Source organism: Nicotiana tomentosiformis, chromosome 10 (genome assembly GCF_000390325.3).
Source record: "Nicotiana tomentosiformis chromosome 10, ASM39032v3, whole genome shotgun sequence".
Classification (NCBI taxonomy): Eukaryota; Viridiplantae; Streptophyta; class Magnoliopsida; order Solanales; family Solanaceae; genus Nicotiana; species Nicotiana tomentosiformis.
The window spans coordinates 47181950-47254038 of NC_090821.1; the positions used below are offsets into that span (position 1 = coordinate 47181950).

The following is a 72089-nucleotide window of genomic DNA, read 5'->3' on the forward strand; positions in this document are numbered from 1 at the left end:
CTCAATCCCGTTCAGCCAGAAACCTTCTATTTGATCTCATCCTGGGGGAAATCCCAATACACAACATATTCCTCACACTAGTAGGAAATATTCACCTCGAACCGTGATAGAAATCATCGAGAACCCCTTGGAATCTGTTTGCACATACCCAAACTATGAGAATTGTATCCCTATAACTCAACCAAGCCACACAGTTGCCCAAAACCCACGAGCTTTGCCATGAAACACCTGTGGAGACCCACCACATCAGAAGTACTCAAAGAACCGATCATATCATTACCGTGTTGATCCAATTTACAATCAAACTACCATGTTTCCTCAGATTTCCTTCCATATTACCCTCAAGTTGATACCCCTCATTGCGAGAACACCATGATCTTTACCCCCAAAGCTCGCCATAACAGATCCTAGCATAAAAAACACACCGCCTCAAGGCCCATAAGCTGTTGCATTCTCTCTTCACACCCAAAGCACCACAACCGAGGCACCCGCTCTGAAGAGATCTTCTGTGAATCCAAAGTCGTTTCCTCCACCACTTAGTCTTCATGTTAATGAAACGCATAATCCACAATGATATAGAAATTCGAAGAGTTACATTTCAAGATGAATCAATGTCGCACGATAAGGAAAGAAAGATGGTATGGACAAATGTTCTGTAGCCTCTCGAAGATAGGTATGGACGTCATCATATCGATCCACAAGACTCTATAAGACACTTGCTCATGACTTGTAGAACCTATGAACCTAGAGCTCTGATACCACCTGTCACGACCCAAAAATCACTAGTCGTGATGGCACCTAACTCGACCCGCGAGGTAAGCCAACTATCATTCAATACAATCCAATTGAAATTTGTAGGAAAAATAAGAAGAATTATCAGAACTTTTACAAATTAACCCAAGAATTGGTAGTACAAATCATGAGCTTCTAGGACTTAGAATTTACAAAGCTGATACAAATAATTACATGATCTGTTTGAAAGCTACATAAACAGATTAACAAAATCTAAAGCCACCAAGAACAAGTGGCTGCTATATCCGAAATGCACGAACATCTTCAGGGTCAGCTCCCGACATCACCAGCAGCTCCGCTCCAAAAGTCTGCACGCAAGGTGCAAAAGTGTAGTATGAGTACAACCGACCCCATGTACCCAGTAAGTATTTTGTCTAACCTCATCGAAGTAATGACGAGGCTTTTTAGTAAAAAGATGCTCACTAATAAAAATCTATACCGAAATCTAGCAATAGAACTATACTATAGTATATCATGATAGAGTATACGAAACGAATGTACAAAACAATAACAGAGTACTAGAAGAGATCACAATTCAATAGTTTCCAATATCTCGACCAATCCTTTCCTTAGAGCGAAACCCAATGAACCACAGTAATCACCTCAAAACTTTCATAGTGTGAGAGAAACACTCAAGACATCAAATTCAATGCCACGGCAACACCCTTCGTGCAATTATCTCCTCCTCACCAAATATGCATAAAACAATACCAACTGAAGGGCAGAAATACCGATAACAAAAATGACAAAGTAGGAAATATGCAAGTAGTAATAATGAACGAGAATGTAGTTAAGGACATCAGTAACAGACTAGGCGGAAGACATAAAGGTTATGATAACAATTAGAAAAAGGAATATAACTTCAACTAACTAGCATAGTGGAGGCATGAAGATAGATATAACAAACAAGAAAGGGGACACATGATCTTTATAAGTTAACAAGTAGAGACATGAATGACTAACATGGAAGAAGACTTCTACCTAAGTGCAACAAAACAAATATGTCATGAATGCAACTATAATAGCAGGAAGTAGGCATGATATTTACAAGTTAAGCAAGTAGAAGGCATGGGCAACACAACAACAATTGAGATAGAGAATAAAGACAGAACAGTGACGACAAGTCGTATAAGAACCGTAAGTACGACAGTAATAATTCAAGGTAAGGACATGAAGATATCTGCAGGAAAAGGATATCACAACATAATGCATGTCCCTCGTCCTCACTTGCAAGAAAACGCCCTTCGTGCCATGAACTCCCAATAACACAAAAACATGATAATATAATACAACATCACCCTTCGTGCTTTTACTCACATAACATGGCATGGCATCACCCTTCATGCTTTTACTCATAAATGATATGGCACGGCATCACCCTTCGTGCTTTTGCTCTCAAATAATATGGCACGACATCACCCTTCATGCTTTTACTCTCAGATAATATGGCACAGTATCATCCTTCGTGCTTTACACTCTCCCTCACATAATAATGTATAAACAATGGCACAGCATCATCCTTCGTGCTTTATACTCTTCCTTACCAAGCATATGTATATCAATGACAAACAAGGCAGAAAGCATAAATAACTTCAAGGAGAGTATTTAAACGAATATTCCAAATGAATCCCAATCACAACTTTCCAAGCCAACAATAGTTCAATAAACCCGCAATAACCTTATTATTCAAGTTTTCCAACAAATCTCACAAATGATCTACAACACAAGTGTAAAATCTAGTATCTCAAGAATATCGGTTGTAGCAATGTATTACTGATTATGCATAGTGATAACCGAGTTAGACACATCAATGTAATCTTAGAATTCCATCAAATTTGATCAAGTCATAATGAACTAAGTCTTAGTTTACAACATTTAATACTATATTCTTAGTATCTAGGTATCAAGTAAAGCATGAAGCAAGAAGATCACGTAAATTTACAAGATACAATTCATAACATAATTTACCCCCGAGTATGGTTAACCCTGGCACATGTATATATGCTCGTCACCTCATATATGTATCAGCCCCGCATGTAGTAAACAATGCTAAATAGTAGGAAAAATTCCCTCAACAAAGTTAGGCAAGACACTTACCTCAATTCGGCTAATTCAATACTCAATTTAGCTTTTCTTTTACAAGATCCACCTCCGCTCGGGTCAATCTAGCCAAAGATGACTTAAATATACCACACAATGTAAGGGAAAACAATTTTAATTAATAAAGCTGTGATGTTTATTCAATTACTAAAACGTCAACAAAAGTCAACTTCCGGGCCCGTCCGGTCAAAACCCGAGTCCAAGGGTAGGTCTTGACTACCCATAGCCTCACGAGTCTAAATATGTATTTTGTTTCCAAATTCGAGTCATATTCGACTCTCAAATCCCAAATTTCCATTTTTCAAAGTTTTGACAAAATTCCCTAATTTTTCCCTAGATTTCTCATGAATTTGATGTTAAATCTTGTGTAAAATCATGAAATGTAGTTGAGAATTGATTAGAGTCACTTACCCAATGATTTGGTATGAAACTCCCTTCACAAAATTGCCTCCCATCGAAGCTAGAGTTCAAAATATATTAAAATGAAGCTAAGTCTCGGAATTCTCAGCATTTAGTAGGTTGTAGATGTCGCATTTGTGACAAGGGGTTCGCAAATGCAACCCCCGCAAATGCGAACAAAATATCACAATTGCGAACTGGAGATTTTCCTGCTAAGGTCGCATTTGTGACCAAAAGCTCCGCAAATGCGAAAAAGGGGGTCATCGCAAATGCGAGATATTATTCGCAAAAGCGAACTCTAGCCCCACAGTCTAGATTTGCAAATGCGAGGCTGCTTCGCAAATACGATAGCCGCATTTGCGACCAAAGCATCGAAAATGCGATTAAACCAAGAACCAGCATTCAAAACTTTAACAAAAATAATCTGAAACCAATCTGAAACTCACTCGAGCCCTTGAGTCCCCAAACCAAACACCCACACAAGTCTAAAAATATCACACGAACTCGCTCGAGCGATTAAAATATCAAAATAACCTCTAGAATCACGAATCGGATGCCAAAATGCATGAAGATCAAAGGAAACTTCAAGTTGCTATGCCACTGCTTAATCTTTCTGAGTTTGAACTCATCAATGAGGCATGAGAATCAAATTCGTTCCATAATTAAACAACATGAAAACATTTCAATACACTCATAACACGAGACTATACCTCACATCAAGACAGAAATCAAGCACCCATTAGCCCTTTTTACACCTCAACCAGACTCTTCTCGTCGCCTTCAAATCATCTGAGCATAGCCCACAATCACATCCTACTCGTCATTTAGTCATCTAACCACTCGCCTCCCATAAATTCTACTCATAGGGACACTACCAGACGTATAAGTCCAAAAGCACATGCTCACACAATCGAAATCCACGTGCTCAAGCTGCAGTCAAAACCCGGCCTCAAGTCCTCCACAAAGGAATCACATCTCGCATCTCATCCATGGACTCACAAGCCGTCGATGCACAGCCGACACCGAGCGCTCATGTGCACATACGAATGCGTGGAAGAAATTCAAAGAGTTACACTTCAAGCTGAATCAATGTTGCACGATAAGGAAAGAAAGATGGGAAGTATATCCTAAATGTCATGTAGCCTCTCGAAGATAGGTATGGACGTCATCATACCGATCCGCAAGACTCTGCAAGATACTTGTTCATGACTTGTAGAACCTATGAACCTAGAGCTCTGATATCACCTGTCACGACCCAAAAATCACTAGTCGTGGTAGCAGCTAACTCGACCCGCTAGGTAAGTCAACTAACAGTCAATACAATCCAATTGAAATTTGTAGGAAAAATAAGAAGAATTATCTGAACTTTTACAAATTAACCTAAGAACTGGTAGTACAAATCATGAGCTTCTAGGATTTAGAATTTACAAAGTTGATACAAATAATTACACGATCTGTTTGAAAGCTACATAAACAGATTAACAAAATCTAAAGCCACCAAGAACAAGTGGCAGCTATATCCGAAATGCACGAACATCTTCAGGGTCAGCTCCCGACATCACCAGCAGCTCCGCTCCAAAAGTCTGCACGCAAGGTGCAAAAGTGTAGTATGAGTACAACCGACCCCATGTACCCAGTAAGTATTTTGTCTAACCTCGTCGAAGTAATGACGAGGCTTTTTAGTAAAAAGATGCTCACTAATAAAATCTGTATCGAAATCTAGCAATAGAACTATACTCTGGTATTACATGATAGAATATACGAAACGAATGTACAAAACAATAACAGAGTACTAGTAGAGATCACAATTCAACAGTTTCCAATATCTCTACGAATCATTTCCTTAGAGAAAAACCCAATGAACCACAGTAATCACCTCAAAACTTTCATAGTGTGAGAGAAACACTCAAGACATCACATTCAACGGCAAGGCAACACACTTCATGTATTTATCTCCTCCTCACCAAATATGCATAAAACAATACCAACTGAAGGGCAGAATTACCAATAACAGAAATGACAGTAGGAAATACGCAAGTAGTAATAATGAACGAGAATGTAGTTAAGGACATCAGTAACAGACTAGGCGAAAGACATAAAGGTTATGATAACAATTAGAAAAAGGAATGTAACTTCAACTAACTAGCATGGTGGAGGCATGAAGATACATATAACAAACAATAAAGGGGACACATGATCTTTATAAGTTAACAAGTAGAGACATGAATGACTAACATGGAAGAAGACCTGCACCTAAGTGCAACAAAATAGATATGTCATGGATGCAACTATAATAGCAGGAAGTAGGCATGATATTTACAAGTTAAGCAAGTAGAAGGCATGGGCAACACAACAACAATTGAGATAGAGAATAAAGACAGAACAGTGACGACAAGTCGTATAAGAACCGTAAGTACGACAGTAACAATTCAAGGTAAGGACATGAAGATATCTGCAGGAAAAGGTTATCACAACATAATGCATGTCCCTCGTCCTCACTTGCACGGAAATGCCCTTCGTGCCATGAACTCGCAATAACACAAAAATATGATAATATAAATGCAATGGCACAGCATCACCCTTCGTGCTTTTACTCACATAACATGGCACGACATCACCCTTCATGCTTTTACTCACAAATGATATGGCACGACATCACCCTTCGTGCTTTTACTCTCAGATAATATGGCACGGCATCACCCTTCGTGCTTTAAACTCTCCCTCACATGATAATGTATAAACAATGGCACGGCATCACCCTTCGTGCTTTACACTCTTCCTTACCAAGCATATGTATATCAATGACAAACAAGGCATGAAACATAAATAACGTCAAGGGGAGTATTTAAAAGAATATTCCAAATGAATCCGAGTCATAACTTTCCAAGCCAACAATAGTTCAATAAACCCGCAAGAACCTTATTATTCAAATATTCCAACAAATCTCACAAATGATCTCCAACACAAGTGTAAAATCTAGTATCTCAAGAATATCGGCCGTAGAAATGTATTAATGATTATGCATAATGATAACCGAGTTAAAGACATCAATGTAATCTCAGAATTCCATCAAATTTGATCAAGTCATAATGAACTAAGTCTTAGTTTCCAACATTTAATACTATATTCTTAGTATCTAGGAATCAAGAAAGGCATGAAGCAAGAAGATCACGTAAATGTACAAGACACAATTCATAACATAATTTACCCCCGAGCATGGTTAACCCTGGCACATGCATATATGCTCGTCACCTCATATATGTATTACCCGGATGTAGTAAACAATGTCAAATAGTAGGGAAAATTCCCTCAACAAAGTTAGGCAAGAGACTTATCTTAATTCGGCTAATTCAATACTTAATTTAGCTTTTCCTTTACAAGATCCATCTCCGCTCGGCTCAATCTAGCCAAAGACGACTTAAATACACCACACAATGCAGGGAAAAATAATTTTAATTAATAAAGCCGTGATTATTATTCAATTTCTAAAAAGTCAACTCCCGGGCCCGCCCGGTCAAAACCCGAGTCCGCCTGGTCAAAACCCGAGTCCAAGGGTAGGTTTTGACTATCCAAAGTCTCACGAGTCCAAATATGTATTTTGTTTCTTAATCTGAGTCCTACTCGACTCTCAAATCCCAAATTTCCATTTTTCAAAGTTTTGACAAAATTACCAAATATCTCCCTAGATTTCTCATGAATTTGATGTTAAATTGTGATGACCCAAAAGGTCATCTTATGTTTTAGAACTCGAATCTGCACTCTTAAGCCTTAAAATCTCTTTTTTTACCCTCCTCGATTTGCGTGCGCAGTTCGAGCAAATTTCCGGAAAGCTTTTATGTTGAAAATTGATGAAAATAAGAATTTATGCCTTAAAAGCTGATTTTAGTTGACTTCGGTCAACATATTTGGTAAACAGGCTCGGATCCATGTTTTGACGGTCCTGGTGGGTCCGTATCGAATTATGGGACCTGGGCGTATGCCCGAAATCAATTTTGGAGGTCCTTAGCTCAAGTTATGAATTTTTGATGAAAATTAAAAGCTTGAAAATTAATTATTTTTAAGAATTGATTGATGTTTGGAATTATTAGTGTCGGGTCTGTATTCTGCTTCCAGAGCCCGGTACAGGTTCATTATGATATTTAAGACTTGTGTGTGAAATTTGGTGAAAAACGGAGTTGATTTGACGTGATTCGGACATCCAGTTGAGAATGTATGAATTTTAAAGTGTTCTTGAGAATTTCATTTGATTTGGTGCTAAATTCATAGTTCTAGGTGTTACTTTGGCGATTTGATCGCGCGAGCAAGTTCATATGATTTTTTAGACTAGTGTGCATGTTTGGTTTGAAGCCCCGAGGGCTCGGGTGAGTTTCGGGTAGGCCACGGGATGTTTTGGAATTTGAAAATCTAGTATTTTGCTGCAGCAGGTGTTCTGGCAGGTCCTTCTTCACGTTCGTGAAGGTACCCTCGCGAACGCGAATAGTAAACTCGGCAGCTAAAGTTTTCTTTTTCGCGAGAGGCTTAGTCGCGAACACGAAGCGATGGAGGCATTACCCTTTGCGAACGCGACCAGCTCCTCGCGAACGCGTAGTGTTAGGCACACCTGGGGGAGGGTTGGTCATTCCTTCATCGCGAACGCGAGCAATGTCTCGTGAACGCGAAGGCCAGGGGGGAGTAACCATCGCGAACGCGAGCGGGGTCTCACGAACGCGAAGGCTTGGCATCCAGTACCCTTCGCGAACGCGACAGTGACCTAGCGAACGCGATGCACACTGTCGCCCAGTGCATAAAACAGAATCAAACATGGGTTTAAGCCATTTCTTCAACATTTTTCAAGAACCAAACGGGTAGAGGCGATTTTCAAGAGTCATTTTCTTCCCCAAAGTGTTGGTAAGTGATTCTTAATCATTTTCTTTCAACTACCCATTATATTTCTTGAATTATCAACCTAAAATCTAGAGTTTTCATGGTAGAATTAGGGGTTAGGGTAAAAACTAGGAATTTCGAAAATTTGGGGATTTAGACCGCAATTTGAGGTCGGATTCCAAAATCAATTATATATTCGGGCTCGGGGGTGAATGGGTAAATGGATTTTGGTCCAAACCTCGGGTTTTGACCAAGCAGGTCCGGGGTTGATTTTTTGACTTTTTGGAGGAAATTTTGGGAAATTTAATTTATGCAAAATAATTGATTTCTTTAGCAATATTTGAAATTATTGAGTCATTTTTGAATAGATACGAGTGGTTTGGAGGTGAATTCAAAAGGAAAAGCTGTGATTGAGAATTAAGTGGCCTTCGGAGTGAGGTAAGTGTCGTGTCTAACTTTGGCTTGAGGGAATAGGTATTATGTGTTTAATTGCTACGTGTTGGGTTGTTAAATATGATGTATAGGTGAGGTGACGAGCATCTATGCGTTGTTGTCGAGTCATAGCATGCGAGTGAAATTCTATTCTTGTCTATTTTGTAGCCTTAAATTCTACTATCCATGCTTAGCGGGTTATTTGAAATGTTGGGTAACTTATATCTGGTTTCACTGAGATTTGGTAACTTTCGAATATTGATTCAAGGTTGAGGTTACATTGTGCTATTGATTATGGGTAAAATACTAGTTTATTTGTGATACTCCTATATATCCGTTGTTATTGATTCTGTGATTTGTGAGAAGGAGTGTAAAACACGAAGGGTAATACCGTGCATGCATTATTTATATTGTGAGGAAGAGTGTAAAGCACGAAGGGTGATGCCGTGCATGCATTATTTATATTGTGAGGAAGAGTATAAAGCACTAAGGGTGATGTCATGTATATTATGAGAGGTTTAATACACGAAGGGTGATGTCGTGTCGTTCTATTTATTTATTTGGTGAGGTTGAGAGTAAAAGCACGAAGGGTGATGCCGTGTCATTCTATTTATTTATTTGGTGAGGTTGAGAGTAAAAGCACGAAGGGTGATGCCGTGCAGTTTTCCTTTGCTGTTTTATTTGCTCAATTTGTTTAAGGATTTTCGGTTTAGTTCTGTCTTTTCATTATTCTCACTCTTTATATTGTATTCCCTCGTTGTATGTCCCCTTCCCATTATTTTTACGTTATTTCTTTATTTACTGTTGTTGCCACTAGCATGATTATACTGTTCATGTTATATATGGGTGTCTTGTCCTAGCCTCGTCACTACTTCACCGAGGTTAGGCTCGGCACTTACTAGTACATGGGGTTGGTTGTACTAGTGCTGCACTCTGCACTTTCTATGCAGATTTTGGTACCCGCTCAGGTTGATCGAGATTTTACTATTGGTCCGTTGTCCGGAGACTCAAGATAGATATGTCGGCGTTCACAAACCTTGAAGTCCCCGTCTATCTTTTTTGTCCTACTATTTTCTTTCATTCAGACAGTTGTATTTCTTTCAGACTATTACTTGTAGTAAATTCTAGAATGCTCATAAATTGTGACTCCAGATCCGGGTGGTAGTAATTAATACAGTTTTATAATATTCCGCACTTATTATATTTTATCTCAGTTAATTATTGTTATTAACTGAATGGAAATAAGGAATTGGTTTAATGATTCTCTAACTTTGGCTTTCCTAGCAAGTTAAATGTTAGGCGCCATCACGGTCCCGTCGGTGGAAAATTTTGGGTCGTGATAATTGGTATCAGAGCACTAGATTACATAGGTTTCACGAGTCACGAGCAAGCTTTATAGAGTCTGAAGGATCGGTACAGAGACGTCTGTACTTATCTCTCAGAGGCTATGAAGTTTAGGAACAATATCTCTTCTTCCATTCCTTATCGTGCGGCATTGATTTAGCTTGAAACATATATCTCGTATTCCTTTGTATCCACTCGGTATCAGTTGTGCGATAACGGTTCGTGATGCCACACATGGACTACGAGAAAACCATAGATGCTCAAACATTGCCTCAGCATGCGGTTCCCACTGAAGATGCGGCCGCATTGAGAGACCACCCAGTGAATCATGTGGGGGGTGCAACAGACCTCGGCATCTAGTTGATTTATACGAGCTGTGAAGGTTAATATTATGGATCATCGGGCGTGGTGAACTATGACTTCGTGTCGAGTGTGGGAATCCACTATCAATGGATGGATTGCGGGGTCATGTGTTATATCAGTTTTGGCCTGAAATGTATATATGTGGTACTGAAAAGTTCCCCCATGTTTAAGGTTCCTCCTGAAAGGTTCCCCCCCAGAGATTTTGTAGAGGATAAGGTTGGGACTTGCGGTATGTCCGCCTACTTAATAATCCTATACTTCAGTACCCAAGGAGTTAGAGAAACAACTTTAAAATTTCAGAAGGTCTACTCAGCGTAGACGCCATGGTTGCGGATTTTGGAGTGCTTCGGAGGAAGTACAGTGGTTGACGAGATTCTGGACTATGTGGTTCGTGCCAAGATTTGTCTGTATGGAGCTCTACTTTTGTGATCGTTGTGTATAAATAGGGGTAAGGATTACCTCTGAGAAGAATCGAAGAGTATGTTAAGAAACGGGTCGGCTCAACAGTGTTAAGTCAGCATAACAAAATAAGAAATTGTCCTTGGAGAGATAATTCTGCACAGGTGTCCATGGCAAGCCTATGAAGAGGGCAGACCAACCAATGCAACACCGCCTACTTGGCTCAGATTGTTCCCGGACTCTCCGTAATGTGTGGAACATAGTATTTGAATGGTTGCGTCAGGTCACCATGACAGTGTCATAATATGCCATCAGGTTCAATAAGTTAGCCCGTCATATTCCTACTTTGCTTCCTACAGCTAGAGAGTAAGTCAACAGACTCATTGAAGGACCCAATTATAATCGTAAAATTTCGTACGACTCGGGAGCTACAGGCTAATACTTCATTTCCGCTAGTGGTAGGAATTGCCAAGATAAGGAGACCAAGATGTCTCGAAGTTCTGGGGGATTCAGTGAATTTTACTCTGCAGGTTAATCATTATAGCAGGGGCTCGGGCAGTCGGCCAGCCCAGTCCGCACATCGAATTACCCGGGGTGCTCTAGTAAGTTCTTTTAATGCACCACCTACATGAGTTCCTACAAATGGTTATTCCAGTTGTCTGGCACAGACTCAATATGAACAGCCAAACCCGCAAATGGGTTGTTATGAATACGGCGATACCAGGCACATCATGAGAAAATTGTTCCAAACTTGGGAGATATATATTTCATCAACGCACTTAGGCTACGTGCCCCATTGCAGTTACTACACCACCCATACGATCAGTTAAGGGTGGAGGACAGGCGGGTAGAAGGCGTCTTAGAGGTGGAGACCCAGCTGTTGCTATATTTATTTTATGGTATGGCGGAGGTCGCTACATCAGATGGTGTCGTTATAGGTACGACTTCGATTGAATATAAAGGAATAATTTCCTTAACTATGAGTATCGAAACGAGTCCTCCTATTGTGCTCCACTTATGAATGAGCTTCCTCATTCTATAATCTACTTATGTGTTTACTCATGTTGGAAGGTTCTATGGAGATAACTATGCCTATAATTCTATATTGGTCACTAATAAGAGCTGTGAGGCTAAAGGTGGCTTTCTATTACCCATTTCGGTAAGTTTTGATGTAATTTTCGGATAATTAATTACAAATTGTGAATTATATGCCCTACCGGTATGGGGTTCATTATGCGTTGTGATTTGGTGTAATTAAAATTTTTTATTTTTAAAAGAAGAAAACGAAAATTTTTGATTGGCACGATGTGCATATTACTTGTGATTCGGAACTGAGGACGAGATCCTCACACTTTAATATAAATTAATATGTTTAAACCGGGCTACGAGCTGCGGTGGAAGTTATATAAGGATGAGATCCTTGTGAGCAAAATTCTTGTGTTTAAGTTCTCCCTTGTGAAATTAAAGTTGTATTATAGCCATAATAGGGAGTCATGCCTGTTAGGACTAATTGAAAATTCTTGTATGAAATTCTATGTGCATACTTGCCAAATTCGTGTTGTAATTATTGAGTTTTAACCTACGAGATAGGTGCCCATCCAGGTGGTGTTAAATGTGACTCGTTAATTCAGGTAAATAATTATGAGGTCTAGTTACCATCAGTTGAAGATTAGGACATCTGATATCCCTAAGACAGCTTTTCGGACTCGGTATGGGCATTACGAATCCCTAGTAATATCATTTGGGCTTACCAACACCCCAACAACACTTATGGATTTGATGAATCGGGAGTTCAAACCCTATTTGGATTCTTTTGTGGTTATATTCATTGATGATATCTTGATTTACTCCAACAATCGAGAGGAGCATGAGCAGCATCTTCGGAGTATGTTTCAGACTTTGAAGAATAATCAGTTATATGCCAAATTTTCAAAATATGAGTTTTGGTTAGACTCGGTTGCCATTTTGGGGCAAGTTATATCGGCGGAAGGCATAAAGGTGGATCCTAAGAAGATTGAGGCTCTTCAGAATTGGCCTAGACCTACTTCAGTTACAGAGATCCGGAGTTTCCTGGGTTTAGCAGGTTATTATTGTCGGTTCGTGGAAGGGTTTTCATCTATAGCAAGCCCATTGACCAGACTGACCCAGAAAGGAGTCCCGTTCAAGTGGTCAGACGAGTGTGAGGCAAGCTTCCAGAGGCTCAAGACAGCCTTGACTACGACACCGGTATTGATGTTACCGACAGGTTCAGGATCTTATACAGTATATTATGACGCATCTCTTATTGGTTTGGGTGCGATATTGACGCAGGGTGTCGAGATTATTACATATGCTTTGCGGCAGCTGAAGGTTCATGAGAAGAATTACCATGCTCATGATCTAGAGCTGGCAGTCATTGTTCACGCGCTGAAGATTTGGAGGCACTATCTTTACGGCGTGCCATGTGAGGTATTCACTGATCATCGTAGCCTTCAGTATTTGTTCAAACAAAAGATCACAATTTGAGGCGGAGAAGATGATTGAAGTTGATGAAAGACTATGATATCACCATTTTTGTATCACCCCGGAAAGGCCAATGTGGTGGCCGATGCTTTGAGTAGAAAGGCTACGAGTATGAGCAGCCTTGCGTATAATCCGGTTGGTGAAAGGACGTTAGCTGCAGAGGTTCAGACTTTGGCTAATCAGTTTTTGAGGTTAGATGTTTCAGAACCCAGTCGGTTTCTAGCTTGCACAGTCGCTCGGTCTTCTTTATATGAGTGCATCAGAGAGCGAAAGTATGATGATCCTCATTTACTCGTCCTTAAGGACACGGTGCGTCACGGTGATGCCAAACAGGTTGTTATGGGGGAGGATGGAGTTTTGCGAATGTAGGGTCATATAAGTGTGCCAAATATGGATGAACTTCGTGAATTAATTCTGGAAGAGGCCCATAATTTCAGGTATTCTATTCATCCAGATGCCACCAAAATGTATCAAGATTCGCGACAACAATATTGGCCGAGGAGAATGAAGAAGGATATAGTTGCATATGTAGCTCGGTACCTGAATTGTCAGCAAGTTAAGTATGAGCATCAGAGACCTGGTGGTTTGCTTCAGAAAATAGAAATTCTTGAATGGAAGTGGGAGCGTATCACTATGGATTTTGTTTTTGGGCTCCCACGGACTCAGAGAATATATGATGCAGTTTGGGTCATTGTGGACAGGTTGACCAAGTGAGCGCATTTAATTCTAGTGGCAGTTACCTATTCTTCAGAGCGGTTAGCTGAAATTTACATTCGTGAGATTGTCCTCCTTCACGGTGTGCCCATGTCTATCATTTCTGATCGAGGTACGCAGTTCACTTCGCACTTCTGGAGGGCAGTACAATGCGAGTTGGGTATGCGGGTTGAGTTGAGCACAGCATTCCATCCTCAGACGGATGGGCAATCCGAGCGTACTATTCAGATCTTGGAGGATATACTTCGCGCCTGTGTCATAGACTTTGGAGGTTCTTGGGATCAGTTCTTGCACCTTGTAGAGTTCTCCTACAACAACAGTTACCAGTCGAGCATTTAGATGGCTCCTTACGAGGCATTATATGGTAGGCAGTATCGGTCGCCAGTTGGGTGGTTTGTGCTAGGAGAGGCTCGGTTGTTGGGCATAGCCTTAGTACAGGATGCCTTGGATAAGCTCAAGATTATTCAGGATCGACTTCGCATAGCTTAGTCCAGGCAGAAGAGTTATGCCGACCATAGAGTTCGTGATGTTGCATTCATGGTCGGAGAGAGAGTGTTAATTTGATTATCACCCATGAAGGGTGTAATGAGGTTCGAAAAGAAGGGCAAGTTGAGCCCTAGGTATATCGGACCTTTTGAGATTTTGGAAAGAGTGGGAGAGGTGGCTTACACGCTTGCGTTGCCAGCTAGTTTAGCAGTTGTTCATTCGGTATTCCATGTGTCCATGCTTCGAAAGTATCACGGCGATCCGTCCCATGTATTAGATTTCAACTCTATCCAGTTGGACAAGGATTTTACTTATGAGGAGGAGCCGGTGGCAATTCTAGCCCGGCAAGTTCGCCAGTTGAGATCAAAGAGTTACCCTTCAGTCTGAGTGCAGTGGAGAGGTCAGCCTATTGAGGCAGCTACTTAAGAGTCTGAGTCCGATATGCGGAGTAGATATCCCCACCTTTTCACCAGCCCAGGTACTTTTCTATGTCTGTTCGAGGACGAACGGTTGTTTTAGAGGTGGAGAATGTGATGACCCAAAAGGTCATCTTATGTTTTAAAACTTGAATATGCGCTCTTAAGCCTTAAAAATCTCATTTTTTTACCCTTCTCGATTTGCGTGCGCAGTCCGGGCATATTTTCGGAAAACTTTTATGTTGAAAATTAATGAAAATAAGAATTTATGCCTTAAAAGTGATTTTAGTTGACTTCGGTCAGTATTTTTGGTAAACAGGGCCGGATCCATGTTTTAACGGTCTCGGTGGGTCCGTATCGAATTAAGGGACTTGGGCGTATGCCCGAAATCGAATTCGGAGGTCCCTAGCTCAAGTTACAAATTTTTGATTAAATGTTTGAAAATTAATTATTTTTAAGAATTGATTAATGTTTGGCATTGTTAGTGAAGGGTCCGTATTTTAGTTTCGGAGTCCGGTACAGGTTCATTATGATATTTAAGACTTGTTTGTGAAATTTGGTGAAAAACGGAGTTGATTTGACGTGATTCGGACGTCTAGTGGAGAAGGTATGAATTTTAAAGTGTTCTTGAGAATTTCATTTGATTTGGTGCTAAATTCGTAGTTCTAGGTGTTACTTTGGCGATTTGATCGAGCGAACAAGTTCGTATGATATTTTTAGACTAGTATGCATGTTTGGTTTGGAGCCCCGAGGGCTCGGGTGAGTTTCGGGTAGGCCACGGGATGTTTTGGACTTTGAAAATCTGGTATTTTGCTGCAGCATGTGTTCTGGCAGGTCCTTCTTCGCCTTCGCGAAGGTACCCTCGCGAATGAGAAGAGTAAACTGGGCAGCTGAAGTTTTCTTCTTCGCGAACGCGAAGCGATGGGGGTGTTACCCTTCGCGAACGCGACCAGCTCCTCGCGAACGCGTAGTGTTAGGCACACCTCGGGGAGGGTTGGTTATTCCTTCATCGTGAACGCGAGCAATATCTCGCGAACGCAAAGGCCAGGGGGAGTAACCATCGCGAACGCGAGCAGGGTCTCACGAACGCGAAGGCTTGGTAGCCAGTACCCTTCGCGAACATGACAGTGGCCTCGCGAACGTGATGCACACTATCGTCAGTGCATAAAACAGAATCAAACACGAGTTTAAGCCATTTCTTCAACATTCTTCAAGAACCAAACGGGTAGAGGCGATTTTCAAGAGTTATTTTCTTCCCCAGAGTGTTGGTAAGTGATTCTAAACCATTTCTTTTCAATTACCCATTACATTTCTTGAATTATCAACCTAAAATCTAGAGTTTTCATGGTAGAATTAGGGGTTAGGATAGAAACTAGGAATTTCGAAAATTTGGGGATTTAGACCTCAATTTGAGGTCGGATTCCAAAACCAATTATATATTCGGGATCAAGGGTGAATGGGTAAATGGATTTTGGTCCGAACCTCGGGTTTTGACCAAGCGGGCCTGGGGCGATTTTTTGACTTTTTGGAGTAAAATTTGGAAAATTTAATTTATGCAAAATAATTGATTTCTTTAGCAATATTTGAAATTATTAAGTCATTTTTGAATAGATACGAGTGGTTTGGAGGTGAATTCCAAAGGAAAAGCTATGATTGAGAATTAAGTGGCCTTCGGAGTGAGGTAAATGTCGTGTCTAACTTTGGCTTGAGGGAATAGGTATTATGTATTTATTTGCTATGTGTTGGGTTGTTAAATATGATGTATAGGTGAGGTGACGAGCATCTATGCGTCGTTGTCGAGTCATAGCATGCGAGTGAAATTCTATTCTTGTCTATTTTGTAGCCTTAAATTCTACTATCCATGCTTAGCGGATTATTTGAAATGTTAGGTGACTTATATCTGGTTTTACTGAGATTTGGTAACTTTCGAATATTGATTCAAGGTTGAGGTTACATTGTGCTATTGATTATGGGTAAAATACTGGTTTCTTTGTGATACTCCTATCTATCCGTTGTTATTGATTCTGTGATTTGTGAGAAGGAGTGTAAAGCACGAAGGGTGATGCCGTGCATGCATTATTTATATTGTGAGGAAGAGTGTAAAGCACGAAGGGTGATGCCGTGCATGCATTATTTATATTGTGAGGAAGAGTGTAAAGCACTAAGGGTGATGCCGTGTATATTATGAGAGGTTTAATACACGAAGGGTGATGTCGTGTCGTTCTATTTATTTATTTGGTGAGGTTGAGAGTAAAAGCACGAAGGGTGATGTCGTGTCGTTCTATTTATTTATTTGGTGAGGTTGAGAGTAAAAGCACGAAGGGTGATGCCGTGCCGTTCTATTTATTTATTTATTTGGTGAGGTTGAGAGTAAAAGCACGAAGGGTGATGCCGTGTCGTTCTATTTATTTATTTGGTGAGGTTGAGAGTAAAAGCACGAAGGGTGATGCCGTGCAGTTTTCCTTTGTTGTTTTAATTGCTCAATTTGTTTAAGGATTTTCGGTTTAATTCTGTCTTTTCATTATTCTCACTCTTTTTATTGTATTCCCCCATTGTATGTCCCCTTCCCATTATTTCTACGTTATTTCTTTATTTACTGTTGTTGCCACTAGCATGATTATATTGTTCATGTTATATGTGAGTGTCTTGTCCTAGCCTCGTCACTACTTCACCGAGATTAGGCTCGGCACTTACCAGTACATGGGGTCGGTTGTACTGATGTTGCACTCTGCACTTTCTGTGCAGATTTTGGTACCGGCTCACTATTGGTCCGCTGTCCGGAGACTCAAGGTAGATCTGTCGGCGTTCACAGACCTTGAAGTCCCCGTCTATCTTTTATGTCCTATTATTTTATTTTATTCAGATAGTTGTATTTCTTTCAGACTATTACTTGTAGTAAATTTTAGAATGCTCCTGAATTGTGACTCCAGATCCGGGTGGTAGTAATTAATACAGTTTTATAATATTCGCACTTATTATATTTTATCTCAGTTAATTATTATTATTTACTGAATAGAAATAAGGAATTGGTTTAATGATTTTTTAACGTTGGCTTGCCTAGCAAGTGAAATGTTAGGCGCCATCACGGTCCCGTCGGTAAAAAATTTCGGGTCGTGACATAAATCTTGTGTAAAATCATGAAATGTAGTTGATAATTGATTAGAGGCACTTACCCAATGATTTGGTATGAAAATCCCTTCATAAAATCGCCTCCCATCGAAGCTTGGGTTCAAAATATATCAAAATGAAGCTAAGTCTCGGAATTCTCAGCATTTAGCAGGTTGCAGATATCGCATTTGCGACAGGGGGTTCGTAAATGTGACCCCCGCAAATGCGAACAAAATATCGTAATTGCGAACTGGAGACTTTCCTGCTAAGGTCGCATTTGTGATCAAAAGCTCCGCAAATGCGAAAAAGGGGGCCATCGCAAAAGCGAACTCCAGCCCAACAGCCCAGGTTTGCAAAGGCGAGGCTGCTTCGCAAATGCGATTAAACCAGAACCAGCACTCAAAACTTTAACAAAAATAATCTGAAACTCACCCGAGCCCCCGAGCCCCAAACCAAACACCCATACGAGTCTAAAAACATCATACGAACTCGCTCGAGCGATCAAAACATCAAAATAACCTCTAGAATCACGAATCGGACGCCAAAACACATGAAGATCAAAGGAAACTTCAAGAACTTGTAGAATCGCAACCAAGCGTCCGAACCATATTAAATCAACTCCAAATGGCGCCAAATTTTGCAGACGAGTTCCATGTGACGAAACGAACCTACTCGGGACTTCAACTCATGCATAATAACTTCGAAACGACGAATCGCACCTCAAGTCAAAATCAATAAACTTTGGAACTTTAACTTCTACAACCGATGCCGAAACCTATCAAAACATGTCCGATTGACCTCAAATTTTGCACACACGTCATATTTGACATTACGGATCTATTTCAACTTCCGGAATCAAAATTCGACCCCGATATCAAAAAGTTCACTCCCGGTCAAACTTCCCAAAAATTTAACTTCCGCCATTTCAAGACTAATTCGACTACGGACTTCCAACTAACAATCCGGACGTGCTCCTATGTCCAAAATCATCCAACAGAGCTAAGGAACTCGTGAAATTTCATTCCGAGATCCAATACTAAAAGGTCAAACTTGGTCAACTCTTCCAACTCAAGGCTTAAATCTTGAAGTTCATTCTTCCATATTAATTTCGGATAACTTGAAAACCAACACCGATGATTTACGCAAATCATAATACATCATGTGGAGATATTCGAGCCCTCAAACTACCGAAAAAAGTGTAATTGCTCAAAACGACAAGTCGGGTCGTTACAAAATTGTAAAGCTCTATCGTATACTAAGTCTATATCGTTCATGAAAGAGATATTTCTTTTTGTGTTTCTATTGTTTCTTTTAATGCACTTATATCGCTTTTTAAGGCTTCTATGTCATGTGTTAATTTTTCTACTAACTTACTTATAGGATTTCTAATTCTTTTGGCTTTTCTGTAAAGGTTCTAATTAATTTTTCTATTTTGTTCTTTGTAAGTATTTTTTTCTATATTAAATTTATTATTTAAAAACTATATTTTTTTTTATCTATTTCTAATTCTTGTGATTTTAAAAAGGTCAAAGTTTTGTTCTAATTTTTCTAAGATTTTTCTTTGTTTGTTTTGTAGAGATTCTATTATATCATTTATTCTTATCACAGTTTTATTATTGTCTTACGATTTTTCACTAAAATTAATTATTAGATCTACCAAAGTATTATATTGCTTGTCTTCTGTATGTAATATATGTTCTCCACTATTGAAATTACACTTTATAACTGAATCTTCTTTTAATATTCTGTATTTTTTTCTGCATATATTCTTAAATCTAAATTTTCTAGGTTCTTTAATTTATCTATTTTTTAATTAGCCTAATGGTATCCAATTTTTTTTATTTTTAAAGAATTGTATACTTTGCTCTTGTGAATTTATATCATCTTCCAATCCTTGTATTTCCCAATCTAAACGGATATGTTTTCGTCACTAATAATATTTTGTACTAATAGATTTTGATTTTGTGTTAGATTAATTCGTAATTCTAATACTTTAATCTGTTGAGATAATTCTAAGGTTGCTGCTAAAAGTTTTTTAACTTTTTTAAGTATTTTTATTAATTCTAGTTTTCTTGCTATATCCCTGTTTAAAATTCAATAATTAAAGGCTATTCGTTTAGTCATAGGATGTTGTCTCATAAGTATAGTCTATCCTAACGGAAAGTGATATATTTTACTTTTAAGTGTTCTAATATGTTCTTTTTCTTGTATAATATCGTTATTAACTCTTTGAATTTCTCGAGTAAGAATACTTTTATAATTAAACCTAGTATCTCTATTGATTATTCCTAAATCAATTTCTTATGGGCTACTCAGATACTCTTCTAGTTCTGTTTTATATTCTATTATACCTTGAATTCTGTCTAGATTGAGATATATTAAGTGATAGTGATAACTTATATATCTAGCGAAAATATGTTGTTTCATAAACGTGTGGTCCTAAAATCTTCCAGCTCTGGTACCAAAGTGAGAGGGGGCATATCAAATGTGGTTGATAAAAAAAGTTGATAACTTTATGTTGCTTAATCCTACTCGATACTCTATCTCTCTCTTAATCTATAAACTTGTATTGTTAATATTTTATCAAAATTATGAACTGATATTACCCCTTAATATACTTTTTTTTAAAATTAAATTTTTTCACTATGTTCATCTCTTCTCTTCAATTTTTTAAAAATTTGGATCTTTTCTTAATACCCCTTTCTTCAACCTCACCTTTATGGCAGTATTTTGGGCTTTAACTGGTCTCTCCTAGAAATTTACAGGTTAATCCATTAGAGTCATTAAGAAATTGGAAAGATAACCATATACTTAGAGTAATTTTTTTGATTATGTACAAACTAGCAACAAAGAAAATATATATGACATAGACATAATATAAAGCTGGATATATATATATATGTGATATGTACATAATATAAAGCTATAAATAAATCGGGATAATAAACAGTAACATAATTTATAGATAAAAATAGCAACTTACATGTTTACAGGAGAGAGATTTTCCTTTCGGTAAACCCGAAATAGTTTACTCAACTTGAATAAAAACTTGCATACTAGAGCATAAAGCTTTATTTAATTTTACAGGTTTGAGATCAACAATACTTAGCATACATAGGGAAAATATTTTAGAAAAGGGGTTATGGATGGAAGATAGTTTGGGTGAAGGATATAGTGAAGGAGAGTGTGAGTGTGTTTTCTTCAGATGGCTCTCGTAGTTGTTTTAAGGTGTCCTTCTTCTTAATTCTTGTTCTCCTTATATAGCTGGGTCTTTGAACGGACTTTAAAACAAATTTCAAATCCTTTCAGAAACCTTTCTTTTATAGCCTTGTCGGGTACTTTATTGGGCCACATCGTCACATGGCTTGAGCAGAGATGATTCCTTTTTATTTATCACTTTGTAATTATTTATTCCACTCAAAGACTCATATATATATATATATATATATATATATATATATATATATATATATATATATATCTTGTTGTTTGATTTGAGAAAAGTAAAAAGAATAAGGGGATGTGCTGTCCAAAATTTCGTAGACGAGTTAGTCGCTCATTTGTGTTGAGTTCTAGCGTTCGTAAGATTAACAATGGTCACTTATTGTTGAAACATAATTATATAATTTTAAAACGGGAATAGAAAAAATAGGAATAATAAAAAATCAAAAGGATTTAGAGGATATGATAAAAATATTAGATGAAATAGAAATAATAGGAGAAAAACCTTTTAAATACTTGGAAAATAATAAAATCATGTGTAAATTAGATATAATAAATCCAGAATGTATAATCAAGACGGTCTCAATAGAAGCTACAAATCAAGATTTAGAAGATTTTAAAATTCAAATTAAAGAACTTATGAACTTATGTGTAATAAGGAGATCTACTTCTAAACATAGATCGACTGATTTTATGGTAAGAAATCACAGCAAAATAATAAGAGGAAAGACAAGAATGGTAATAAATTATAAAAGACTTAATGATAATACTAAAATAGACGGATATAAATTACCTGATAAAACAGAGTTAATCAATAAAATATAAGAAAAAAAGATATTTAGCAAATTCGATTGTAAATACGGATATTGGCAAGTAAAAATGCATGAAGAAAGTATAGAATGAATAGCATTCACTTGCCCTGAAGGACATTTCGAATGGTTGGTAATGCCATTTGGATTAAAGACAGCTCCACCTATTTTCTAAAGTAAAATGGACAACATATTTGGAGAATATAAAAGATTCATTTTAGTATATGTAGATGACATATTAGTATTTAGTAGATACATAAAAGAACATTTAGGACATTTACAAATAATTTTCCGATTATTTGTAGATAATGGAATAATAATTAGTAAAAAGAAGATGGAATTATGTAAAAGTTACATAAATTTTGTAGGAGTAGTTTTGGGGGAAGAAAAAATTAAATTACAACCCCATATAGCTAAAAAATCCTTAGAAATGCCAGACAAATTAGACAATACTAAAGAATTACAAAAGTTTCCTTGAATAGTAATGTAACGACCCGGCCGGTCGTTTTGAGTATTATAACCCCGTTCCCCAATTTACTGCTCAATTTATACCTTACAATTGATTTATGACTTATCGGGTTAGTTGGTTCGAGTCCGCAAGGATTTCGGAGTGAAATGAGACACTTAGTCTCATAATTGAAAACTTAAGTTAGAAAAGTTGACCGGATATTGACTTATGTGTAAACGGCCTCGAAATTTAATTCTGATGATTCCAATAGCTCCTTATGGTGATTTTGGACTTAGGAGTGTATCCGAAAAATTATTTGGAGGTCCGTAGTGGAATTAAGCTTGAAATGCCGAAAGTTAAATTTTTTGAAAGTTTGACCGGAGGGTTGACTTTTTGATATCGAAGTCGGAATCCGATTCTGAAAATTGGAATAGCTTCGTTATGTCATTTATGACTTGTGTGCAAAATTTGAAGTCATTCCGGATTGATTTGATGTATTCGGCACAAGATATAAAATTTGAAAGTTTAAAGTTCATTAGGCTTGAATTGAGGTGTGATTCATGATTTTAGCGTTGTTTGATGTGATTCGAGGCTTCGACTAAGTTCGTATGATGTTTTAGGACTAGTTGGTATATTTGGTTTGGGGTCCTGAGGGGCTCGTGTGAGTTTCAGAGTAGTTTCAGACCATTTCTAGGCCATTTTTAATTGCTGGTTTCTGCCTACAGAGGTGTGCATCGCGACCGCGAACATCAGGTCGCCTTCGCGAAGAGTAAACAGCAGTTTGGGGCCTTGTTAATCGCGATCGCGAAAGCTATTTCGTGATTGCATAGAACAAACCTCTGGTGCACTGACCCAATTTTGAAAGCTTATATCTCGCAATCTATGAGGAAATTGGAGATGATCCAAAAATAAAAGTTGTAGCCCTTTGTGTCTAGTTTTCAGAAAGGTAAACCATTTGTCATTTGGAGTTGTATAAAAAATGTTATGGTAGATAAACTATAGGCTGTCTGGGAAGAGTTTGGAAATCTCTGTTGCACAGGGCTAACTCTGGAAGCTTATATCTAGAAATATATAAGGAATTGAGAGATGAGAAATAAATGAAAGTTATAGTCCTTGGTGTCTAGTTTTCAGAAAGTTAAACCATATGCAATTTGGAGGTCTATACAAAAAGTTATGACCATTATACTAGAGGTTGTGTGGAAGAATTGGGGAGTTTGTTCTTCGCGATCACGATTGGTTTTCCGCGATCGCGAAGAGCAATTTTGGGGCTGAAAAATTTTGTACTTCGCGATCGCGAAGAGTAAATACCTGGGCAGTAGCTATATTTCGAGATTTCAGCGATTTTTAACATATTTGGAGCTATGGAGCTCGAATTGAGGCGATTCTTTAGGCGATTTTCACCTTATGAGTGATTATACTTCATGATTCTATGGTTATATTCATCATTTATTTCAGATTTAAATGGAAAAAATCAAGATTTTTGCAAAATCTTCCAAAAACGAAAACTTAAGATTTGGAGGTTGAGTTGTTATCGGAATTTGATAAAATTGGTATGGTTGAACTCGTATCGGAATGGGCGTTCGGATTTTGTAACTTTTGTCGGCTTCCGAGACATGGGCCCCACTGGCGATTTTTTAGCTAAATTTTGGATTTTTATGGAAAATTGGTATTTTCTTATGAAATTAATTCTAATAAATTTTATTGACCGAATCGAATTATTTGTGGCTAGATTCGAGGCGTTTGGAGGCCAATTCACGAGGCAAAGGCTTAGTGGAATAAGAATTTTACGGTTTGAGGTAAGTAATAGTTATAAATCTGGTCATGAGAGTATGAAACCCCGGATTTTGATATCATGTGATTACTTAGGAGGTGATGCACATGCTAGGTAACGGGCGCGTGGGCGTGCACCGAGGGGATTGTGACTTGCTCTGTCCCGTGAAAATTGTAAAGTTGAATAACTTGTTGTTAGCTATGTGCTCTCTATGTGTTGTAGAAATTTGACTGTAAGCCATGTTAGAAACCATGTTTAGGCTATATGTTGGTACTGTTGGGACCCATAGAGGTCGTGTACATGTTGAACTATCTGCTTAATTGTTGTTTTGTACTCGGTCACAGTTTACTTGATTATTTTATCCCTATCTATATTGTTCATTATTGATGCATCATATCATTGTTATTTGGGCTGATTTCATGATTGTTGAGAGCCCGAGAGACTGTGGAGATTTATAACTAAGCGAGGCCGAGGGCCTGATTGTGAGATATTATACTATAGCACGTGAGTTATCCGTACAGCACGTGAGTTGTCCGTGCGGATCCAGATATTATACTATAGCACGTGAGTTGTCCGTGCGGATCCAGATATTATACTATAGCACGTGAGTTGTCCATGCAGATCTAGATATTGATACTATAGCACGTGAGTTATCCGTGCAGCACGTGAGTTATCCGTGCAAATTATAGAGCTTGGGCTGTATGAGCCCCTTCGGAGTCTATACACCCCAAGTGAGCGTGGAAACCCATTGAGTGTGAGTGCTGAGGGCTGAGAGCCGAGTGGTTGAGCTGTTGTGACGAGTTGAGTGATTGTTGCCCTGAGAGGTTGTGCTTGATTTTCATTTGTTGTTGCACTTAGTTGCTATCTGTCATTGTTGTGAAATTTTTTGAAAGATTTTATATCCGGAATACAAGAACTTGAAATGTACAGAATTGATTTAACTTAAAATGCTAGATTTGATAGCATGTTTATTCTTTGCTGGAATTACTGAAAATGAACTATAACTGCGTAGCTCGTCATTATCTTCAGTTCCTTATTTATTATTATTATTTGCTGAGTTGGTTGTACTCATACTACACCCTGCACTTCGTGTGCAGATCTAGGTGTCCCAGGACATAACGGGTGTTGATTCTCTCGCACAGTTGATTTTACGGAGATTCAGAGGTAGTTGTCATGTTTCACAGACCTTGTCTCTCCTTCCCTATCTCCTTGTTTAATGTATTTAGTCTTAGACTATTATAGACCGTATTTTTCAGACTTGTATTCGTACTAGATGCTCATCTACTCGGTGACACCGGGTTTTGGGAGTGTTATATTTGTATTTGTGAGATTTCTTCCGCTGAATTTAATTATTTTATTTTCAAACTTAAACAATATGGTGGTTTATTAAGATTGTGGGCTTGCCTAAGATTGAGATAGGTGCCATCACGACTGGTGAGATTTTGGGTCGTGACAAGTTGGTATCAGAGCTTTAGGTGACATAGGTCTCATGAGTCATGAGCAAGTTTAGTAGAATCTTGCGGATCGGTATAGAGATGTCTGTACTTATCTTCGAAAGGCTACCGAACCCTTAGGAAAATTTCACTTTCTTGTATTCTATCGTGCGAAATTGATTCAGTTTGAAACATAATTCTTTGAATTCTTTCCACGTATTCGTATGCGCACATGAGCACTCTGTATCAGTTGTGCATTGCCGACTTATGATTCTATGAACGAGGTTTAAGATGTGTATTCTGTGTTTTGGTGATGGGCCAGTCTGGAGGACTTGAGGCCAAGTTTAGACCGCAGCTTAGGCTCGGTAGCTTCAGTTGTAACATGTACATTTGGACTCATATGTCTGGTAATATCCCTACGAGTGGAATTTGTGGCTCGAGAGCGGTGGAATGGCTTTGTGATGAGAGTATGATGTAACTGCGGGATGTGTTAAGACGATTTGAATATGACGAGAAGTGTTTCCATGAAATGTAAAGAAAGGCCATTGGGTGCTTTATTTTCGTTTTGATGTGACGTACAATCTCGAGTGTAAATGTTTTGAAAGATATTTCACGTGTTAAATTGTGGGACAAATTAAATTCTCATGTCTTGTCAATGAGTTTGGACTCAAGAAGAGTAAGTGATTGTGTAGTAATTGTGGTTGCGAATGGGCATTTCTAATGTTGATGGCTCGAGAAAGATGATCTTCGAAGAGGCTCAGAGTCGGTAACATTTTATTGGCTTAGGTGCGACAAAGATGCATTTCGATTCGATGCAACAATTGGGAAGCAATGTATGAGGGAAGACATGACGGGAAGTGTTTCGTGGTGGTTGAAGTACTAATAGGTCAAGTAGGAGAAGTAGAGGTTGAGAAGTTGCTTAAAGGAGATGATTTAACCAAAGTAAGAGTGGAAGATTAGCATATGGATTCTGTGGTAGAGTAGTCGCGCGCCTTGAGGAAGTGTAGAACGGTTTGGAATCGTGATAGAATGTGATTTGGCCTACGGACTTTATTTGGAGTGATGGTTACTGTACGAAGAAAGATTGAATATGGCAGAAAGGAGTTTGTTGGAAATAAAGAGGGATGTGAAGATCTGATTATCGTTTCAGGCACAATATGACTTGAGTTCGGAAGGTATTGTCGAACTTTTAGTTGATGTCAATAGGGAAAGTGCAAACTTATACAAATAGTGGGCGATCATGAACTTAGGAGAATTTACTAATTACGTGGTCATTGCACCCAGTGCAGCGTCTTCGGAAGATATCGGTAAGGAATTCCACATGTGGGTTATCTCCTATGAGCACTTAGCAGTGGTGTGATGTTGATGAAGCTTCTGTGAGGAACATTACTTGCTACCTGGTAAGAGGTTAAGTGTGTGACTGTGGCTGGTGATTCAGAATGTTCATAAAAAGCTTAACAAAAGACTTCGAGAAGTCTAGCGGGTTAACGTTGCAAGATCATGGTAACTGAGCAGGAGAAATCCTTGCGGGGTTCTAAGTTTATATAATTGAAGCTTAAAGCTAAGTAGGGGAGCCTGCTATTGACAATTTGATTTCAGGGTTATGTGTTAAATTTTAGTTTTGGTCGGAGACATACTTGTGGATCAGTAATGACTTGCAGAGATGGAAATCGAGGATGACTCGAGTAAGGAAATTCCTGAATACGGGTTATATGGCACTTTATAGAAATACGGAAATCATGGAATGATTAAATTATTATTTTGAAGAACGTAGTGTGCACGGAGTATGAATTTGATTGGTGCTGTTAAGGCAGGGTTACTACTTTGGGGGTGGTTGTGCTAATGGGGCATATGCCCTTCGGCCCGTTTAGACGATGCATTTTGGATTTGAGCAAAGTGGGTGATTCCCGAGAAAATTCTAATGGGTTTGAGAATTATATATAGCAATTGAGAATGTTTCCGGACTTGTGTATGGATAGAATCTGAGATTTACATTTGAAGGTGTCGTGACTCGCGGTAATTTTGTATGACTATGGATTCTACATTTCAGTATAAGAAAGGAATGAGGAACAATTTTAAATTTTGCATAAGGTATTTTCAGAGTAAGTGTTGCGGTTGTGATATTTATGGGGTAATTATGATGTTGTGAGACTTTACAAAAATTTTGGTGGCTATATTCTTGGGTTTGGTGACCTGCGTGGCTTGGTCGAGTTAGAGGGATTCAGTTCTGATAGCTTGGTTATGTGCAAATAGATTTCAAAGTGTTCTTAATGATTTCTACCATGGGTTGAACCGGATATATTCTACCGGTGTAGGAAACATATTGTGTATTATGAATTCCTCCTGGAAGGAAGCAAGATGAAGGTTACTGAATGACCGGGTATGTAATTTGCTGGTTACCCAAAGTTGATAATGAGATTCTCGTGCTTGTCACATGCTGGCATGATAGATGTGGTGTGTGGCGCGAGATTAAGATTTACATGTACAAGGTGGCAGTTAATTCTTTAAAGGAAATTCACGAATTTTAGACAGAATGGTCAGTTTTAGATATTTAGATGAATGTTATAACTGCTCGATAATCCTTGAGAAGGGTGATCATTTCAAAAGGCGCATTGTGTTTTGACTTACGAATGTTCATTGGTATTGTAGTACTCACCTGGTTGATAGACTGCTAATATTCAAATTATTGCTATGTGGCACGGAAGAATTATGAAAGTATTCCTCATGGGAATATCGTGAATGGAAGATGTGTTAGTCATTCTAGTGCTGGAGATGGGATCAGTTACGGTGATTCATGTGTTTGATGAATTTGGAGACTGGGAGTTTTCAGAAGTATATTATTTCGGGTTGTGGCCTGTTTGAGGTGTGTATTTTATTTTAACTCAGTGGATGCACTAATTGCGTTAATTATTTATGATAACTACGCGCTATAAGTGTGTATATATGTGAGGTTTGAGCCAATGTGCGGGCATCGGGGCAAGTATTCATACTCGAAAGAATGCTTAGGCTATGATATTCCTAGAGTTGACTGTTAAGCGTAAAGTTATAACGTTTCTCATGTTCGTACCTTTGTTGGAAAACTATCTGGGCTACATTTGAGGTTACAAAGAGGCTAATTCCCCTGAATAAATGGGGTAGTTACAATTTCTGCGTTAAATTGCCGATTTGAAGTGTGATAGCAGACTTTGCACATGCTTACACTATGGCGTGTTATTTATACCAGTCCAGGAGCATGAGAATCTTATTTCATTATCATATACAAGTTTACTTGTTTAATTGCTCTTGTATGATATGCGGGGACTGGAGGCATGTGACCATGCCAGGCGATTCATATTGTTGACACGTGAGTCATCTGTGCCGTATGTTTGAATTTTATTTCTATCATAATTTATCTGATTTATTAATTTCCTTCCTCTACAATTGTGCATATGCGCCTACGATTATCCTTTTCACAAAATTTGAGGAGTTGGTTGTAACATTGTGGTTGTGGTGGTGTCTGTTGAACTTGCAATATGGTTCTCTTCCTTGAGACATCTCCCATATTTGGGTACACGGATTGCGCAGTGGTGGTTGGAGTTATATTAATGTGGTGTGTCTGTGGGTTAGTTGTGTTTAATAATATAAGGTCATTGGACCTAGAATGGGTACTATCAGGCTTGATTATGGTATATTTGAGAGGATTATGGTTCTGGTTGGGGCGAGAGGGCTCTATGGCTAGTTGATCTGATGAGTGGTTATGAGTTTTTGATTGTTTCTTTCATCATTGGCGTATACGAAGGTTTTGGAATGAAGTTCTGTTGAATGTGAGGTTTTATACTAGTACTTGGTTGGTTTTGAGTAGTTACTGTAATCAGAAATGGTGTTACGAGTATGCGAGTTGTGTAGTATGTTACGCGATTGTATCTGGGATAATGGTTATGGATGGGTACAGCTTGTTCAGGCTTATACAGTGTGTAGATGTGAGATTCGGGTCTTGAAAAGAGTTCTGGATATTAGAAATTTGGGCTCCAAGGTTTTTGGGCTAAGGTTAAATTAATGATTTTCAGTAATGTTATGTGGTCAGGACTATATAGAACAGGGTGACGTGAGATCACCCAGGGTACATGCGTGGTAAGATGGAATAGTGATGTGGTGGCTTGAAAATAACTCCTGGCACGTTCGAGGACGAACGTGTGTTTAAGTGGTGGAGAATATAACGACCCGACCGATCGTTTTGAGTATTATAACCTCGTTTCCCAATTTACTGCTCAATTTATGCCTTACAATTGATTTATGACTTATCGGGTTAGTTGGTTCGGGTCCAGAAGGATTTCGGAGTGAAATGAGACACTTAGTCTCATAATTGAAAACTTAAGTTTGAAAAGTTGATCAGATATTGACTTATGTGTAAACGACCTCGGAATTTAATTCTGATGATTCCAATAGCTCCGTATGGTGATTTTGGACTTAGGAGCATGTCCGTAAAATTATTTGGAGGTCCGTAGTGGAATTAGGCTTGAAATGCCGAAAGTTGAATATTTGGAAAGTTTGACCGGGGGGTGGGGGTGACTTTTTGATATCGAGGTTGGAATCCGATTCTGGAAATTGGAATAGCTTCGTTATGTCATTTTATGACTTGTGTGTAAAATTTGAAATCATTCCGGATTGATTTGATGTATTTCGGCACAAGATATAGAATTTGAAAGTTCAAAGTTCATTAGGCTTAAAATGAGGTGCGATTCATGGTTTTAGCGTTGTTTGATATAATTCTAGGCTTCGACTAAGTTCGTGTGATGTTTTAGGACTTGTTGGTATATTTGGTTGAGTTCCCGAGGGGCTCAGGTGAGTTTTGGGGTGATTTCGGACCATTTCCAGGCCATTTTTAATTGCTGGTTCCTGCCTACAAAGGTGTGCATCGTGATCGCGAACATCAGGTCGCGTTCGCAAAGATTAAACAACAGTTTGGGGCCTTGTGAATCGCGATCGCGGAAGCTATTTCGCGATCAAGTAGAACAAACCTCTGGTGCACTGACCCGACTTTGGAAGCTTATATCTCGCAATCTATAAGGAATTTGGAGATGATCCAAAAATAAAATTTGTAGCCCTTTGTATCTAGTTTTCATAAAGGTAAACTATTTGTCATTTGGAGTTGTGTACAAAACGTTATGGTAGATACACTATAGGCTGTCTCAGAAGAGTTTGAAAATCTCTGTTGCACAGAGCTGACTGTGGAAGCTTATATCTAGTAATATATAAGGAATTGGGAGATGAGAAACAAACTAAAGTTATAGTCCTTGGTGTCTAGTTTTCAGAAAGTTAAACCATTTGCAATTTGGAGTTTTGTACAAAAAGTTATGACCATTATACTAGAGGCTGTCTCGAAGAGTTGGGGAGTTTGTTCTTCGCGATCGCGATTGGTTTTCCACGATCGCGAAGAACAATTTTGGGGCTGAAAAATTTTGTGCTTCGCGATCGCGAAGCATTTTCCGCGACTATATTTCAAGGTTTCAACCATTTTTAACATATTTAGAGTTTTGGAGCTCGGATTGAAGTGATTTTTGAGGCTATTTTCACCATATGGATTGGGGTAAGTGTTTTATATCCGAAAGTAATTATACTTCATAATTCTATGGTTATATTCATCATTTATTTCAGATTTAAATGGAAGAAATCAATATTTTTGCAAAATCTTCAAAAAACGAAAATTTAAGATTTGGAGGTTGAGTTGTTATCGGAATTTGATAAAATTTATATGGTTAAACTCGTATCGGAATATGTGTTCGGATTTTGTAACTTTTATTGGGTTCCGAGACGTGGGCCACACGGGCGATGTTTTAGCTAAATTTTGGATTTTTATGGAAAATTAGCATTTTCTTATGGAATTAATTCCAATAAATTTTATTGACCGAATCAAATTATTTGTGGCTAGATTTGAGGCGTTTGGAGGCCAATTCACGAGGCAAAGGCTTAGCGGAATAAGAATTTCACGGTTTGAGGTAAGTAACAGTTATAAATCTGGTCCTGAGGGTATGAAACCCCGGATTTTGGTATCATGTGATTACTTTGGAGGTGACGCACATGCTAGGTGACGGGCGTGTGAGCGTGCACCAGGGGAATTGTGACTTGGTCCTTCCCGTGAAAATTGTAAAGTTGAATAACTTGTTGTTAGCTATGTGCTCTCTATGTGTTGTGAAAATTTGACTGTAAGTCATATTAGAAACCATATTTAGGCTATATGTTGGTATTGTTGGGACCCACAGAGGTCGTGTACATGTTGAACTATCTGCTTAATTGTTGGTTTATACTCAGTCACAGTTTACTTGATTATTTTATCCAGTATTTATTGTTCATTATTGATGCATCGTATCATTATTGTTCGGGCTGATTTCATGATTGTTGAGAGCCCAAGAGATTGGGGAGATTTATGACTGAGCGAGGCCGAGGCCCTGATTGTGAGATATTATACTATAGCACGTGAGTTGTCCGTGCATCATGTGAGTTGTCCGTGCAGATCAAGATATTATACTATAGCACGTGAGTTGTCCGTGCAACACGCGAGTTGTCCGTTTAGCACGTGAGTTGTCCGTGTGGATCTATATATTATACTATAGCACGTGAGTTGTCCCGTGCAGATCAAGATATTGATACTATAGCACGTGAGTTGTCCGTGCGAATTATAGCGCTTGGGCTGTATGAGCCCCTCCGGAGTCTGTACACCCCTAGTGAGCGCGGGTACCCATTGAGTGTGAGTGCTGAGGGTTGAGAGCCGAGTGGTTGAGCTGTTGTGATTAGTTGAGTGACTGTTGCCCTGAGAGGTTGTGCTTGGTTTTCATTTGTTGTTGCACTTAGTTGCTATCTGTCATTGTTGTGAAATTTTCTGAAAGATTTTATATCTGTAATACATGAACTTGAACTGTATAGAATTGATTTGACTTAAAATGCTAGATTTGAAAGCATGTTCATTCTTTGCTGGAATTACTGAAAATGAACTATAACTGTGTAACTCGTCATTATCTTCAGTTCCTTATTTATTATTATTACTTGCTGAGTTGGTTGTACTCATACTACACCCTGCACTTCGTGTGCATATCCAGGTATTCCCGGGCATATATTCTCTCGCACAGTTGATTTTTTGGAGATTCAAAGGTAGCTGCCGTGTTTCGCAAACCTTGTCTCTCCTTCCCTATCTCCCTGTTTAATGTATTTGGTCTTAGACTATTATAGATCATATTTTTCAGACTTGTATTCATACTAGATGCTCATGTACTCGGTGACACCAGGTTTTGGGAGTGTTATATTTGTATTTGTCAGAGTTTTTTCTTTGTCATTGTTCACAAGAGTGTCATGTATAGGAGGAAGAAGAAGATTGAGAGAAGTGCGTCTTTAGCTCTTCAAAAAATATTTTTATATAGGTGTTGCTCCAACGACTAATTAACGGTTAGTTTTCAACGGCTAATTTTCAATAGCTAATTTAACTATAATACAATACAATATGAAACGATATGATAACAACCTTCCAAACAGGCTGTTAGGTTGGACAGTACTTTAGTCTAAATTTTTTCATTAAACTTTAAAAGTGTCATTTCTGCACAAATAGCTAAAGTGGGGACAAGAGTTAAATAGCGACGCGAAGTATCCCATTCGTGCAAATCATCCCAAGTCCAATAAAAATCATTTTGTCTTGAGCCCAACCATATACCATACCACAACTCAATGAGGCCCATTGCTTGCCCCCCACGCTACCGTCAACTAATTTTGACCCAATCCTTTTGAAAAACGGAAGCCATAACTCCTAAAACCCCAGTAATACTTCCGTCTATATGCTACTGGCTTCACGCCTCTTCACCCAATCGCTCATCCGCCGTCCTCCGCCGTGTAAACAGTTTCTCCTCCTCCGCAGTTTCTCATCAGAACCACCAATGGGAAAAACTCCGAAAGGTTCCGAAGCTAATTCCAGCGCCGCCTCCTACCCTAAAGACGAAAGTTATCTACAAAACGTTATTCCTAAACGTATCGCTCTCTTCGAATCTATTCAAAATGAGCAACGCCTTCAGCGCCTTTCGCTCTCTCCTGATCCTATCAAGTAAAACTCTAATTATTTACTAGTACTTAATTTAAAGAAGGACATTGTTACTATTTGCATAGTCGCTTAATATTTTTAATTGCGAATTTATCAGACATATTTTATTTATTGTAATAGACTCTGATTTTGTAGTACTTTTTTATGTAGTTAAATATGTAGTTTAGTTTCAAATCATTAGGATATGATGTCCCGTTTCACACTGAAAATTATTTCTGAAAAAAAGAATGGCATTGCTGCTCTTTGCATTGCCGCTTAATGTTTATTATTGCGAATTTATCAGACGTATTGTGGTTTTATAGTACCGTTCATTAGGATATGATGTTCTGTTTCACACTAAAAATTATTGCAGAAAAAAGAAAAGAAAAGAAAAGAAAAGAAAAGAAAAGAAAAGAAAAAGAATGGTATTGTTTCTATTTGTATGGTAACATAATTTTATGTAGATTACAAAGTTCTAAATTTTTTTTTGGATTTTTTAATCATAAAAGATGTGATTTATAGTGTCGTTTATTTGATTTATAGTATGTTTATGCAGTTAAAGATGTTTTCTTAAGAAGTATTAGGAAACAATACTGATAAAAATATAGGAAATAATGTTTCTATTCACCCCGAAATCTAGTTGAGGAGTATGGTATTATTGTTATTTATGGAGTCGCACAAATTTTTTAGTAGAAATATAATTTTCTCCTATGTTTTTTGAAATATTTCTTAACTAAGCAGATTGTGATGTATCCTATTTTTATATGTAATTTTTAAGTTTCTCTCTCTCTCTCTCTCTTTATATATTGGAATGATGTTTGATTTACACGGGATTGATTTATTTGGTAATAAGTTGCTATTTAAATTAAACATTTGAATGTGGGGTATGATTGTGTTTAATTAGGATCGAGTTACCAAGTGGGACAATGAAGGAGGGGAAGAAATGGAATACCACACCATTGGATATAGCAAAGGAGATATCAAAGAGCTTGGCTTCAAACGCATTGATCGCGAAGGTGAACGGGGTGCTTTGGGATTTGTTGAGGCCATTGGAAGGTGATTGTAAGCTAGAGCTCTTCACTTTTGACAGTGACGAAGGTCGCGACACATTTTGGCACTCGAGTGCTCACATTCTTGGCGAGGTTTCAACCTTTTGTCTACCACATTTTGGTTGTGTCTTCATCAAGTTATGATCTTTAGAAATTTGTACTGCTGAAATACTTTCTATGCTCATTCTTTCACTTTTGTTTATGTTCTTTTTGTGGTTTTGTTAGTCGTTGGAGAGGACATATGGATGCAAATTGTGTATTGGACCGTGTACAACAAGAGGAGAGGTATATTATGTTTGCCTAATCTTTGAATATTGAAGTTATTCTTTTGAGAGTTTAGTTGTGATCTGGAATGTGAGACAAACTATTTAGTGTCGGAATGAAATGAGCCTGAAAAGAGCAGGATGGAGATGGAGGATTTATAGTTGGCGACTTCGAGTCATACTTGATTAGTTAATCGATTAGTTCTTGGGTCTAAGTCGTGATATGGAATTTCTTATTCTACTTACATGGCTTTTGGTTAGTTGGCAAAGTTATGTCATTTCTTTCTTGGGAATAGATAAAAGTGAAAACGTCTAGCTAGCTGGCTAATGATATGCTTAAGTAGTTTCTTAAAAGTAATTTAACTAAAGCTGGTATTTATTGCCCGACTGCTTCATTTGATAGCTGATATCCTTGTCAAACCAATGGGACAATTTTTCATCCTACCATATCTTAAAGTGTGTTCCTCCTGGGCTTACCAGTAGTACTAGGACTATTTTTGTGTTATCTTATTCATGATTCTTTACTATTACATGCTGTGTCATTCGTGCCCGTTACCTTAATTTATTGTTTTTACTATTGTTTGCTACTTTTGCCTTATCTCCACTGTTCCTTGAGCCGATGGTCTATCCGAAACAGCCTCTCTATCTTTGTAAGGTAGGGGTAAGGTCTGCGTACACACTACCCTCCCCATACCCCATTTATAGGATTACACTGGGTTCGTTGTTGTTTTGTTTCTTTTACTGCAGCCACGAGCTCATGACCTGCCCTCCTCCTAGGCCATATAGCTGGCAGGGCCCTCTCTTTCATTATAGCTTATTCTTAGTCAGTTCATATTGCTTCCAACCTGTTATGACATGTCTAAACTGCCACTGCAGGGTTTCTATTATGACGCCTTTTATGGTGAACTGGGATTAAATGAGGATCATTTCAAACGGATCGAGTCGGAGGCAGCAAAAGCTGTTTCGGTACTACTCTTTTGTCTCTCAGAACTGCCTTGATCTAATGAGCATAAAAGTGCAACTGCTTGCTGCCTCTTGTATTTTACATTTCTGCTGTTTTATTTTTTTGTCTCTTGGAATTTCTCTGTTCTGGTTGTTTGTAAAAGGGATTCTATGTTTTATGGTTGAGTACATGTTTCTCTTTATTGCTACGTGATTTTTAACGTAGTAAAAAGTTTCACTTTTCTTGCTGTATGATTAGGAAGTTGATAAATGGAAAATACACATTCGACAGATTTGAATGTTTTGTGCTCGTCTCTTTTCTAGTAAATTCATGTAAGGATAGAGTGTGCTGAATTACAAGGAACTCTTTAGGTAAGAAAATCAGTGGAGCCTTTCCGACCCAGTTGTAGAATATTCACCAGATCAAGGGTCTAGACCACTATCTATTAATGTGGTGGACACAACTATACACTGTCAAATACTTGTATTGCTCTTGAATATACTCCTATCTTAAATGAAAATCTTCTTTCTTCTATGATCCTTCATACATGCCTAATCAAGAATGCAACGATAAGGTTGTAGCAAGTTGTAGGATATAGCGATATAAGACTGATAGGGGTGTTTTAGATCTTTCTCATCACTTAGTGAGTACCTCAAGAGTTTTATTTTTTTTTCTAATGGTTATAAGAAATTGCTAAGGCACCATTGGCTGTTGCAAATTTTTGTTTATTTCTCCTGCATTGTATTCAACATGCAACTAATTTCCCTTTATTTCTCAGGAGAAACAACCTTTTGAACGCATCGAAGTTTCACGGCAACAAGCTCTTGATATGTTCTCTGATAATAGGTTTAAGGTTGAATTGCTATGATCTGCAGTCTTGATCCTTCCATACTTTTTCTGTGTGCAACATTTTCAGGAATCTCGCATCTTAATTTGTTCCCCCATCTTTTAATTAGGTGGAAATCATTAAGGATTTACCTGAAGATAAGACAATCACAGTATACAGATGTGGCCCCTTGGTTGATCTATGCCGTGGTCCGCATATACCAAATACTTCTTTTGTTAAAGCATTAGCTTGTACAAAGGTGAGTTGATGCATATCCTCATAGAAGAAAGAGTCAGCCTATGTGTGTTGATTTGATCTTTGCTGACCAATCTTATGATTCTAGGCTTCATCAGCATATTGGAGGGGAGATAAGGACCGTGAAAGCTTGCAAAGAGTTTATGGAATATCTTATCCAGATAAAAAACAGTTGAAGGTGACTTCGAAAGCTGGTTACATCATTTAGGATTTGACTTTGATCTTATGCCACTATGCGCTGATAATAATCAGAACCAAAAAAAAAGAAAATTGTTAAACTGCTTCATGAAAAGAAGAGCTTATGAAGCTGCAGACTATTTCATGTACTTCCACACCTGCCCTCCCTCTAAAAATAGAAAAAGGAAAAGAAAATGGATAGAGAAAGAAAGAGGAAATAATCCCTTATTTTGCAGGTTTAGATCTCAAAGTTGTTTTTGAGTGGTAATCTTTGAGATATGCTTTGCTCATTTTTAGAGTACCCAATGTTGCAAATTGGAATCCATCAATATGCATCAGGTCACCTCTTGTAAATCGTAATTGGTTATGTTTACCTTTACTCTTTAGCCAGTTTTTAGGCTTTTTCTTGTTTGTGTTCCCGTGTATTTACATGTCCTTTTTTAAGCATGGAGAACCTTTCTTTTTTGGATAGGTTTGTTAAGCATGGAAAACTGGCGCATTCAGCCTTTTCTGATTATATGAAATGAGAGAAATATGAGGATATATTGAGAAAGGAATTTAATAAAATCCTTTTTATTTCATCCGTATTTTTGGTGTAAAGAAATAGCTCTTTTTTTCCATAGATAGTTGAGTAGGCTTGATAGGAGATATCGAGAGTAGACCACATATCATTATATGTTATTTGAGTTCTAGCCTGATGAATTAATGAACTAATATTTGGTCTATCAGTAAAAGCATAAGATGTCGCTTTTAGTCCTGTCCTTAGGAAGGAGAAATGGTCACAGAACTGCTTCTTTTGAGGAATATTTAATAAAAGAATGTCTATTTATAGGAATACCTAGCTATGCTGGAGGAAGCAAAGAAATATGATCACAGAGAGCTGACTAAGAAGCAAGAGCTTTTCTTTTTTCATCCATTAAGGTATACCTTGAGATTATTTGCTGTTTTCACTATAGCTCAAATATTTCATTTTACTTAATGAGATTTATGCATTTCAGCCCTGGAAGTTGTTTCTTTCTTCCACATGGTGCTCGAGTTTGCAACAAATTGCTGGAGTTCATAAAGAGGCAGTATTGGAAGAGAGGCTATGAGGAGGTAATTTGCTTGTGCTTAAGTATATTGGTTGCAAGAATGTTTTGAAATGCAGATTGGAACAATGGAAGTTTAGTTCGGACTGGGCGGACTATTTGACTGGCTGGAGTTCAGTCGGGACATTTCTGTTTCTTGTTAAAACTGCATTTATTTCTTGATTCCATTTGAGATGAATAGTTTACTCCTAATTGTTTAATGGACTGAATTCCTTCTGCCCACTGGACAGAAGAGATCCTCATCTGGTGTCTTGAAATTCTTCATTAACAATCAATTCAATCCTTAGATTAGATCAAAGCAGCAAGGATACTGACATATGTGTAATGTCAGGCACAAACTTTGGTGGAAATACACCATAATTTTAAAAGAATGAAGTGGGCAAGAGCCGAGTCAAACGCTATTATAAGACGTTTAATAGTATACAAGAATGCAAAAGTAATAGAGAGGGAAAAGGCAAAAGCAGCCATTAGTACAAGGCAAGGAATGTGCAAAACAGTCATAGACTGAAAAAGGACACTATAACTTTGAGAAATAACACGACGACTTAGCGGTTCTTTTCTGTATTCTATATCATATAGGCATAGTTGGTGTCTGAAATCAGGCACTCATTACTCAATCAAGGGACATTTTAATCAGAGGATACACATGTCCTAGAAATATAAAAATGCAGACACTAAAATATGTGTTGGACATGCTCCTATATCCATGTAATTTTATATTTTGGCATCCATGCATATGACCAGATATTATGTCTTCGTCCTTTTCTTTTTTCCTCTTGGCCTATGAGTTGCGTCTTCTTTTTCTCTTTTTTCCACTCCCCCTCTCCTCAACGTAGGAAGAGGGATAAAAGATTGAACTATTGGACCTCAACTGATAAAGTTTTGTGCTGGTTTATTTATGAGTGCTTGTCTTCATACATGCTTATGCAGGTTTGGAGTCCAAATATGTACAACATGCAGTTGTGGGAAACTTCTGGACATGCTGCAAATTACAAGGAGAACATGTTCGTCTTTGAGGTAAAATTTGTGCACTTGTAGCTGCTTTGATATTGTGGTGCATTTGAATAAGTTTTTCATTTGTTTAAAAGCCTAATTTCTGCAACATTGATGTTTGAAGTAGGAATATTTTATGTCAGTAAGAGGAGTTTCTCACATTTATACAGAATGAGGTGAAATTTGTGAGTAGCATAGAGCCCTAAAAATGTGTTCTGATTAAGTAATGAATTAAAAGAAAGAAATCCAGGTATTTTGGCTCCATATGATGGATCAAGTGGGTGCTATCAGATAGAGAAATGTTTCCAATGTGCACAACACTTTTGAGAATTTAATAAGAGAATAAATTTTTAATTTCTGGTCCGATTTGCTGAGCAATTTATTGAAGATGAATTATTACAGGTTTAAAACATAGGGCGAAATTCAAAAATCAAAGCAAATAGTTCGTATACTTGATTGCGAAATATGTGGTGACAAAACTTCAGCTGTTTGTGGCTTTCATACGAAAGCTTATATTTAAGGCAGATGTAATATATTTTTGATGAAGTGGTACTATAAATGGCATCAAGTAGATGCATAATACCAGCCATCTTTGTTCATAGTGGTTGGGGACTTCTCTCCTACCTACTAGGTCAAGGGTTCAAGGCTAGGTAACAGTGACAACAAAAAAAGTAGATGCATAATAGCAAAAGCACAAAAATGAGAGTTTTTTAGCTCTGTTACAGTGAGGCCTGTGCTAAAGATAGAGAGCTAACAAAGTCCAAAAGTTTGACATGAGAATCTACAGGGGACAAACTATCCCAGCTACATAAATTTAGAGGACAACTAGCCTTAAGGCAGATGTAAATATTTTTTCTGGATAAAGCTTAAAGTTTTTGTTCTCTCTGTCAATTGCTTCATGTTTATTATACTAAGCTGCATATTCAAATGTTTAAAAGAAGTTATGAAACTGTGGGACTATTTAAGAGATAATAAAGTAAATAAAAGTACTTTTTCTCTAACCACTTAAGCTTTTAGATGAGATGGTCACGCATATCAACATGATATTAGGTACTGGTTCAAGTCTCACTGCCAACCATTTTACAATAGAATTTCCACCTGCTTGGTCTATAAAAAAACATTAGGCCTGCATGTGAAGAAGCAAGTTGAAGAGATAACTACATCAATAAAAGTGTGCTCTTTTTAACAGTTTAAACTTTTAGATGGGATGATCACACACTTCAACAGACTTTTTCTGTTCTTTCTGTTTAACTTCAATCTCTTTTTGCTCCATCCATTTCATTTTATGTTACAGTGTTTTGACTGGGTATGGAATTTAAGATTTTGCTGATAATGAATGGCAACATTAGAGTAGTTGAAAAGAGAAAACTTTACGTGAAAATTAAAAGCTGAATAGTCTAATGAATGTAAATTCTTGAAAGTTGTGACTTAAAAAAAATTCTTGAAAGTTATGGAAGTTACAAATGTATGAAACATTTTGGAATGTTCCAAAATGGAAAGAGTGTCATATAAACTAGAAAAGAGGAAGTACTTTCTTTTGTTAGCTAGTGATTGTTATATTGCATAGCTCTTTTTGGAGTATCCTCTTGCTTAATTCTATCATAATAGCCATTATATTGGTCCCTAATGATAGTTTACGTTCTAAGGTCATATTACATGCTTATAATATTTTGAAATCAGTTGTGCCACCGAAAGGCTCAAAGGAGTTATTGATTTATATAGGATTAGTATATAAATTCAATAAACATCAGTAGAATAATAGTATAATCAATACTATAATAGTTAATCTAGTTTAAAAAATAATAATAGTTTATTTAGAAAAATGAATGATAAGATAATTAGTAACTTTTTTAATTTGTTCCAGTGTTTTCGATATATTAAAATGTTTCATACAAAACTTTAGTAGTTCTATTGATGTCCTTACAAATTGCGAGTTGATAAGTGAGGAGACGTGTATGTTCGCAATTATCTTATCTTGCTCATAAATTGACATGCAGGTTATTTAGTTAGGACAGGAAATGCCGGATTATATAGTAGAAACATGAAATTCCTTCACTTATTTGAGATATTTAGTTCTCACAAATAATCTAGATTTGTATTGTTTCTCTTTCTTTCTTTTTGTTTAAGTATTCTGTTTATGTTAAACTTGAATAGGTTTTAGTGTCTTGTTTTGTAAGTACTGCCTCTGGGTGAACATATTTAGCTAGGAGCTATCGTTGTTGTGTAATGGTTCTTGCTTCTTCGGGCTGCAGATTGAAAAACAAGAATTTGGGCTGAAGCCAATGAATTGCCCAGGCCATTGTTTAATATTCGATCACAGAGTTCGTTCCTACAGGGGTGAGCTTTTCCAATAGTTACTTTTCTTCTCTTGCTTTATTTGCATGTTTTTGGTTTTACCATTGGTCTGGCGTGCAGTTAATTTGGAACTAATGCATGCCTGATCAGAAATTCTCATGATAACATAGAGACACTTGACCATAAATTGTTGGTGCTACTAGTAAATGCAGAGGCGCTATTTGGTTGTCTATGATATCATGCTGAATCAGATTGTCAAATTACAAAGAATCTCAGCATAGTCCACCTTGTCAAGGGGTGAAACTTCATGTAAATTTGTTGAAAGGATGCCTGTTTATACCTGCAACATGCTCTCCGCAAATATTCGCCTTTCATGAAAATCCGTTGGTTCTCATTATTAATACCGGCCTGTAGTCTTCTGCACCATAATTTTATACACACACACACACACACACACACACACTATAACTAGTAGCATTCTCATTCATGTCATTTTAACTGTAAGCAACACCTCAGTGATTAACCAACAGTTCAATAACGCAGAGCTACCACTCCGTCTGGCTGACTTTGGAGTTCTACACAGGAATGAGGCCAGTGGTGCACTTACTGGCTTAACACGTGTCAGGAGATTTCAGCAGGTATTGTCACATTTTTTATTTCCTTTTGTCTTTTATAGATGAGCATGTAAGCTTTTTCTTAAGGAGCAATAGTGGTTTGTTTCATACACTAAGTTTTGCCATGTGTCATTCTGAAGAACCTCCTTCCTATAAAACCTTTATTACTGTCTCTTTTGTGCTAAGACAACCTCTTTTCTAACCCTATTGCTTTGCAGGATGATGCTCACATCTTTTGCAGGGAGTCACAGGTGGGTTATATGATTTATGACTGTGCAATGAACCTACAGAATTGGAAAATTAGTATGACCTAAATTATTCATGTTGCAGATTAAAGATGAAGTCAAGGGTGTCTTAGATTTCATCAGCTATGTGTATAAGATATTTGGTTTCACTTTCGACCTGAAGTTATCAACGGTACGACTTTTACCATTCCATTGTTTTTCAAATTGTTATAATTGATTTCAGCTAAATGTCGGTCCTACATGCATTCGTTATTATAGTAATGGTTACAGACAGTTGCCCTTGTTATGGAACATTTTTCGTTGTTCCATACTTTTTCTTGTCTGGAACGTGAGCTGCAAGTGCAACTGTTTTTTCCATTGTTCTTATTTCGGGATGTTTCTGTATATGGTCTAACATGCATTTTATGAGTGCTTTCCACATTTCTGTCGTACATTTCTCCATGTATATCCCACTCGTATTTCTGACTTGCAGAGGCCTGAGAAGTATCTTGGAGACTTAGAAAGCTGGAACAAGGCTGAAGATTCTCTTGCGGAAGCATTGGACGAGTTCGGAAAGCCCTGGGAGGTTTGCCATCAAATTTTCTTGGATCTGAGAATTAAAAAAATTTGGACTTTAGACATCATTTATTACAATTTCACACCTTTTTTGGTGCTTCTTTTGTCCCACTCTTCCATTTTGTATGCTACATCACTCAATGATGACACCATTCTACTATAAAGTTGTTTTATGGAGCTTTCACTTTTTTTAGGAATTCTACTTGACTTATATTTACTTTTTTACTATTTAAACTAATATTTTAAATTCCTTGCGCAATCAAATGTTGATGAGAGGTGTAGCTCTTTTTGGGTTACACAACAGGAAAATCGGGATTGTTGTTTTGGGGGGGTGGGTGGGTTACCCTCTAGCAATTTTTCTGTTTATGTCTGGAAAATCGAGGTAGTCACCCCGTTGTGTCTTCTTTTCTTGGTTGTTCTTTTTCTTAATTGCTTTAATCTTGACTTTTACTTAAAAGAGTTCTGTTCAATCAGAAAAACGAAGGAGATGGAGCATTTTATGGTCCAAAAATTGATATAAGTGTTTCTGACGCAATGAGAAGAAAATTCCAGTGTGCAACATTGCAGGTTAGATTTGGTCTTATTTTCCTTGGTTCATTCCACAAACAATTCCCCTTTGAACGTTGATTTACCTTCAAACTTTTTAGAAAGATCTATTGCACCACATTGGAAGTATCATCTGAATGCTTTCTTTTTCAGCTTGATTTCCAACTTCCTCAACGATTCAACCTTTCATACTCAGCAGAAGATGAAAATAAGAGGGAGAGACCAGTTATGATACATAGAGCTATACTTGGGTCGGTTGAGCGTATGTTTGCTATTCTTTTGGAGCATTTCAAGGGGAAATGGCCTTTCTGGCTTAGTCCACGTCAAGCAATGGTCTGCCCTGTTTCCGACAAATCTCAGTCATATGCTCTGGAGGTTAGTTTCATTTATGTACTTCATTTAACAAATAGTATTTCATGAATTATTCTTTCCTGTGTAGTTCATCCATTATGAAATTGCTTTAACCTTTTGCTTGTCTTTTATTCAGCTCCGAGAGCGAATACATGATGCTGGTTATTATGTTGATGTGGATACAAGTGACAGGACAATCCAGAAGAAGGTTTGTGTTTAATGCAGTTTATCAGATAGAATGCTCGTCTGTTTCGCGCTAATGCAGGCTCACTGAGCAATTTTTATATGAAATTACTAATTTACAGTAAATATTTAGGTCCAAGGACGAAGTAAACAAATTCCCTGTTTGTTGGTTAGAGTTTATTTTATAAAAAGGAAATAAAAGACTACTTCTATGTGGAAATCATCTATGCAGTGTCACATAAGTTAGGTCTGTTTGGAGACTCACTTGGTATAAAAGACTCAGTTCCTTCCAACAATAACCATTATGTTTTTAAAGTCCTTGTGTTGATATATCAGCTAAAGTCAATAGTGGTCACTTATTTTGTGACTGGATTGGTATTAAGGACTGGCAAGGACTGCCGTCCTGAATTTGTTAAGCTACATTTGGCTTCAGAAATGCTATTAGAGAAGTTTACTAGTGGACTGAAAAATAGAAAAAGAAGGATGTAACATACGCCCACAGAATAATGGGAAATGTAAATTTTTATTGTATATCCAATCCTGTACTCTGAAGCAAGCCATCAGAATGACATAATGCTTTCAGCTTTGAAGCTAATATGCTATGAAGATTTGATGAAGTAACTTAAATATTTCTCACGCAATACAAGTTCAGTCTCAAATCAAAATTCTTGTTGGCCTGTTAAAAAGAAATGCTTGTTTATGGCTGTTAATGTATGTGCAGGTACGAGAGGCTCAAGTGGCACAATATAACTATATTCTGGTTGTTGGAGAAGCGGAAGCCAGTAGTCGGCAGGTATCTTTATTGTCCCCGACCTGCATCGTATATATCGTTTTATGATTGCAACTGAACAAAGTGAAAAAATAGTATCCAGATTACTTTGTTCTGGCTCCATTATTTTAGTGATCTTTCTAAGTTCAGACTGATAAGTTGGTTAAAAACAATCGTTTTCCTTTAAATTTGAATAGTTGGAACATTCGGAACAGCAAGTCAGCATTCAAGTTTTCAGGGTACTAGATCTCGAATAGTTGGAACATCTAGATTTCTTTGAACATGATTTCATTTACTTTGCATTAAATAGTTGCAAGCTGCACAATAGCTCTTGCTATTGGGAATGATGTAGTTCATGGTTTATGCTTCTGTCAGTTCTTGGTTTCTTTCTGTAATCCTTCATGCATTCTCCTCCATAGGAATTTTTTCTTTTCTAATTTTAAATCTAATAGTCAATATTCAACTGCTTATTCTTGCTGAAAAATCTGATCTATGTATAAAAATGATTTCAGGTGAGCGTTCGAGTGAGAGACAAGCCTGATCATCAAGTCATGACAGTTGACGACCTCCTCGGTCACTTCAAAGATATGGTTGCATCATTTCAATAGGAGACACTGCTGCTTGTGCATTGTACTACTGAAGAAATGTAGCCTACAATCAAATTTCAATTTTCCTACATGTATGAGAATGTAATGCATGCCACTAAACTCAGTCTATTTGTTTTTCAGTAATTGAAAGCTATTCTATTACAACAATCTGATATACATTCAGTAGGAAATTTTGTATTATACTCGTATTTTCTTACAAGCTGGTTGGTAATTTGTTTCTCATTAGCTGTTTAATCTTTTCTTTCTTCTGATGTCTGAAGTGGAATCGAATTGTGATTGACAGTAGGTAGCCCAAAATGGTTTGTGAGTAGTTGTTTTTCCCAAATAGGTTAATCTACTACGTAAACAGCAAGTCAGCATTAACGTTTTCGTGGTGCTAGATGCCGTGTCTGTCTTAGTTTACAAGTGTGCTACTTTTTGACAAATACTACTGGATGGAATTTCAGTCTTGCCAGAAATTTTTTATGTTTAACAGTATATTATAGCATCTCTCGAGTTCAATTTTAGAACTCCCTGATAAAAACCATATATTGCTAGCTCCATTAACTAAACAAGAAGATGAGGGATAATACTTTTGATTTCGCTATCGGTGATGGAAATCTTAAACTTGTTAACTCTTATGGTGAATTGCTTCCCCTGACTTTTTAGAGATCCAAAGTATCCGAAAACAAGACCCTACAATGCTTTTTGTGATGAAGCATGTTCGCTGTTTCGTTAAATGAGCAAGTCATTTTGAGAAGGTTGTTCAAAAGGATAAATTCCAGGGCGTTACTCTCTTGAACCAAGAAGTTATTTTGTTACAAATGTTTACAGCTCAATGAATCTTTATAACTCGTGGCCAGAAAGCGTCATATTTTCATGCTGTAAGACATTTTACATGTAAAATGATTGCTAATGTCATATCATATGGAAGCTCTTTTGCCATTGCAATCACCTCCGCCTTGTACGGTGACCATGAATCTTTTGATCTTTTTCCCCTCCCTTTTGGTGATAAATAGTTGAAAGTGCCAATGTCAATTCTTGACAAGGGATTTTACTTGTGATTGGAAATATATCACTATTCGACTGTGGTAAAGGTTGATGCTATAAGCATGAGATATCAAAAGGCGGGAAAAGTTGTTAGTAGACGCAAGGAAAATTACCAAGGGAATATTTTCAAAATTCACCACAACACTGAGTGAAGCAAAAAAGAAGAGACTAGAATTACTTTGTTAGCTGTGGAGAAGATCAATTCTTCCTAATAATACAATCTAAACATTACATTCCAAACAATACCCTTAATTAATTACCATAATGACTTGTAATTAATATCCATTATTTGGCATGCTGCTACTTACATTCAAATCAGGATGATAACCAAAATGCTGCTGATGATTATAATGGTGATGGTGATGACTATAGGATGACATTGAACTACTACTCTCTCCACCTTGATGATCTAATTTCTCATTATTATTATTATTGTTATTCCTAGTTTTTTCTTCATCATTATTGTCCTCGTCTTCATCATATTCTTCTTTAGCCACTTTCTCCGACCCCAACATTTCAACACTAGGCCTATATTGGGGTTGGTACTCACAATAGGTAGGTATTGAACTTGTCATTCCAGCAGCATCTGCTGGAACGACGGATGGCAGCTTGGAAAGTAGTGCTTCCAAGCTGCTCATTGAAGGCGTTATCTTCATGTGTTGATGATGATTGAGATGTTCGTAGAATTCAGCTGGTGCCGGAGTTGCTGCTAAATTGGCTTGTAAGTGCCACGCGTCGGGTGGCGCGCCATAACCGTCCATCTTGAAAGGATATGCTGAGGAAGATGGATGTGGCAGTAGAACTCCTGGAATGCTTTCTATGTAGCTAAACTTCTTTCTTAGTAGCACCACATAGCTCAGGTCTTCTATGACCTATATAATTAGTCGGCCCAGTAAGCTTCAACAATATATATGACTACAAAGAAAAAAAAAAGGACCTATGTAGTCCATCATACATATTAGCTGATGTGTTTATGTTATGTGCCGGCATTATAAATAATTTCTAAACTAGCAGTGCGATCTGATAACGCTAAAACTCTTTACACCACCAGTGCACATAAAATAAACTTTTATATAGTGTTGGTTTTAAGGGTTTTTGAGTGGGGTGGGTGAGTAGGGTAGAGGGATAAAGAGATTATACCTTATGAACAGCTCCTAACTGAATGACACCTTCTCTAACAGCAATCAAGGCTATAGTCTGAAAACAACAAAGGATAAAGCAACCATTTGATCCAAGAATCCTAACTGAAATATAATGTTATAGAATGTGGTCATGACTTTTTTACCTTTATACCAGAACGGAACTGAGCTTCCCAAGTTCTTGGGTGCTGTTGGAAAAAGAAATAGAAAAATGAATAAGAGACAAAATAAAAAGTATGGAAAATTAATAAAGATATACATATATTTAAGCTTAGAATATGTACTTACAGAATCAGCAGAGTTGTGCCATGCAGATAAGAAATTGATTTCTTGTTCATTAGGTTCTTTATAGATCCATTTATGACTGTGATCTGCTGCTACTTTTCCAATTATACTGCAAAAATAAAGAAAAAAACCTTGGAATAATTGAAAGGTACAGAAGGAAATAAAATTTTGCATATTGTTATTTTGTTATATACCCTTCTCCATAGTTGTAGATTTCATGGGACATCTTGAAAAAAAGCTCAGGTTGTAATCCTTGATATTCTCCATAATTATTAGTAGAAGATCCTTGACATTCATTATTCCCATTCATCTCTGCTGTTGATGCTGCAAAATTGCAAAAACCATCTTCCCATACCAATATCCTATCATTTTATTATACCAAAAATAAAAATAAAAATAAGCTAATATTCCCATCTATCTAGCAAAAGAAGAAGAAGAATTGATATATCATATATATATGAGCAAACATTTACCAGTTTCTTCTATTCCCTCTTGACCTATCATATGCTCCTCCTTGACTATCCCACCTAATTCAAAAGAAATACAATTAGCATTATATATGTGACTTGTGTTTATGAAAATGAATTAATTGAAATAGCCGATTTCAGATATCAGATGGTTAAACAAAAAAAGGTTAATAACTGAACGAAAAGTATACTTGGGAGGAGGATAGTTTCTGGGCAAGATTCTCCAAAAGACAGCATAAACCCATTGAGAATTTTCATGAATACACAAACTTCTTAGAGAGTGTTGAAGAAGATGAGTAACTGCTAAAGAGCTAAGTTGTTCTTCCATTTGGAATTAATATTTTAACACAATTAACTTCTTTCCTTTGACACTTGAAAGAAATAGTGCTTCTCTCCTATAATAATTTGTTTGTGTTAAGAGAAGCAAAGACATAACACCCTTTATTACTTTATATAAGGACACCACCAAAGAAATAGTATCACATTTATAAATTATACCTCTTCCCTTCTTTCTCTCTCATATATAATTATTATAATTATAATGAGAGAAAAGAAGGTGTTTTCAAGATTTTACCAAAATGGACTGCAGAAGGCCCCACGCTTTTGCCTGCCCGGTTTCCAATAATCTCTTTTCCAAACCCCTCCATTCAAAAAAAGATACATATATTGATGCTGTAATAAAATTTATATCATTAATGACAGTCCGGTGCACAAAGGATTTGGGGAGGTATTGCATCCAGGAGATGTGATATAAACAACTTATCATAATATAAGCATTAGTGGTTGCTTCCACGGCTCGAATCTGTAACCTATAAGTCACACGGAAATAACTCCACCGTTAATAAATTTTCATATGTTGCAATAGATAGCTTCATTTTTAGGTTGCTTTATATATAGTTACTTGTAATTATCTTTTTTTTTTTTTTTTGTGCCGAGGATCTATCGAAAACAACTTCTCTATTCCCCCAGAGTAGGGGTAAGGTCTGCGTACACACTACCCTCCCCAGAACCCACTCGTCAGATTTCACTGGGTTGTTGTTGTTGTACTTGTAGTTATCTTTTAAATGACTGATTTATACTATTACCACATATAAATTAAACTCCCATTTAAATATGTCTTTAATCCTCTAAAAAAGAAAAGAAAAAGGAAGAAAAAAAAACCCCAATTATGTGTTTATTGGAAGGACCAAAAACTTTATGATTCTAAAACCATTATGAGTTTTATAAATATCTCTGAATTTCTACCTTATGCCAATTTCAATATTTTGAGAGTTGAGACCTCATTTGCTATATGCAGGAATCTCTTTTACAATAGTTCTAATGCTAGTCTTTATTTCTCAACATATTTGGCACTCACTTCAGTCCCAGGGAAAATATTTGGGTCCTCCTATTTATTTTCTACTTAGATTCCAATTTCATTTATTTATTGAATATTAATCAATGTGGAATATAGAAACTACACTTTTATTGGGTTTTCTGCATTTTATCGTTTAACTATTTTCTGCAAAAGTTTTATACCTTGGGACCTACTAAGACTGTTCACCAAGTTTTTTGGATACTACAATTTTATTTCTAACATTAGTAATATTCAATGGACCAATCCTATCTATAGTCGAGTTTCCTTCTATTTTCTTAAATGTATTTGGAGGCAATTTACATATCAACGGTGGATATCTAGTTTCAACAATACGTTATGGTTGAACTCATAATTCGTTTTAGTTGCTGGATTCATAATTAAATATTTATAAATAATGTCTAAGCAATCGTGAGAATCTATACTTAATACTCTAACTATGCCCTTGTATATGTAGTTACAGTTACACAAAATTCACGCCTTAAATGACAATAGGTGTATTGATACTCTGTATCTGATGATTTAAAATCTTGAATTTACCTCCACTAAAAGAAATGGCCTCAATCATCCTTTAAAAAATGGTCAACATAACATGAATTAATGTTAAGGTTGTCATAAAAATTAGGCCGTTCAAGTCACCAATCATATTGCCAAAAAAATTAAATATGACAGACTTTGAATGTTGCACAACTGTGAAAGTAATGCCTATCAAAATTAAGAACCAAACAAAATAGCAACACCTGTTTATAACCCACCTCAAAAATTGAACATGCCAAATTAAAGAATTATGCTCTATCACAATAAAACGTAAAAGATTTTTTTACTGTCGATAGATTTTAACATGCTATAGCAGGTTGTCTGTCTTATTTTTTAGTTAGGACACTAACCTCGATTATTATGAATAAATCTATAGTTCTCTTTTTAAGTGACTTTACAGTATAGGCTTTTTTATAAATGATCGGCGCACAGAAATTAAAGTATATTACAAATCATTGTTTGTGAGATAATTTTGGAAGAAATACATGTCAAAAACAAAAAGTATAAACAAAACCTAACACAAGCTGAAGCTCGTGCATTTGCCCAAAGAAGTCAAATCTCCAAAACAAGGAAGTCGAATTTAAGAGCCTAACAAGTTATACTTGGTACCAAAAATTGATAGAAATTAAAAAGTTCAATAAATCCAATAGTCTTATGACATATGTGCCATGAATGCGTCTGTTTTCTTTGACCAATTCAATCTTCTTTTCTTTTCAGACTGTTATTACAATTAATAGCCGCATTGGTGTACATCCAAAATTAAGTTTTTGTTTTTCTGTATTTGTACGTTGTGGTCCAAACACACAAGGAGCAACAGATTCTATATATATATATGTAGAAATCTAATTTCATAAAAATGCATGTTTCAATATATATGTACACTACGGCCCTCACATTATGCTATACATTTTTTTTTCACAAGATACTTATCATAATTTTAATCAGTCAAAACTAGGATTTTCGTCTTAAAATTTTGAAGTAGCTAGTACTCCATCCGGTCCCAAATATTAATAATTTTGGCAGACTGAATTATCTTAAAATATTTGACGTTTAAAAAAAAAATAAGAAGTCATTTATTACACCCCCCCCCCCCCTTTCAGATCTACCCTTTAATTTCTATAATAAATTATTAATAAAAAGAGACGTTTAAGGAACAAATAATATGGACAAAATTTAGCGTAAGACTGTTTAGGGTTTAATTAGCACATCTTGGCTGAGATAATGTCGAGTTGAATTTGAACCCTTCGTACACTTTTTCGATCCAACAATCTGAGCAAAAGATGAAGATCTATTGATTTAAGTAACTCCTACCCGCTTAAACTAAAATAGTTGACGGATATAAAATATAAATATAATTATGTATAATATATGTATGTCCACTAGAAAATATAAATAAAGATTCGATTGGTTAAAGATAGAAAACTATATATCTGTTACTGCTTAGGGAATGAATACCTAGAGAATTCATTGGGGCAACGTAAATAGGATAACTGATTATCGTACAACACAAACAATGAAAACTCAAAACGGTTTTGCAGTTAGTGATGAATAGAAGCATTGATTACATATAATTGTAAGACAGAACAGTGTGTAGTCTTCTCAGTTTTGTACTCCTTATGTTACAGTTTACACATCGCTCTCAAACAACATTCAAAGTGTACGTATATATATATATATATATATATATATATATATATATATATATATATACACACACAAAACTTTTATGGACTAGACGAATTTAACGAAACTGTACTTTCTTCCTCTCTCTTTTTCTTAAAAGATGAGTAAGTAATATTTAAACTAGCTCGATTGCCAATGTACAGAGCACACTCATAAAAGAATGCAGTAAATTCACTATTAGCATTAAGAATATGATGAATCTTCTGAATAAAAGATATTAATTTAGTGGGCGTTTGGACATAAGAATTGTAAAATTTCGAAAAAAATAATTTTTTTCAAGCGAAAATGATATTTGAAAATTAGAGTTGTGTTTAGACACGAATATAATTTTGGGTTGTTTTTGAATTTATGTGAGTAATCTGAGTAAAAATTTTGAAAAACAGCTTTTTTGGAGTTTTTCAAATTTTCGAAAAATTTCAAAATTCATCTACAAGTGAAAATTGAAAAATTTATGGCCAAATACTAATTTCGAAAAAAAGAAAAAAAAATTTCGAAAAAGAGTGAAAAAATTTTCATGGCCAAACGGGCTCTTAGTTAAGGTTAAGCTGTGAGCACGAACCTGATTCTTCTTCAAAACCAAGCAAGTGGAAATTCTATTTGTTACTGAGTGACGGGGAAACTCGAACCCAAGATCTCACCCTGCCCTGATATCATATTGAATTATCCAATCATATCATCTAGAAGCTTAAGTTGTTGGAGAGAGAGAGTGCACGCTTTTATTACTTAATTATATTGGCTAACTTCAATTTCTTTGCTAACTGGTTATGCCTTTACCTTTACAAAACAAACTGACAGGTAAATAAGTGTAGATATGTGCATACAAATACATGTGACATCTTTAGAAATTCCAAACTTCATTATTTTACTGTACTTGTATCATAAGTTGCTTTCAATTTCTACCAAGCTGACAACTATGGGAGTAAAATTTGACAGTCTTTTTCTCAGACCGTTCATTTCAGAAGTTTAGTACTTACCCTTCACTATTAAAGGAATATGAATAGTAATAGTCTTGGTAATAAAAGCATCCATTTTATAACGTTTTAAAGATAGTTGTTCTAACTTTTACTAGATTTCTGTTATTTCGGTGAAGGCATAAACAAAATGCTTTAAATTTGTAACTTTTTCAACTAATAGTTCAAGATGCCAGTTATTAACCTCTTCAAGAATTGGTATATTTTGTGAAGGTAAAACCAAAGACTCTAATTTCTATATAATAACAGTGTCTGATCACTTAAAAGATGTAATTAAGTCCAACAAACCATATAGTAAGTTGAACTAATAACTTCAAAATAGGATGTTGAAGCTTTTGCGACAATGCGCAAGTTAAATTGTACTGATAATTCAAAAATATTATAATGTATGTGCATATAAGTGAAATCCAAAACTAAATGTACTCGCATATAATTGGTAGCTTTTCAAGATGGCTTCGGTATTTAGTTCATGATTTAGTAGACAACTTAAGCATTTGTAACTTATTATTCGACATGCATGTTTTGCAATATTTCCGTCTGTTTTTACTAAGTCTAGCAGTAAAATGATTACTACATATATAAATATATTAATACAGATTTTTGGCCATCCTTTTCTTGATAGCGACATACATTGCTATCTTTTATTAAATTTGGTTTGGCACTTTCTCAATCTATTTTAAAAGGTGAGTGTGGGGGTAGAATGGGATTCTGTTATTGGAGTATAAATTTGTGTTGCTTGTGCATGAATGTACGACTGATATATAAGGCAAAAAAAAAAAGAAAAAAGAATAAAGAGGCAAGTAGAGTATTGGGGACAGAGTTCTGAGAGAGTGACATAAGCAAGAGAGTGTTTGTTTGGGTTCAAGAAATTGGATGAATTTTGTATTTATTGATGGATAGTGATGGTGGTAGTGATGGCTCTAATCTAGTGGGGACTAAATTTTTGGATTTCTCTTTTGAAGAAAATATTAAAAGCTATTGCTCATTCTTTTTTTTTTTTTTTAAATATTTTTATTGGGATCCGACTAAATTTAAATTAATTCGAGAAAATTCACATTGAGGGGAGGCGGGCAAGCGTGGATAAAAGCGCTTTCTAACAAAAGTGACTCTATACCTAAGGTTCGAACCAGAAACTTCTGTAATTGATACTTTTGTGCTCTTTAACTAAAAGAGTCTAATTTCTACAAGCATAAGATCACATAAAAGATAAATATTAATAACCATATATAAAAAGCGAGATTATAACATACTCCCTCTGGTTCACTTAATTTATTTAATTTTTTGACCCTTTTTTTTTTGTGGTCTACGATATTTAATTTTTTTCGAATATAAAAAAGGAGTTAACTTCTTTTTTTCAAAGTTACCCTTGGAGTAAAGAGCCTAAGAGTATTTGTTATATTTTCAATGAACAAATTAAAGTGAATATGGATAATTTCGTTGTTAATTAATGCTAAAAAGTAAATTTCTTAATATATGTGAAAACAACCAAAAAAATTAATTAAAGTGGATCGGGGAATATAAAATAAGACACTAAAATACAATGATAATTAAAAAAAATTCTAATACTATAGGTGCTTATAAGTTAAATCCTAGTAAAATACTCAAGAGATGGAAGAAGTTATCAAATTTTAGGTATGGTGGAGGAGAGAAGAGTGGCAGAGAAGACTTTGGTCAAGATAAACAAACATAGTGTGGATTGGAATGCAATGCCCCATCCCTTTTCTCCATATTAAGGAAAGTGGAATCTCTGCAATTCCCATCCTTCCCAATGTTTTATGTCTCTTATTTTATTTACTCTTTTCTTTCACCATTTGAGTGTCTAAAAAAGTTAGTGACCTCAAAAGCTTACTTCTACTTCTAAGGAAATTTCTCTATACTGTATGACCACCTTTAATTTTTTCTACCCTCTTTTTATTTTTTAATTCTAACCTCTTTTTTTTTTTTTTTTTTTTTTTGGGAAAGGTTGGTTAGTCGAACATATTGTTCTTTTTAATATATTTATTGAATTGAACCTATAGTACGATACTTAAAAGCTTTCTCCGCAATTTAAATTCTGTACAAGAAATTATAAAATCTTTGTTCTTGAGAAGTTTAAGACACAATGGATATGTTAGTTTATGTTAAAAGTTAGAGAAATATCCTAGTGAACAAACAATATTCTAGGATTGAGTTGTGAGACCAATCAAATCCTTTTACTGAAATAGAAGAATATTAAATAAGAGACATTATAACATGATGATATTGATATCTCATACTGCACTGCACAAAGGAAGCAAATCTTGATTTCCTATTTTGCTTTTTTTCTTGGAATAGATTCGGAATGTTTGACATGAATGTTTTTAAATCAGTTGATACTAATTTAATAAAATTCAAACATTTAGTTTATTAGTGCACATTAATTTTATGTTCGAATCTTCCATAATTTACAAAGAAAAGAAGCTTTATTAAATAGAGAATATATTAATAAATAAAGAGCCAGCCTAGCACTTACTTGTCGAATATATAGCAGTGGATAACAAAGAAATAAAAATAAAGATTGTTACTAACTTATTATGTCAAATATTATAAATTTCAGGGATTTCTTGGATTGATAGAACGGCGTCTATCTTAGTTAAATAAGATATCAAAGGTTTCTACAGTTTCCAATATGGTCTTTGTGATTGTTTGGACCTTCCATATTCAGAAATTATAATATTTCACTTCGTTGTTCACATCTCAACCATGCAAACGTGCATGGGATATTAATGCAATGCGCAGGCCTCTAATATTTCTTATTGCAAATCATTTTATCAATATTCAGGTCTAAAACCACTCAAAAGTCTATCACCAATTGAGGGGCCAATGTAAGTTGACTTATTACACATGTCACACGATACATGGTACAACTGTTGGAGCATGAAAATATATAATTTTAACACTATTAATATATAACATGTTACTGACCTTATTTTTCAGGTGCTTAATACGAACAACTACCTCTAGTTAGTTTTTAAATGATCAGTTAGTTTAAAATTCTTTTCACATTATCTTTGCATATAAGTTAAAATTCTATAATAATAAGGCCTAACGCGTTGTGCTATTTGTACATCATATCCCCTAAAGCTAGTACAATTGCAATGTATAACTATTTTTCCATAACATCATGGAGTATATTAAAGGACTGCTTCAAATTTCAAACTTCGCCCCACGAAGAAGTTGTTTCTTGCATTTTGGACCTAGCAAGGCTGATATTTCCTTTCTTTTTCTCTTTGGGGGAAAAGGAGAAAATAATTTCTTGTGGTCACTTACAATTTGAATAGAAGAAAGTGGTTTTTTGAGATCTCTTGTGTACATATTATTTTTAGATCTTTTATGTATAAAAAATAAAAATCTCAAGTAAAAGAAATATATGCAAAGTCAATTCTCTCGAAGGAATCTTACGCCTAAATGATGAGACGCGTAATTAATGTAGAGCGGGTCAATTCTACTTGAAGGGGGAAGCTGAAGTTGCTACATTTTGCATGGTACTATAGTTTTGCTTTCTACGAATAGTAAACTAATAGTCAAACTTCAAATAGATTACTATTATACACCTTGATGGGAGAATAAAGATAAGTATCTAGTTGTGAGCACCAAACATGTTTTTTTTTTAGAAAAAGGAAAGAACCGGGAGAGAATATTAAATTTTTAAGCAAAAAAGGATGATTAAAGATTTAAAGTTTATAGATTTCTACAACGATCTTTTAAGTTAATATCATAGTAATCATATTTACAGTCAAATACTTATAAATATTTAGTAAATTTTATAATATATAAATATGCAAAGCCAGGGATAAAGTTACTGAATTCATAACCCACCCTCTAGATCTGTCCCTGTTTGTAGGTCAGGCTTGATGTTGGAGTAACATCACTTATTTTCTCAAGTCAATAGTTTGGCAAAAGTGGAAGGCAACTGGGTTGTCTGAGAAGAAATGTTAATTATAGGCCAGTGAAAATAGAGCTGGATGCCATATTTTCTAATCATAAGTCTAGCTAGCTCTCACTCAATATTATGAAAAAGCTAAGCGTAGGGTACCTGCAAAGTGGGAGATGATGAAGATCCTTATATACAACACTTCATTGCCATTGACTATTTGGTACCGCTTTTAGGCTAGGGTACCAGGTCTATATGCAAAGGTCCTATATTCACCTAACTCTATAATTTCCACTCTCGACAAACCAATATTAAAGATACACATATTACTTTTTAGAATATATATATTGTGTGTGTATTCGTTAAATTTTCTTATTGGTTGGATGATGCTCATTCACAGCTAGCTGTACAGTTAGAAAATCATATAAGCTAGACTGTTATTTTGAGTGCTTTTATGGATTACTAAAGAACTTGGTTCGTTATCTTACTCCTTAAGTGTAAGCAAACATAAACAGTAAAGTAAACACATCAATTTTTACGTAAAAAATTACCCGGCTCAAAAGGTGCAAAAATCATGACCTACCACGTAGGATTTTAGCTTCAACTTCACTAGAAAAATGAGCCAAATGTATCAATTTTAAATCTGTAACTCAATAGTCTCCGGTTCTCCTACTTCAACTATTTGACTTGCATGTAACTCCAACTTGCAAAATCAAATACCCACTCCAACTCACTATTGTATATAACACTTTGATTACGACTCGATTTCCTAAAACACATTTACTAGACTCACTTAAGAAGAACACATAACTGGTACTTGACTTGAGTATAGAAAATACAGGTCTTCGGTTGATGTGTAAAAGTATAGTCTCAGCAGTCCAAAAAGATAGTATTTAAATTGCTTGGACTCCGAAATCTTTTAGGAGTCCTATGCGTAGTCAGCTTCTTGTTTGATAGGACTCTTACTGCTCCAAGGACTCCACAATTCTCGGTACTCTTATCTCTCGCTTATGCAGACATATCTTCTTGGATAACAACCCTTATCATATTTATTAGTCATCTTCCAACAAATTCGGACTTGGGTAGCTTTGAGATAAAGTTACTGTCTTGCAAGAACGTGCAATCATCAACCTTGAGGAGCTGGTTCTTAGAGTAGTTAAGAAGCAACATTGAGGACCTGGTTCTTAGAGCATTTCCTCTTAACAAACTTTGTTAATCATCAAAATCTCAATACTCAATAAATTTCATCTTTTTGATGATGACAAACTTTGTGCACGTGAAAACCAGGTAATCACCTCATATCACCACACTATGACCTAGAGTATGTATAACATATATACAATAAGCACACAAACAGGCAAATGAACACCAACCCCTAACTCTATCTTCCCCCTATTGGCATCATTGAAAAAATCCCAAAAAAGATGATAGACAGACTAAGCACAGTTAATGCAAAATTCATGGCCAAATAGGCTACATCACAAGCTCAAGAATTATCAAAGCAAAGAAACTATGCTGATGATATAACCATGTGCAAAACATTAAAACATCATAAGAGAATTCATTTAGCAGTACTAAATTAAGCCCAGGGCCTTGACTCAAAACATTAGAGCAAAATAAACTAAACATCCTGCAACCTACTCAGAACTAGAACAAAAGAAAAAGCTCCTCATTGTCTTTCTCTTTGCTTGGCATTCTTTTCAAGATCTAACTCCAAACTTTTAGTGAGCTCTGCTGCCCTGTTGCTACCAGGTAGAATAGCAGAACCAGTTGGTCCCCTAGCCTTGTTCTCCTCATAGACACACTGCTTGAGGGTAACAACATCCATAACATCATTGTGGTTTTCAAACTTAAGCTTAGGCAAGGCAATATTGATCTTGTCAAATAACTCAGTTAACATGAAGCCATAAGGCATAACATGCTTCGGCTTGGAAGTGTCTGCAGCCTTTTTCATGTGCCGAATCATCAATCTAGGGAGATTGATAGCTCTACCGGTATCAAGTAGTTCCATCACATCCATGTCCTATAGGGTAGCCTCGTACCACCTCTCAGATCTCTGCAATAAGCAGGAGTTCACAAAATGAAACAACAACTTGGGAAAAAGAGTCATATCAGTCTTGTACACCTTATAGGGAGCATCTAACTCAAACTTCTGAGAGAACTTCCTTGTGACCACAATTCCCGTGTCCACATAATTATCTATGGCTGACCACTTTTTCATCAAGTAATTGTCAAAACCTAAGGAGGGAATAGTTAGTAGCATTCCAAGCTCTTCAACATCAAACTCCATCTCAAATCCCCTAACAAAGCTCTTGACTACTTTGCCATCAAATTGGAAGTTTGCATAGAACTCCACCACAACAGGCACACACATAAGAGGAAATGCCTTAATAAACATGTGTCTCCATCCCTGTAGTTCAAGTTTTTTAACTAACTGAGCCATACTTTTCTCATCAGTGTTTGCAAGAATCTTCCCATTCAACTCTTTTCTGTTCCTAAATTTAGTAAGCTTCTCACACAACATGCATAATCTTCCTTTTCTTTTCTTTACTGGCCTTCTTAGATGTGGTAGCTGCCCTGGAGGGTTTAACAACCTTTCTCTTTTGTGCTAATGTCTTTTCTTGCAGAGTAAAGTCAAACTCGTCCTCTTCATCCAACTCAACTATAAGTTCAATAACTGGAACTTGCTTTCTTAGCTTCTTGGCATCCCTGGACTTCTTAATGATCTGTTCATCAACAACCTTTCTTTTGCTCCTTGTGAGAAGGGTCCTAGCAGGAGGAGCTACTTCTTTTCTTGTAGGGGAAACTGACTTTGTTACTTTCACAAGAGCCTTCTTGCTCTTCTTCCCTATGGAAGACATGGGTAAATCTTCCTTATCACTGTTGACCTCCTCATCTCTAGTAAAAGGAGTTAACAAAGGCTCAGTTTCTTCAACTCTTTTCTCTTCACTTGCTTCTTTTGAAGCGGCTATGACAACGTTCCCAATAGCATCACTCTGCCTCACTCTTCTTTTCCTATCCAGATTCTCCCTCATTCGCACTCTTTTTCTAATCAGTATCATGAGCCATGTCCTGAGCCTGATGCTCCTCATGACTAGCCACCACTCCTCCTTCTTCCTCACCTCTATCGTCACTCTCATCCTCAGTCCAGCTGAAAGAGAGACCATTAGAAGCCTCTTTATTCACAGGTTCTTTCTCACATTCCCCCTCAACCATATGTATAACATTTGTGGTATCCGCCATTTTCTCCTGAGTTGCATTGTCTGTTTCTACAATAGGTTCCTCGACTCGTCGTTTGTTACTTATGGGTGAAATAATTTCTAAGGGTGCAACTTCAATAACAGAAACTAGAACATCTAACTTTGATTGAGGTAATTTTACATGATCTGTAGTAGTTGACACAGATTCCCCCTAAGCCACAACTTCATTAACCGCTGTGTCCTCCTTAGCAGCAACACCAATCACCACCTTCTCACTCTTAATAGATTTTTTTGACGTAGCCTTGATCTTAGTGGGCATATAAGTGTTTTTCAAAGCAGACACATGCATGAAAAGGTGATTTTGGGAGCGAAGATCCAGTAAAAGTGGGAATAGTGGGTGCAACAGGAACATGGAACGATGGTGCAAGTACAATAGAGGGTATATGTAGAGAAGGAACATGTGTAAGTGTAGGTTTACTTGTTGGTTTTACACTTTTTTTTGATTTGGGCTTCATATTCTCGGGTTTGGCTTCAGCCTTGGATGAGGATTTTGTTTTAGAGGGAGTTTGGCTTGATTTAGGCATGGTGATGCGAGAATGAAATTGATGAAGGAACGAGAGAAATTTTTCTTGATTCTTGCTTAGGGTTTGAGAGGAACAATGAGGTATGAGAAACAGATCACATGGGGGATTTTAAAGAAGATACTCCTGATTTGACTGGAAGAAAGAAATTAATTGAATTTGAGTTCTAACGGGACTCTAATGGCGATTACTTTTGACTATTAGACTCCTAGGAGTAATTAGACTCTAATTGCTCTAGGATTCTCCCTTAATCTTTGACTAGATGACAAATATGAATGATGCTAACAAGATTAGAGAATCTGAGTATAGCAGTAATTTTAGATATTAATCCCTAATGAATTAAGATAAGATGGCACGTACCTGAGTTAAAGAACCAACTCCTTACTCATTTCTGCAATAAAGCCTCAACATAATAGATTAGTATCATACGACATAGTTATCAGCTAGACATTTTTGGGTGAGTGTGTGTGCTCAAGACAAGCACGAGACTGAATCAAACACATTATACTCAACCATCTACATCTAATCATAAAGTTTTCTAGCCAATTATTGGGGTTCAACCTAGTTGGAAGTATTAATTATACCCAGTTCCAGTTTGTTCCTTTCAAAGTGATACCTACTTAGAGCTTTAGTAAAAATATCAGCAATTTGATCTTCAATTTTACATATGTTAATAGAGATATTTCCCTTTTCAACATTGTCTCTGAGAAAGTGATGTCTAATATCAATGTGCTTGGTTCTCTTGTGTTGGCAGGGAATTTTAGCAATGTTTATGGAACTAGTGTTGTCACAGAAAATAAGAATACAATCAATAAAAATAACATAGTCCCTTAGCTGTTGTCGTATCCACAGCAAGATGCAACTGCCACATACTCTGCTTCAGCTGTAGACAAAGCTACTGAGTTTTACTTCTTTGTTCCCCAAGACACCAGGCAAGAACCAAGAAAGTGTGATGTTCCTGAAGTACTTTTCCCGTCAACACGAAAACCTGCACAGTCAGCATCAGCATAACCAAGTAGATCAAAAGTGTACCCTCTAGGATACCACAAACACAGATCAGGAGTCCCTTTAAGATATCTGAGTATCCTTTTTGACAGCCTTCAGATGAGATTCTTTGGGGTTTGCTTGAAATCTTGCACACAGTCCCACACTCAATACAATATCAGGCTTACTTGATGTGAGATACAACAGTGATGTAATCATTCCTCTATACAGTTTTTGTTCCACACTTTTCCCTTCTTCATCAAGTTCCAACTTTGTTGCAATGGCAATGTGAGTATCTATTCACTTAGAAGAGTCCATGTTGAATTTCTTCAACAGTTCTTTGATGTATTTGTGTTGATGGATCATGGTTCCAGTAGGTATTTGCTTGATTTGCATCCCTAAGAAGAAGTTTAATTCACCCATCATGCTCATTTCAAACTCATTCCCCATCATCTCAGCAAATTCCTTGCACATTGCTTCATTAGTAGCCCCAAAGATTATATCATCCACATATACTTGCATAGTCAGAAGATTTTTTCCTTTACTCTTCAGAAACAATGTGTTGTCCACCTTTCTTCTTACAAAGTTATTGATTAAGAGGAATTTTGATAGCCTCCCATACCAAGCTTTTGGAGCTTGTTTCAGTCTATATAGGGCTTTGTCTAACTTGAACACATAGTCAAGGAATTCTTCACTCTCAAATCCAGGAGGTTGTTTAACAAATATTTTCTCCTTCAGGTAACCATTCAACAATGCACTCTTTACATCCATTTGATATAAGATGAACTCCATGTGTGCAGCAAAAACTATAAGCATTCTTATAACTTCCATTCTAACTACAGGTGCAAATGTCTCATCATAGTCAATGCCTTCTTCTTGATTGTATCCCTGAACCACAAGTCTGGCCTTGTTCCTTGTGATATTTCCTTGCTCATCCACCTTGTTTCTGAATACCCATCTGGTACCTATGATAGTTTTGTTCTTGGGTCTTTGCACCAAGTTCCAGACCTTGCTTCTTTCAAACTGATTTAAATCTTCTTGCTTGGCTATAATGCAATCTAGATCCTTTAGAGCTCTCTTTATATTCTTAGGTTCAACCTGTGAGAGGAATAATGTAAGTGCACATAGATTTCTCAGGGATAACCTGGTTTACACTCCAGCATTAGGATCAGAGATGATGTTCTCAAGGGGGTGTGAGCTTTGATGTTTCCATGGTCTAATCTGCATCCCTAGAGATAGTTCACCCAAGGAGTGACCTAAAGGAACAATGTCAGTAGGTACAACTTCATCAGTCTGGTTAGCAGTTAGAGTAGTTCTCTCTTCTTATTGTTCCTCATGATCACTTTCAACTTCCTTAGGATCTCTTGATCCATCTTCATATTGATGTTCAGGTTCTTTAGAAGCTCCTTCATGATTGAGTCCTATGTCATATTCTTCATTCTACAGACCTTTCTCATTCATGTTGTTAGATTCATAAAAAATAATATGAACATTTTCTTCTACGCACATAATTCTTTTATTAAAAACTTTGTAAGCATTACTATGATGTTGGGCTTACCCTCTCGAAGTAAGCCCAAGAAAATTCCTTCATCACTTCTGTCATCAAACTTACCTTGAGTTTCTTTTCCATTATTGTGCACAAAACATTTGCACCCAAAAGCTGTTAGGTGAGTGATGTTGGGCTTTCCCCCTCGAAGTAACTCATAGAGAGTTTTCTCAAGAATGGGTCTGACCATGCATTTGCTTATTAAGTGACAAGCACTATTGACTGCCCCAGCCCATAAGCTCTTAGGCAATCCACTGACAATCAACATGGTCCTCCCCATGTCTTCTAGAGATCTATTCTTTCTTTCCACAACACCATTTTGTTTTGGAGTTCTAGGTGCAGATATATTATGATCAATGCCATGTGTGCTACAGAACTCACGGAATTTAGAATTTTCAAACTCAGTTCCACGGTCTCTTTTTATACTTAAAACATCACAACCTAGTTTCTGTTGGATCATTCTGACAAACACATAGAAAACATCAAAAGTTTTATCTTTAGATGCCAAAAATAGGGTCCATGTGTACCTAGAAAAGTCATCTACAATGACAAATACATACCTCTTCCCTCCCATGCTCATTACTCTTATTGGCCCATATAGGTCCATGTAAAGGAGGTCTAGGGGGCTGGAGGTGCTGACAACCTTTTTAGATTTAGAAGATGGCCTTACATGTTTCCATCTGACATAAGCATCACATACCTTGTCTTAGGTGAACTCAACTTTTGGTAGTCCAAGGACCACGTCCTTTGTTGCCAACTTGCTGAGTTGATATAGACTAGCATGTCCCAGTCTTCTATGCCATTACAATGCATCATCTTCCACTACAGTTAAGTATGTGTACTCACTATGAGGAAGAAACATAATAGATATCTTGTAGACATTGTTGTGTCTATTACCTTTTAACACAATTTCATCAATATCAAGCTTCGCGACAGTGCAGATTTTCTAATTGAATTTTACCTCATTTCCTTTATCACACATTTGAGAAATGCTGAGAAAATTATGTTTAAGACCTATTACATAATACACATCTTCTATATAATAAGAGAGTAACTTACCAACCTTACCAATACTTGTTATTTGGCCCTTTTTTCCATTTCCAAATGACACACTCCCTCCTTGGAAGGCTATCAGTGAGAGAAAATTTTTCTTTTCTTTAGTCACACGTCTTGAGCATTCACTGTCTAGATACCAGTCTTGATTGTTACCCCTCACTTTAGCATGCACCGAACACTACAAGTTAGTTTTGATAACCAGACAAGCTTGGGTCTCTTTTTATTTGAAAAAGGATGAATTAGATCTCTTCTTGCCCAGAAGGGAAGATGATTAACAGTTATTTTCTTGTTGACCTTAATCCACTTGGTTTGGACAAGAGGCTTGAATTTTATTTCTTCTTCCTTCTTCACATTTTTAGCAAAACCAAAATTGTTCTTAAACTGAGCATGAATTAAGGCAGGGCAAGTATCTCTAAAGTGTCCTACATTTTCACAATGAGTGCACTTCTTGTTATCATAAATTCCTACATACTTTGGATCAAATTAGGGTACATGTTTTATATAGACAATTCCTGCTTTGTTAGTGCAGCAGTTTTCATTCAGCCAATTAAATGCATCCGAGGATCTATGCCACTTGCTTAGCCTAGAAAGTTCATATTTATCTTTTTCTAGATTTTCTTGCAATATTTTATTCCTACATTCAGCATCACAAAGATTATCTTTAACCTCTTTTAGTTCCTTTTAAAGCTTATCTTGTAGATCACTCATTTTTCCTTTACCATGTATATGAGGTGACTTCTCATTTTTAAAAGTGAGATTAAGAACATGGTTCTTAAGGTCTTTGACCTGTCCTTCAAGATCAGCTTTGTCAGATTCAAGTTCTTTGAGGTCAAGTTTAACACATGAAATGTTTCTTATTAACTAATCATTTCCAGCACTCATCTTGTCCATCTCACTCATCTTGGTCACAATTATGGCCATCAACTGTTTTTTCAAAATAACATGAATATTTTCTTTCAAGTTAGAGATACTCACCTGATTTGTTTCATCTTCAGTCTCTAAATCACTCATGGCCATCATCTCTATCACTTATTCTTTTGTTTGGCTTTCTTCAATTTCCATCAGCGCCACTTCAAGATTTTTATCTCCAAAATCAGCTTCCAAGATCCTCCATATATCATGAGCAGAAATGCAAGAGGACACCTTGTAGAGAACATTTCTGGGCAAACTTCTGTAGAGCAAGTCTTTTGTTTTAGCATTTTCCTGGATTACCTGACAATCTTCATCATCATAATCCTCTTCTCTCTTGTTACATTTGTTTCCCTCACTATCCACTTTGGTGGGGATGATTGGTACATGAATAACAATTAGCCATAGATGAAAGTCAGTGGCCTGAAGGAACGTTTCCATATGCATCTTCCATTCATCATAGTGATGTCCATCAAATAGATGAGATCTTCCAATGTGCATTCCAAGCTGTACTGGAGGTTCAGTCTCCACTGTCTAATATGCATCAATTACATCATAGATACTGTTACGTGGCGCCTTCCTGAAGTTCCTTGGAAGGGAGACGTAAGGCTAAGCAACCGATGTCAGTGCGGTTGCTATGGGCCAACTGAGGTCCTCGCCGTACGCGAGATTAGATTGTCAGTGCCGTACGGGAAAACCAATGTCGTGAGCAATTGAGCAGCAGAAAATAAGCAACTGCTGATGAAAGCTGATGATTGTATTGATGATGATGAAACCTATTACAAGATGCAATGCGGTGTCGAGGGGGAGAGACACCAGTACAAAGAATTGTTTGAATGCTTGAATGTTTGAATGCTTTGGTCCCCCTTAATAATGCTTAAAAAAAAATAAACCAAAGTTACATGAGTTGACCTAAGAAAGCTGTAGAAGCACACTGAAAATGAATGAAGTAAAACTACTCTATAATTACAATGAAAAGGACTTAGTCTTCTGTGGAAGCAAGTCCGATGGCAACAACTTTGTCGGCACTATTTGGATCTGCCAGCGGCGGGGCACTGGTGCTTGGCATTGGGTCTGCGCGCGCGGCATTATCGGTGCACGCAGCGCTGATGGCATTCGCCAGCTGCTGGGCACTGGCACTGATTGTCGGTGGGGCGACAGAGGCGCATGCTCGCTTGTCACTTGGTGCGGCCGAGACCATGGGGCCGACCATGGCGCTAGGCATTGAGAGGCTTGCCGGGACGCCACGGGGCGCATCCAAGGGGTCATGGGTCGATGATGGAAAGCAGCCCATGACATTATCCCCCACTTGAGTTGGCGACATCCTCGGAGCCTTACCTTCCGGATGATGATGATTGGTCAGGCTCTTGTTAGCTGGGAGGTCTGTTCCCCTCGGTGTTGTGAGATGACTTTCTGAATGATCTTCCATGCATTTCTGAAATGGCCTGAGGCGGCTGACATGGAAGACTGGATGGATTTTCCACCAGGCTGGTGTGTTCAGCTGGTATGTGGATTTCACGATGCGCCTTTCAATGGAAAAGGACCCGATGTAGCTTGGCAATAAGCAAGGATCTTGGGCCCTCTTTGCAAACAAGTTCCGCCTCGGGGTTCTTACCATCACTTTGTCTCCTGCTTGATGTTGGGCAAAGTGACGGTTTTGTTCGGCATTCCTCGTTGCCCTGTCTTGGGCATTGACAAGATAGTTCCGCACTATCTTCAAAGTTTGTTCCCATTCTATAGAGAAACTGGCAGCTCGATGAGATGATGGCATGTTTGGTGCATTCATATTTTGTGGGAGTAGCGGTTGCTTTCCGGTAACAATTTCAAAAGCACTTTTGTTTGTATGGGCGCACTTTTGTGAATTGAAACACAGCTGAGCAGCATCCAGAAGCTTCACCCAATGTGTTTGTGACCCGGTTACAAATTGGCGGAGATATTCCTCCAGCATGTCATTGAACCGGTCTGTTTGATCATATTTTTGCTGATGTTGATGGTTTGAGTTGTAACTCAATTTGGATCCGAGGCAACTGAAGAGTTGGGTCCAAAACTTGCTAGTGAAGCGTGGGTCGCAGTCACTAATGATGTTGCTGGGCATACCCCAATGTTTGACAACATGAGAGAAGAAGAGTCGATCTGTATCTTCTGCTGATATGTTCTGTGGGGCTGCGATGAAGGTAACATACTTGGAAAACTGGTCTACTACCACCATGATGGTTGCATGATTTCCGACCTTGGGTAATCCTGTGATGAAATTCAGGGAAATGCTTTCCCAAGGTCTCTGTGGGACAAGTAGCGGCTCCAAGAGTCCCGCTTGTGCTGAGTGATCCGACTTGTCCTTTGGGAATGCTTGACAAGTCTTCACACAATGAGGGGCGCCATGAGCTATTGGACCCCGATGATGTGATGTCTGTTTGATGATGTTGAGGGCAGCCGGAACCGTGGGTTTAGGTCTATTGGTTCCCTCCTTAAACTGCATGGCCGTGATGTTTCCAGCGGCCATCTTCTTGGATATGCACGGTATGGTGTGGGGTTTGGCCTCATTGTCTCCCATCATTAGGAGCATGTTGGCATATGGTACCAGGATGGTGTTGGTCAGCCTGAGGAATTCCAATCCCACTATCAGTTCGAAGTCATCGATGATAGCTATGCGTAGGTCGAATATTCCCTTGCACGGGCCAAGCTGGATTGGCGCTTCTTTGGCTATTCCACTCACTTGCTGAGATGGAGAGTTGATAGCCTTGACACGACCCTTGCATTTTTGCACTGCTAGACCGAGGCGTTGCACCTGAGTTGAGGTCAGGTAGTTGTGGCGGGCACCCGTGTCTATCAATGCCCGAATAGGTCTGCCGTTTACTTTCATGTCAACAAACATTAAGGCCCTCTTTTGTGATGTGGGAGGCCTCTCATCCGCCTTTCCTTTCCCTTTCTTGTCGATTGGGAATGCCTTCTTCTTAGGGTTGCCAGCACTGGTTCTCGCCAAGGTATCATGAATGGAGCTGACAAATGCGTTGAAGGCACCTACTGGATCGGTGCCGTCTGAGTCGTCGGTATCTGACTTGTCATCATCAACAGTTTGTTGAGCATTGATTTGTGTATTGGGGCATTGATTGTTCCAATGTTCCCCGCCGCAATGACGACATTCTGATGGGGGCTTTCTCCCCTGATTGTTGTTGACTGATGCAGCAGTGTTGCTGCTTGAGGAAGGAGTCTTAGATTTGGATACACCTCGATCTCCTCTATTTCTGTTGGGGCCACCGTTGCTAGGTTGGCTCCCGTTGTATCCCCTCGGACAGGCGGCTGGGGCCTATCCTTCTGAGTTTCCAACTGATAATCCCCAAGGCACTCAGCAGCTTGAATGGCCTTGGGTAGGGTATCTACCCGTTGTCTTTGCAGTTCCATACGAGCATGAGGTTTCAAACCTTCTATGAATGCGAACAGTTTGTCTTTGTCCCCCATATCCCGTATGTTTAGCATGAGTGCGGAAAATTCACGCACGTAGTCCCACACCGACCTGGTGTTGCGGAGTTCACGCAACTTTCTTCGTGCATTGTATTCCATATTTTCGGGGAAGAGCTGCAGGCGTATGGCGGCCTTTAGTTCTGCCCATGTTTGGAGAGTATCTTCATCGGCCCTGATGGCTTCGTATTTGACTCGCCACCAGAGTTTTGCATCGCCTTGAAGGTACATGGCAGCAGTTGCTACCTTCTTGGATTCCTCCAACTGTCCAACGGCATCGAAGTATTGTTCGATGTCGAAGATGAAGTTTTCCACTTCTTTAGCATCCCGGGCTCCGTTGTATGGCTTGGGCTCCAGAATTTTCAGCTTTTGTGGCATGGGGGCAATGTTCATGGCACCCCTGATGTGGTTTTCGCCTCCTTTGAGCAGGCTTTGAAGGGCAGCATTGACAACATTGAGCTGGCCTGTCAAGTTGTCTATGGTTTGCTGCATGACTGTCAGTCTGTCTGCCTCTAGTTCCCGATGGGCTAAATCCTCGGCACGCTCCTGTTGGAGGTCCTCGAATTGGCCATGAATTTTGGTTGCCTCGACGGCAGCCGTTTGCCGGTCTTCCTCAGAGTCTTGACTGATGTTTGCTATGTCATTTTTGGCCTGCCGCATTCTGCGGTCCAGGTCGTCCAACCTTTGCACTAGGCTGGTTTTTAGATCAGGCAACGTATGCACGATAGGCCGTAATGCATCAACCGTCTCTTCTAGGGTCGTGATGCGATCCCCGTAATTCACCATGGTCAGAAATAGTGATGATGATGGCAATGAGTTCCCTCGTCCGATGTCGAGCCTAGGCTCTGATACCAACTGTTACGCGGCGCCTTCCTGAAGTTCCTTGGAAGGGCGACGTAAGGCTAAGCAACCGAAATAAGTGCGGTTGCTATGCACCAACTGAGGTCCTCGCCGTACGCTAGACTAGATTGTCAGTGCCGTACGGGAAAACCAATGTCGTTAGCAATTGAGCAACGGAAAATGAGCAGCTGATGATGAAAGCTGATGATTGTATTGATGATGATGAAAGCTATTACAAGATGCAATGCGGTGTCGGGGGAAAGACACCAGTACAGAGAATTGTTTGAATGCTTGAATGTTTGAATGCTTTGGTCCCCCTTAATAATGCTTAAAAAAATAAACCAAAGTTACATGAGTTGACCTAAGAAAGCTGTAGAAGCACACTGAAAATGAATGAAGTAAAACTACTCTATAATTACAATGAAAAGGACTTAGTCTTCTATGGAAGCAAGTCCGATGGCAGCAACTTTGTCTTGAGCATCAGGGTCTGCGCGCATATTGCTGTGGGCGCGCGCGGCACTATTTGGATCTGCCAGTGGCGGGGCGCTGGTGCTTGGCATTGGGTCTGCGCGCGCGGCATTATCGGTGCGCGCGACGCTGATGGCATTCGCCAGCCGCTGGGCGCTGGCACTGATTGTCGATGGGGCGACAGAGGCGCATGCTCGCTTGTCACTTAGCGCGGCCGAGACCACGGGGCCGACCGTGGCGCTAGGCGTTGGGAGGCTTACCGGGACGCCACGGGGCGCGTCCAAGGGGTCATGGGTCGATGATGGAAAGCAGCCCATGACATTCTCCCCCACCTGAGTTGGCGATGTCCTCGGAGCCTTACGTGCCGGATGATGATGATTGGTCAGGCTCTTATTGGCTGGGAGGTCTGTTCCCCTCGGTGTTGTGAGATGTCTTTCTGAATGATACTTAATGTCTTTCAGTCTCCACTGTCTAATGTGCATCAATTACATCATAGATACTTATGGCCTCATCCTCGTTTTCTTCCTTTTTATCACTTCTGCTATCTTCATATGCTGCTAGAAAGGCCTGCTTCATTGCTTCAGTGAATCCTTTGCCTAGGATTTTTCCTTTGTTTGGACCCTTCTCTTTCAGTTTGTCCCATTTCTCTTTTTAGCTTTTTCTTTCTTCCACTCAATTTCCCACATTGGGTTCTCTTTGACCATGTGTTCTAGCATGTTACACTTGGAGCACCCATCATAAGTGGCTTTGTCGATCTACTTAGGCTTACTACTGTTCTCTCTCTTAGATGCATTTTTGAATTCCTCATGAACTTCTTGAATTTAGCAAACATTGCTAGGTCAAGATCATCACTATCAGATTCATCTTCTTCAGATGCCTTAAGAACCAAGGCCTTATCCCTCCTTGGTTCTTCCTTGTGCATTTCTATCTTTCTCATCTCATGAGTCTTTAAGCTTCCAACCAACTCATCGAGTGAGAGCTTATCCAGCTCTTTTGCTTCCTGAGTAGCTGTGACTTTTGATTCTCATGAAGCTTGGAGAATTCATAGAACTTTGCTAACCAACTCTTATGAAGTAAACACCTTTTCAAGTGATTTCAGTTCGTTTGTTATTATAGTAAACCTAGTCATCATCTCCTGGATGGGCTCAGACTCCTATATGGAGAAGAGCTCATAATTCCTCATAAGCAATTCGATTCATGATCTCTTCACTTGGTTTGTTCCTTCATGAGCAGTTTGAAGTGCATCCTAGATCTCCTTTGCATTAGAGCAAGCTGATATCCTGTTGTACTCATCAGGACCAAATCCACAGATACGGATTTTCTTAGCCTTTGCATTCTTCTTCATCATTATGAAATCTGCTACTACAAATTCAGAGAGGTCTTTGGGAACAGTTTCATTTTGCCTATTTTATTTAGTAGGAGTTTGTGAACCTTGATTCTACTATGGTCTATAGTTCATAGTCTTCAGCTGTCAGAAAATCTTCCATTCTTGCTTTCCACCAACTGTAGTATTTTCCATTGAACAAGGGTGTTCTAGTAATTGACTGTCCTTCGTTAATTCTAGGCGGAGCACTCATTTTGCTTCCAAGATCTCACTAGGTGTTAAACGTGTGTGATAGAACCTGCTATGATACCAATTGTTAGTTTGAGTGCCTTTATGGATTAATAAAGAATGTGGTTCGTTACCTTACTCCTTAAGCGTAAGCAAACATAAACACTAAAGTAGACACATCAATTTTTACATGGAAAATCACCCGGTTCAAAAGGTGCAAAAACCACGATCTACCACGCAGGAGTTTAACTTCAACTTCACTAGAACAATGGGCCAAATGTATCAATTATAAATCTGTAACTCAATACTCTCCAGTTATCCTACTTTAACTATTTGACTTACAAGTTACTCTAACTTACAAAATCAAATACTCATTCCAACTCACTGATTGTATATAACACTTTGATTACAACTCGATTTCCTAAAACACATTTACTAGACGGACTCAAGAAGAACACATAACTGGTACCCGACTTGAGTATAAAGAATGTAGTTCTTCAATTGATGTTTAAACGGATAATCTCAGCAGTCCAAAAAGATAGTATTTAAATTGCATGGACTACGAGATCTTTAAGGAGTCCTATGCGTAGTCAGCTTCTCGTTTGATAGGACTCCTACTGCTCCAAGGACTCCTCAATTCTTGGAACTCTTATCTCTCGCTTATGCAGACATATCTTCTTAGACAATAACCCTTATCATATTTAGCAATCCTCTTCCAATAAACTCGGATTTGGGTAACTT

General features: G+C 37.5%; 2 protein-coding genes across 2 annotated transcripts; one reads left to right on the forward strand and one right to left on the reverse strand.

Moving 5' to 3' along the window:
- Window positions 1-33353: 33353 nt before the first annotated feature.
- LOC104113595 (threonine--tRNA ligase, mitochondrial 1) lies at window positions 33354-45621 on the forward strand. The gene is made up of 20 exons (XM_009623808.4): window positions 33354-33663; window positions 34544-34781; window positions 34914-34973; window positions 35828-35917; window positions 36673-36747; window positions 36851-36979; window positions 37064-37153; window positions 37985-38073; window positions 38151-38247; window positions 39171-39257; window positions 41486-41570; window positions 42072-42166; window positions 42361-42393; window positions 42473-42559; window positions 42860-42952; window positions 43417-43509; window positions 43642-43863; window positions 43976-44047; window positions 44744-44815; window positions 45304-45621. The coding sequence occupies exons 1-20, from the start codon at window positions 33401-33403 to the stop codon at window positions 45397-45399; spliced, it is 2166 nt and encodes a 721-aa protein (XP_009622103.1). The 5' UTR covers window positions 33354-33400; the 3' UTR covers window positions 45400-45621.
- A 956-nt stretch (window positions 45622-46577) lies between these two features.
- LOC104113596 (protein RICE SALT SENSITIVE 3-like) lies at window positions 46578-48775 on the reverse strand. The gene is made up of 7 exons (XM_018776805.3): window positions 48511-48775; window positions 48326-48379; window positions 48047-48214; window positions 47856-47961; window positions 47714-47755; window positions 47569-47625; window positions 46578-47300 (listed from the first exon to the last, which is right to left on the reverse strand). Exons 1-7 carry the CDS (start codon window positions 48645-48647, stop codon window positions 46704-46706), a joined length of 1161 nt encoding a protein of 386 aa, XP_018632321.1. The 5' UTR covers window positions 48648-48775; the 3' UTR covers window positions 46578-46703.
- Between the last annotated feature and the right edge of the window lie 23314 nt (window positions 48776-72089).

Coding starts and splice junctions, on each gene's coding strand:
- LOC104113595 (XM_009623808.4), top strand. CDS start 33,401: ATGCTACTGGCTTCACGCCTCTTCACCCAATCGCTCATCCGCCGTCCT. Junction 34,974..35,827: donor CGTGTACAACAAGAGGAGAG/GTATATTATGTT, acceptor CTGCCACTGCAG/GGTTTCTATTATGACGCCTT. Junction 36,980..37,063: donor AAGCATTAGCTTGTACAAAG/GTGAGTTGATGC, acceptor TTATGATTCTAG/GCTTCATCAGCATATTGGAG.
- LOC104113596 (XM_018776805.3), bottom strand. CDS start 48,647: ATGGAAGAACAACTTAGCTCTTTAGCAGTTACTCATCTTCTTCAACAC. Junction 48,215..48,325: donor AGAGGGAATAGAAGAAACTG/GTAAATGTTTGC, acceptor ATAAAATGATAG/GATATTGGTATGGGAAGATG. Junction 47,301..47,568: donor AGTTAGGAGCTGTTCATAAG/GTATAATCTCTT, acceptor CTAATTATATAG/GTCATAGAAGACCTGAGCTA.